At 44.3% G+C, this 66,809-nt stretch overlaps 1 protein-coding gene, 1 long non-coding RNA gene and 1 other non-coding gene across 4 annotated transcripts; 1 reads left to right on the forward strand and 2 right to left on the reverse strand.

Annotated features, from left to right (window-relative positions):
• The first annotated feature begins 5,503 nt into the window (after nucleotides 1–5,503).
• Nucleotides 5,504–21,772, forward strand: Saraf (store-operated calcium entry-associated regulatory factor). The gene is made up of 6 exons (NM_026432.4): nucleotides 5,504–5,761; nucleotides 12,120–12,298; nucleotides 16,066–16,465; nucleotides 18,644–18,782; nucleotides 19,382–19,536; nucleotides 21,021–21,772. The coding sequence occupies exons 1-6, from the start codon at nucleotides 5,656–5,658 to the stop codon at nucleotides 21,044–21,046; spliced, it is 1,005 nt and encodes a 334-aa protein (NP_080708.4). The 5' UTR covers nucleotides 5,504–5,655; the 3' UTR covers nucleotides 21,047–21,772.
• Nucleotides 17,547–17,637, reverse strand: Mir6395 (microRNA 6395). The gene has a single exon (NR_105820.1). It is a non-coding gene; the product is annotated as a microRNA 6395 (primary transcript).
• Nucleotides 21,773–22,471: 699 nt separating the features above from the next.
• Nucleotides 22,472–24,113, reverse strand: Gm33638. 2 transcript variants are annotated; one of them, XR_870316.3, is made up of 3 exons: nucleotides 24,007–24,113; nucleotides 22,859–23,099; nucleotides 22,472–22,638 (listed from the first exon to the last, which is right to left on the reverse strand). It is a non-coding gene; the product is annotated as a predicted gene, 33638 (long non-coding RNA). The 2 variants fall into 2 exon arrangements; XR_378864.3 differs by lacking the exon at nucleotides 24,007–24,113 and having other exon boundaries at nucleotides 22,859–23,133.
• Between the last annotated feature and the right edge of the window lie 42,696 nt (nucleotides 24,114–66,809).

Consider the following 66,809-nt stretch of genomic DNA (forward strand, 5'->3'; position numbering starts at 1 on the left):
TGTGGGAGGACCTCAAAGCACTCATCTGTTTCTGGCATTGTACACTCCAGACATAAAATTATGGCAACGACAATGATTCTGTCTTAGATGTCATCACGATGCCTGTCCTCCTTTCGTTCTGCGGTGTTCTGTCTTTGAGAGCAGGTTTGGTGGCCTGCATATTGCTGACTGTGGATGGAAAGTGATAGGTTCACATCTCGAGGCTTGTAGCTTGGCTCCAAGGAAGTGCATTTAAAAAAGTATGCTGTGAGGTAACTTCTAGGACTTCCTGTGCTTCAATTATATCCCCTAAGTTATTTGAATATAAATGTACTGAGCATTAGATGTCTCTGATGGCATTAAAGGCAAACTCAGAGTGCTTATCTGGCCAGAGGGTTCTATACACTTTGCTCCCATGGTAACAGGATGATAGCACATTGCCATCTTTTAACTTTCCCAGTCTTTGTAGCAAAAAAATTCAAGCAAAATAAAACACTGAAATAACCAAAGGTCCATTTTTTTTGTTCCCCAATAATGTCTAAGGAACAAAACCCAACCAAACAAAACACCAACATACCACTCACATGACTAATTTGGTTTCCTGATACTGCCTAGGGAGCGGAAACTTGAAACCTCAAAAATGGTGTTTTCAAGTGTCACATTCAAAGAACCCCTATAACAGAATTATTTGGGACGTTTTTAAACTCCCAGGTTCTGCTTTACATTATCTGAATTAGAAACTTTTGTGGGCAAAGCCCAGAAACATAAAACCTTAAGATGCCTCTTGAATGGTTGCTGTGCAAGCTATAGCTTGAAAATCATTGTCCCCACAAAGGGAAGATGGTTTGGAGCTTGCTTCCGTTTTCTAGCAGATCCGTCATGTTTGCTAATATCGTCTTAAGTGTTCTTTAAGCATTTCATGTACTAGCGACTCCTCTTCACCTTTCATGACTTCCTAGCCTCTAAAATTAAGCCACAGAGATGGGGGTAAGAGACTTGTTTAGTGAGCAGTTGCTGTATATCTAGTGCTTTAAGGTATGTTAGGGGCTGGGCAGATAGCTATGTAGTTAAGAATGCCCCTTCAAAGGATCTGGTCCAGTCCCTGGCATTCACCCCATAGCTTACAATCATTTATAACTCTGGTTACAAGAGGTCCAATGCTATCTTCTGGACTCCAAGGGCACCAGGCACACATGGGGGGCACATGCATACATGCAAACACTCTCGTGAATGTAGAAATAATTCCTTCAAAGAGTTGTATCTGGTTATCTTTTTCATCAGATGTGATGAAATATTATTACTAGCTGGGGATTCTAACCCTTACAGACAAACTCAACAAAGCACAGAGGTTTTGGTTTTTGTTTTAAAAAACCCTTTTATTATAAAAAATTAAATACTGTATATGAAAAGCACCAACAACATTATTGTGAACTCCTATATAGCATGGGGTTCTTTCATATCTCAACAACTGGTTAGTTGCTTTATTTATTCTCTCTCTCCATGTCTGCTTCACCATATTTTTTCATCATTTTATTCTGAAGCACGTTCCAGGCATACTTGCATAGTGTGTGTGTGTGTGTGACAGGAACTGTTGATTTACAGCTGGTGAGCCAGTGACTTTTTTTTAAGGTTTATTTATTTATTTATTTATTTATTTATTTATTTATTTATTACATGTAAGTACACTGTAGCTGTCTTCAGACACTCCATGGTTGTGAGCCACCATGTGGTTGCTGGGATTTGAACTTTGGACCTTCAGAAGAGCAGTCGGGTGTTCTTACCCACTGAGCCATCTCACCAGCCCAAGCAAGTGACTCTTGTATAGACTTAGCACTGAACCTATGAAATCTGACACTCACAGCAGACGTACCAGAATTAAAATGATGTCAATGAGAGCAGAGTGGTATCCAGTTGAGATCTGTTTGCTGTGTAGACAAATTCTTCCATGACACATTATATCACATAAATATGTGCCAATAGAGAGGAGGAGAGAATCCCTCCTCCCATAGGATCATGTGATTTAGATCCCAGCCCCACCCGACTTCTGCAAGGATCTTACCTAACCATTCTAGTCATCATGGCAATACCCATCATACCACCTGCTTTCTGTCAAGAGCACCTGTTATTTAGCTCAGTTCCCATTAGAATATAAATTAGGACACCCTTTCATGTTTTAAAATCACAGTCTAGAATGTTATGATGGGGGCTCAGATAATGGAAGGTTTTTTTTGTTTGTTTGTTTTTTGTTTTGTAAAGTTTTAGGCAATTCTACATTCCCAAATCTGAAAGCCACCTTTATTCTTGCTCTAATTTTCCAGCAACAGTGACCAATACGGATCACTGTCTCTCCCAATACCATATTGCTACCTCCCTTTTGTTTCCTTCTTTTACTCTTTTTTTAATTCTCTCTCTCTCTCTCTCTCTCTCTCTCTCTCTCTCTCTCTCTCTCTCTCTCTCTGTTTATGGAGAGGTATACCATGTAGCGGTCAGAAGAGAACTTTATGGAGTTCTCGCCTTTATCCTTAATATGGTGTCCTAATTTTCTTTTTACTGCTGTGATTATTATTTTCTGACCAAAAGCAACTTGGGGAGGAGTTTGTTTCATCTTATAGCTCAGTCATCGTTTCCTTCTTTGAGGAAAGTCAGGGCAGAAACTCAAAGGTAGGAACCCGAAGGCAGGAACTGAAGCAGAGGCCATTGGAGCAACCGTGCTTACCAGCTTTTTTTTTTTTTTTTTTTTTTTTTTTTTTTTTTTTTTTTTTTCCTGAGACAGGGTTTCTCTGTGTAGCCCTGGCTGTCCTGGAACTCACTTTGTAGACCAGGCTGGCCTCAAACTCAGAAATCCGCCTGCCTCTGCCTCCCGAGTGCTGGGATTAAAGGCGTGCGCCACCACCGCCCAGCTTCAGCTCGCTTTCTTACACAGCCCAGAACCATCCGCCTCTGTTCTGACAAGACCCCGAGTGAGTCGGGCCCTCCCATCAGTTATTGATTAAGAAAACGTTCCTACAGACTCGTCTACTGACCAGTCTGGTGAGATTCCCTCTTCCCATATGATTTTAGCTTTTACGTCAAGTTGACAAACAAACAAACAAACACAACACCCCTCCCATCCCCTGCAAACCACCACCACTAACCAGTACGTATGGGTGTCAAGGATCAAAATGAAGACTTTGTGGCAAAAGGGTCTTTATCTGTAGCGCCACCTCACTGCTCCCCTTGCTTGCTTACTTTACCAGGGATCACTTTTAAAAGTATTTCTAGGATCTTCAACTCAAGATAGAAACAGCAGTACAGTTTTCTGAGCTGATAGCACTCCTGCGAACATGGTGAAAATACCTAAGACCCGCCGTTTAGAGCTCACCTCGTCCAGCAAGAAAAAAAACGCAACACGGTCGGATTCTTCTCAACAGCCTTTTTTATTTCAGGAACACCTTGATGCTACAGGAACCTCCGGAAACCCAGGGAGGACAGCTTATATACACCCCAGCACTGGGGAGAGCTATGTGTCCTCCTGGGATTGGCCAGTCTGCTGGCACTTTGATTTGTATGCACCCGCTCGGGAGGGGTTGGCGGCAGATATGAGCTAGCAGCGACGGTGTACCGGAGGCCGGCGCATGGCGCCCGGCTGTCTACACCGCCGGACATTCTGCAAGAAATGTGGGAAGCACCAAGCCCAGAAGGCGACACAGTACGAGAAGAGCGAGGATTCTTTGTATGTCCAGGGAAAGACAGGAAACAGAGTGGCTATAGTGGGCAGATTAAGCCTATTTTTCCCAAAAAGGCAACGACAAAGAAGATTGTGCTGAGCCTGGAGTGCATCGAGTCCAACTGCAGATCTAAGAGGATGCTGGCTATTAAGTGAGCATTTTGAACTGGGAGGAGATAAGAAGAGAAAGGACCAAGTGATCAAGTTCTAAGACAATTTTGTTATGAAGACAATAAAATCTTGACCTTTCACCCCCTAGAAAAAAGAAAAGAAAAACAGCAGTATAATCTCATAGGTTGTCCCTTCGCTCCTCTTTGTCTTGTCTAAATTTTATGTCTATCTGCCTCTTTCTATGGCATCAAAACCAGCTGGATTTTACATTAGCTTTGAACTTTGAGTGTGGCTATCTCTTGTCTACTTGGCCTGCCTGCTTGTACACTTAGCACTCGCCTCCAACTCAGTCAGTGAAGGACAGAACCATGTATTATCTGTTTGGAATTTTAAGATTGCTGGGTTCCATCCAGAGCTCCCGTGTTCCATCTCCTGTTCTTAGTTTCCTAGAAACTTAGTTTCACTGGTCTTGTTTGCCTATCTCATGCCTCCAACTTTAAAGTTCTCCATTGTATCTACACTGTCTAGTACAGTACCTGCCAGGTAGGTTCTGACAAGTGTGTTAGAATCTCAACCTAAAAAGGCTGTGTGGATGACTGACTGCTTCTGAAAACATAGCCAGAGCAGGGTATTGGGGTACTGGGTGGGGGAGAGGGGGGGATGGAATGAGGTGAGGGGTGAGTGGAGGTGGGGTGAGATGTTAACCACTAAGCCACTGGCCATGAGGTTAGATTTCTACTTTTTTTTTTTAAGATTAATTTATTTTATTCATACGAGTACACTACAGCTGTCTTCAGACACACCAGAAGAGGGCATCAGATCCCATTACAGATGGTTGTGAGTCACCATGTGGTTGCTGGGAATTGAACTCAGGACCTCTGCAAGAGCAGTCAGTGCCCTTAACTGCTGAGCCAACTCTCCAGCCAAGACCTCTACCTTTTTTTTTTTTTTTAATGAGTTCTTTTCTTATTATTCACATCTCAAGCTTCAAAGTAATTCCCCTAGGCGGGCCCTTCCAGAATTTGCCTCTCAGTGTGTATTATCTTGTTTTATTTTTGATAACAAACTTACTAATTATTATTCTTATTTTTTTTGTCCTGTGCTATATCATCTTAAGCTTACCGAATACGAGGACCTTGTTATTTTCCATGGCTAAAACAGTGGCTGTCTTATTTTGTATTTTATGTTATATTAGGTATTCAACATGTACTTGTTGAATGACCGCATCCAAGAAACTCAGACTCGCACCAGACTTCAAAGCACAGAGAAACGTTTTTGTCTGGGTGGTTGAACTGTGCGAAGGGTCCATGCTCAGAAATCACAAAGTCATTCCCTTGGTGCCTTTCTGCCTGATTCCCTTTTAGTACATGGTAACTGAACATCAATCTTAAGCAGGTCCCCAACCTGCAAAATAACGCCCTACAGAAAGATTACTGGAATTTTGAATTTAAGTATTATTAGATTATTTCCTCGATTTCCCTTTCAGAAAGTTTCTAACTTCTAAAACTTTGGCAGCTTTGCACTGAACGAACCTTCCGGAACATTTGAGCACTCGCTAGGGTACCACGGTACTGACAAGTCAGAAGGTGTCTGCCCCGAGACTCCGCCCACGCGACAGCGCCCTGTCTGGTCCCGCCCACAAGGCGGTGCCACGCTAGGGGCGGGGCCGAACGCGACCAGTCACGGACGCCTACGTGCCGCAGCGGCAGTGACGTCAGATTGGCGCAGGACAAAGTAACGTCGCGTCTTGCTGCTGTCAGGTGGTCCCTTTTATGGTGGGTTCCTGTGGTCGCTGCGCAGCGGCTGGCCGACTTCCGCAGCGGGTCTCGGGCCACCGAGCGCCGTCTTCACCCAGCGCCATGGCTGTGGCCGCTGTCGGCCGCCCGAGAGCCCTGCGCTGCCCGCTGTTGCTCCTGCTGTCACTCCTGCTGGTAGCCGGCCCTGCGCTGGGCTGGAACGACCCTGGTGAGTGCCGCCCTGCGGGTGCCCGGCCTCTTCATCACTACCCCCTTTGGACCACTTTCCTCCTGTCTGTCTTCTCCTGGCTTCTTTGCTTTGCCTCTAGGAGTGGGCGGGGCGCACGAATCCGTTCTGAAAAGTTCTCCAGGTCCTCGGACTCCCAGATGGTCCGCTTTTCTTGTTCTGTAGGCCGCATCCTTGAGTCCTGATGACAAGTTTGACTCTCTACCTGCGCATCTTGTCTTGTTATCATGGCTGTTCGATGTCATCATCGCCCACTGTTGTCATGGCTGCCTGTTGCTATGGCTCGTCGTTACCATGCACCCAGTGGTCTGAGTCCCGAGTAGGGGCCAGGACAGCAAACCTGGATTCCTGCTGTTTATTCTAATTAGTGCCGCAAACTGCGTTGTTTATACTAGCTTTCTTCATACTTTTCACCATGCATGCATGGTGAAATCTAAAATACAATTTCTTAACTTTTATGTAAAAATACATGCAAATTGGTTTGATGGGGAGCGCTCTCGCTCGCGGACCCCCTCCCTCTGTTATTAAAATGTAGAAATAAACTCTTAAATTTAAATGACATTTAAATGACAATTAAAATGACATTTTTTTTTTTTTTTGGCTTGGAGTGGAAAGCTGTCAGGCATGGAAAATACAGCAATGGCAGTGTATGCCTGGATTTTGAATTTAATCAACAGGTTTATTTTTGAAAGATAATTTTGTTCGTGGTTTTGAATTTAAACAACAGGTTTATTTTTGAAAGATAATTTTGTTCGTGCGTGCTGAAGTGGGTCAGTGCAGTTGCTCTGCACGGCCGACTGACTGAGCTTTAACTTGATAAGTATGCCTTGCCATGCTGTTTGGAATAAATTGCCTGTACACTTTGCCCAAGTAATCCTAGAAGGTTGTGTGAAAAACCAAGAGACTTGATTACAATTCATTGAAAATCTGGGGAACTTTGGAGATGTAGGCTCAGGGGAATTATAAGGAGAAACACAACCACATTTAAATTAATGGTGAACCACTTCCTGGTGGTTCTTACTCTACTTTTGCTGTAAAATTATTGTTCTGGAACGAAAAGCACCAAAATATTTTGCATCGTTAACTCAATTGGTTTCTACCTCATTTTAAGACGTTTAGGAACTGTTGTATGAAGGTACCTGATTGGAGTATCGATTATTAAGGTGTAGTCAAGCAACTCCTTAATTTATTTTTTGTTTCCTTTCTGTAAACACTTATTAATACATCTGGGAGAGAAAAAAAGCACCATTCAAAGATTACTTAAACATTTTCATTTTTTTTCTTGAATATTCCTTTAAGCCAGGGGTTCTTAACCTGTGGGTCGAAATCCCTTGGGGAAGGGCAAATGACCCTTTCACAAGGGGTCACCTTTGGAAAACAGATACTTAGATTACTACTCATAACAGTAGCAAAATTACAGTTATGAAGTAGCAGTGAAGAGAATTTTATGTTTGGAGCCACCATAGCATGAGGAACTAACTGCATTAAAGGTTTGAAGCCTGATGAAGGCTGCCTGCCCAAGCTCTCTGTGTTTGGATGCTGAGAGTGTCATGTAGTGAAATCAGTTACGGACACTGGTTTGAAGGCAGAAGGGAACTTTAAAAATTTCCACCATTAAAGTGATGTTTTTCAGAAACCTAAAGGGTGGGAGGTGTAAATGATACGATTTAAAAATATGAGAGTTCATGTGGGCTGTCATTTGGAAAGCAGGCTGAAATGTAGGTGGGAGGGAAACAGGCCAGTGAAAGGTGATTTTTATAGTAGGTTCTCAGAGCAGTGACCTCCTTAGGTGGGGAGGAGCCAATAGAGTTGGATTATCTCACAGGTTTTGAAGTTGGGTATTGTGATTGGGTGTGAAGGGGCAGATAAGGGCTGGGGGTGGCAGTGAGGGGCATACCTTCAATCCCAGCCCTGGGATGCAGAGGTCATGGGATCTCTGAAGTGAAGGCCAGCTGGATCTAGACAGCAAGTCCCAAGACAGCCAGGGCTGCACAGGCAAACCCCATGCTTTTCCTTTTTTTTTTTTTAGGGGCAGATAAGGATGGGCAGACCTTCTGGCTTGGCTAGAGTGACTAAAGTGTTAATCAGTTTCCTGAAATGCTGCCAAGTGTAGGGAGAATTGGGTTAGGGGCCTTTCGTTATCTTAAACCTGACACCTGAGGAAAGATTTTTGAATTAGGAGTCTGGAGTTCAGAGGATTCTTTGTGTGCTTTGTCTGGTGTAACAAGTTGGGGCCGGTAATTTGTTCTTAACCTTGAAAGCTCTCTAGAGAATGGTGCTTTGGGGTTATGATAATTATACTCCTGTGTATATAGTTCTTAATATTTTCTAGCAGTCAGTTTTAATGAATTGTATTTAAGGTTAACAATAAATTCAAAGGCCACAATCTTAACTTTATAGGTGATGAAACTTATGAACAGACAAATTTATTGCCTTGGCCAAAGTCATGTTAAGTTGGTGAGGCCAATTTAGTTCAGTGGTTTTTGCATTATTAAATTGTCCTTTGATAAATTCAATTATTACTCTTAGAGTATTAAGTGTTTCTTCTAAAGTCATAGATCATTTTCATTGTTTTAGTTTTTTTATGTATGAGGTAGTAATTGGATTTAGTATAACAAACTTTAATATAGTTCTTAGAAATTTTAGATTTTAAAAAAGGGTTTATTGTAATTGTTTTACTTATATCCACAGAGGTCAGAGGTGTGAGATACTTCAGAGCTGGGTTTACAGGCATGTGGAAGCCACTTAATATGGGCGCTGGGACTTGAATTCAGGTCCTCAGGAAGAGCAGTATATGCTCTTACCTGCTCAGCCATCAGCCATCTCTCCTACCCTACCCGACAGACCTTTTTTTTTTTTTGGAGGCACTGTTTCATATGTCACTAGCCCTGACAAGGTGATTCTGCCTGGGCTCCCAATGTGTTTACATTCTCGATCTTTGTCTCACAGGGAATTGGTTCGTACAGGCGGCAGGTGGATTTCCTTCTGTTGCACTGTCAGTTACCTTATCTCCACTCATTAGAGACATACTTTCTTTCCTTCTTGCTGTCGCTAGGTTAGGTATTGTGTCTGTCTGCAGTCCTTGTTAACACTCGGTAGTGAAGATGCAGTTTTTGGTAAAGTTGAAGTCAAGCATTCATTAGTAAAGAGTCTTCAGTGTGAACTCCAGAAGTTTCCTTACGCGTCTGATCAGGGCTACTGCTGATTGCACTCAGAATTGAACTCAATGGTTTATATCTTATTTATTTATTTTCTTAATTTTAGTTGAGATAGGGTCTCTATGGGTTGTTTTATTTTGCTTTCCTTTTCATTTTTTGAGACATAGGCTTATGTAGCCTAGGCTGACCTTAAACTTCTTTGTAGCCAAGGCTAACCATTCGAGTGATAAAGTAAATTCTTTTGATTTCATAAGAGACACAAAATCAGTTTATTCTGTTTCTACCATGATGGTTAGTCAGTGTGTTAAATTGGCCTTCTCTTTCTTGTGAAGTTACCCTTTGCCCACTTGGATTGAAGAACAATTTGTGTAATGATCTTGGCACTGTCCCAGAGTTTGACCGCTAGTTACTCCGTGTCTAGAAAAGGAAAGTGAAAACAGTTCTAATTCTGTCTTATCCTTAGCTAGCATTATCGAGGATGAAGTGGAGCCTTCCCTTATCAGTGAGGCTGTTTATGAGTTTATTTCCTGCTGGGAAAGCTGGGTTCGTGTTACGTTTTTAATCTTTAATAACTATTTTTTAAAAAGATTTATTTATTTTTATTATATATAAGTACACTGTAGCTGTCTTCAGACACTTCAGAAGAGGGAGTCAGATCTCATTACGGATGGTTGTGAGCCACCATGTGGTTGCTGGGATTTGAACTTCGGACCTTTGGAAGAGCAGTCGGGTGCTCTTACCCACTGAGCCATCTCATCAGCCCTAATAACTATTTTTTAAGGTACGGAAGTAATTGGTTGCCCTGTTAGCAGTGTGTAAACTTTTGATATTCACTGAGTATTATGGTTTCTTGTTTCTATATTTTTCATGACTTGATCCACTGTTTTTAAGTGCAATATGATTTATAAGTGAAAACAAATAATATTTCAGAAGTTAACAAACGTAACATTGATACTGAATGCACTTTATTTTCTTCATGTTTTGAGAGTTTTGTTAATTATATAAAGAGGATGAGCCAAGTTTTGCAACCAAAAATTTTTATTAAAACTGTAGACCACCGAGGTGGCTCAGTGGGTGAAGGTGCTTGCAGTCAAACCTAAGTTCTGATCCCTGGCACCCACATGGTGAGAGGAGAGTACAGTGTCCACAAATCGTCCCCTGACCTCCACATGTTACTGGTACAACTCAAACACATATACAAATACAAATCTAAAACTTCCCACCCTGTTTTTGTTTTGTTATTTTGAAACAAGGTCTCCTGTTGCCTAGGTTGTCCTTAAACTCAGTGTGTAGCAGACCTAGGCCTTGAACTCCTGATCCTCCTGCTTGGCCTCCTAAGTATTGGAATAAGACTGTGCTAATACTTTAATAAGCTGGATTAAAAAAGATGAGAGGGCTGGAGAGATGGCTCAGCAGGTAAGAGCACTGACTGCTCTTCTAAAGGTCCTGAGTTCAAATCCCAGCAACCACATGGTGGCTCACAACCATCTGTAATGGGATCTGACGCCCTCTTCTGGTGTGTCTGAAGACAGCTACAGTGTACTTAGATATAATAATAAATAAATCTTTAAAAAAATGATGAGAGCCATGTAGAAATAATTCTCTAACTGCATTTTGTCAGGTCTGGTGACTGCAGAAGGGAGTCCCAGAGTGAGGCATTCATCCGAGTACACAGGACCATCACTGGGTTGATTTATACACTGTCGTTTTAATATAGTCAGCCTTCCATCTTTTTTTAAATTTTTAAATCTAATTATAAGCTGCATTTTGAAAACCAACCCTGAACCCAGCTGTTGGCCAGAAGAACTCTGTGATGAGACCTCCATGGCGGTCAGCACTCCCCGTTTCTCAGCTGCTCAGTCCTTGCTTTTGAGACAAGTTCTGGATATTTGGCCCAGCTTGAGCTCCAGCTCATGATTTCCTTGCCTCAGTCTCCCAAGTTCAGGAGTTATACCCAGCTGGGGAGGAACTGTCTGCTGTGCATGCTGTGTGGCAGGATCTGCCCTGCGGAAACATAACCCCTTACCCAGCACCGTTTGTTCAGTAATCCCCCTCCCACCCCACGCCCCTCTCCTGTTGAAGTGCCTCATAGCCAACCAACACTTCCAAGTGTTGGAGTCAGTTTATTGCTCAGCGTTTCCAATTGTGTACCAATTATGGAACAGTTTGTAGTATCTAATTTATAGTATACATTTAACTTTTCATAGACCCAAAGCAGGTCTCTGTGTGTACTTGGCTGTGCATGTGTGTGCTGGTGGATGCCAGAAGAGGCCCCAGGCCCCCTGGAGCTGGCTCTTGAGGCACTTTAGGTTGCAAGGCCGATTTTAAATGTGTTAGATGTCTGTTTGATCAGTAAAGTGTGAATGGAGATCTGTGTCTGCTAACAGAAATGACTGACCATGATTATGATTAGGAAATGAAGAGGCCTAGTGAGATAGCCCAGTGAGTAGAGGTTCTTGCCACACAAGCCTGATGAGTTTGAGCTGAACCAGAGAGCCAGCTCCCAGGAGTTGCCCTCTGACCCCACATGTGGACGATGGCATGGGTACCTGCAGCCCCTCACACACACCACTAAAGAGGTTAAAGAGCAATACTTGCTGTATGTTTAAGTTTAATGAGGTAATCTAACAAGGATCTAAACTGTATTTTTGTTGTGCTCTGACTGGGTATTTTTCAGTCTATTGTGTTATCACAGAAATGGGGAGCTGGAGAAAGTAAGACTGGCTTTTAAAAGGAAAAGGTGACATTAGGATGGAACTGTGGGCAACATGACCCTCACTCTGTAATATATTAAAGAAACTAATGAAAGATACACACACACACACACACACACACACACACACACACACGCTTTGTGTAGAACCATCAAAATGTCTATGAATACTACCATGTAGTAGTTTTACATTAGACTTTTTTTCTGTTTCAGGAAAAGTGATGAAGAAGCATCTGGCTTACAGGGATGAGGTTCTCAGTGTGGTCATGGATTTTGTGTGAAGGGCCTGGGAGCCGTTGGGGGGGCTCTGAGTCCTCTCTCTCCAAAGCCAAGAGAGACACTTGACTTTGAGCCTGCTCCTTAGGATGCCTTTCTGTTTTAGTTTGCGGTAACGAGGCGGGTTCTCCTGCCTTTGGGATGTTGACACTTGCCTCACAGGCACTCACTTTGCTGTGTGTTCTTCTTTCAGACAGAATACTCTTGCGGGATGTGAAAGCTCTTACCCTCTACTCCGACCGCTACACCACCTCCCGGAGGCTGGACCCTATCCCACAGTTGAAGTGTGTTGGAGGCACCGCCGGTTGTGAGGCCTATACCCCCAGGGTGATACAGTGCCAGAACAAAGGCTGGGATGGCTACGATGTACAGGTAATAGCTACCACCTCAGCAGCGGTTCCCATGCAGTGATGCTGTGGGGCATCCCATGCAGTGATGCTGTGGGGCCTCCCATGCAGTGATGCTGTGGGGCCTCCCATGCAGTGATGCTGTGGGGCATCCCATGCAGTGATGCTGTGGGGCCTCCCATGCAGTGATGCTGTGGGGCATCCCATGCAGTGATGCTGTGGGGCATCCCATGCAGTGATGCTGTGGGGCATCCCATGCAGTGATGCTGTGGGGCATCCCATGCAGTGATGCTGTGGGGCATCCCATGCAGTGATGCTGTGGGGCATCCCATGGAGTGATGCTGTGGGGCATCCCATGCAGTGATGCTGTGGGGCCTCTTCCTGGGGAGACATGAGCAAACACTGACTTGTGCAAGATGACAGACCAAAGTACCAACCAACCAATTGCTTCTTCATCACAGGTTCTACATAATTATTGCTAAAACAGAAGAAAAGTTTAATATAAAACTACTACATGGTAGTATTCATAGCCATTTTGACGGTTCTACACAAAGCATATATATGTGTGTGTGTGTCTGTCTGTCTGTCTGTCTATCTATATATATATCTTTGCTTTCACTAGTTTCTTTAATATATAACCACCAACACCCAAGTTGGTGAACCAGTGAGTTTCACAGTAGCTGGAAAGCTGGAGCTCGCCATATAACCTACAGCTGGACAGATGGCAGAGTGTTGTTCTAGGCAGCTCAGCTGGTTTGAGAGTATCTCTCGCCGGGTGTGGTGGCACACGCCTTTAATCCCAGCACTTGGGAGGCAGAGGCAGGCGGATTTCTGAGTTCAAGGCCAGCCTGGTCTACAGAGTGAGTTCCAGGACAGCCAAAGCTACACAGAGAAACCCTGTCTCGAAAAACCAAAAAAAAAAAAAAAAAAAGAGAGAATCTCTTAGTGGTCCTTACTGTTTGCATGCATGTCACAAGCTGAGGCCTGGGTGTTTACTTTCAGAGCTTAGCGAGCTTTTCTGCAGGATGGAATGTGTCTCCTGTAGTTGGAACTTAAGCCTGTGTATTAACGAGCTTCCCTCCAAGATGGAGGTTAAGCAGAGTCTCACTCTGTAGGCCTGGTGGCCTGGAACTGGCTGTGTGGACCAGGCTGACCTCAAACTCATAGTGATTTCCTTGCGGCTTCTTCCCAAGTCTTGGGATTAGAGGCATACAGCAACAAAAAGAAAAATAGCATATTATGTAAATAAAAAACATTTGGGCTTGAAAGAAATCATCAAGAAAGATGCCCCAAAGCTGGGTTTGGTGGCCCACGCCTTTAATCCCAGTGCTCAGGAGGCTGAGGCAGGTGGATTTCTGAGTTGGAGGCCAGCCTGGTCTACAGAGTGAGTTCCAGGACAGCCAGAGGTTCATAGTGAGATCCTGTCTTAAAAGCCTCCAAAATGAGCGAGAGAGAGAGAGAGAGAGAGAGAGAGAGAGAGAGAGGGGAGGGGAGGGGAGGGGAGGGGAGGGGAGGGGAGAGGAGAGGGAAGAGAAGAGAGGGAGAGAGAGGGGGAGAGAGAGGAGAGAGAGGGAGAGAGAGAGGGGAGAGAGAGGAGAGGGAGAGAGAGGGAGAGAGAGAGAAAAGAGGGGAGAGAGGGAGAGAGAGGGGAGAAAGGGGAGAGAGAGGGAGAGAGAGAGGGGAGAGAGAGGAGAGGGAGAGAGAGGGAGAGAGAGAGAAAAGAAAAGAGAGGGGAGAGAGAGGGGAGAGAGGGGGGAGAGAGAGGAGAGGGAGAGAGAGGGAGGGAGGGAGGAAGAGAGAGAGAGAAAACAAAAAGAAAGATGCCCTAATTATGCCTCTCCTATACATACATATACTCCTATGTATTCAAGAGAACTAAAGACACATTTCTTCCCCAAATCTATAAAGATATTTGCAGGAATATTCAAATAGCTAAAACCTAGAGACAGCTGGAATGTCCTTTGGGAATGAGTCATACAGTGTAGTCCATTCCTAAGGTAGAGTGTTGTTTAAGTCATTAGGAAGGACAAGGTGCTGCTTGATACTGTAACACGGGTGGGCTTTGAAAATGCTCTGCTGAAGGAAGACAGCAGTTACAGACTCCTTGGAGTCTCCTCACAGGAAATGGCTAAGTAGGGGGAGGTAAAGCAGACAGGGTGGGGGCCAGGAAGGGGAAGTGGCAGCTGTGCACGGGCTGAGGTTTCTTTGGGGATTGTCGAATTACACCTCAGCCTAGCTATTTATTATAAACAGTAAAACAGTGCACCTGAACTTGAAAGAGAATTTGAACAAAACACAACCAACAGAACCGGTTACACTGGCCTGGCTTGTACCTCTAAACCTTGGGAGGAAAACATCTTATCTGTCTACTTAGTTTTTGATGGTGCTGTTGTACATGGATGTTGTACATGCTCAGCCCCTGCCTGCCTTACACTCCAGTCTGAGTTTTGTTGTTTTGATGAGAGATATTTCTGTGTTCCCTGGCTGGCCTGAAACATGGTGTGCAGCCTCAGCTGGCCTTGGACTTGAGCCTTTGGGCAGTCATCTCTGGCTGAAACCCTGTTTTCTCTAGGTCTCTTCTCCCCCCACCCCCCCACCCCCTGTAAAATGTAAGCATCATGGACTCTTTTTGGAGTTTTATAAATATTGTTTTAAAAAAGTTAAAGAAGATTATGTGGGATTAGCCCCTGTAAAGTCAGTCCATGCTTTTAGAAAACGTGCATGGGAAGTTTTGCTTTGCAGAAATCATTAGCTCTTATTTATCTGACGCTTGTTTAACAACCATTTCACTGTGTTCACATCATTTCCCGTTCCTTTTTCTAAGTCCTCTCACACACTCCCCTTGAATTCACGGCCTTTTCCCCTTTAGTTGTTATTACTGTATATATACAATAATATACAATATACATAATTAATATTTAAATACAATGTGCTGAGTCCCTTCACTTTTGCAAGCATGTGTATTCTTAGAACTGACCAGGTGGTATTAGATAACCAGTTAGGGGGTTCTTCCCTGATACTGATTCTTTAATGATTAACATCTAAACCATCTAGCTGTACAGGATGTACCTATGACAACAGTGGCAATCAGGTGATAGTTTGAAGATTTGCCTTTGTTTTATAAATTGTGGAATAACTGACATGTGTTGTCTTAGTTGCTGTAAAGAGACACCATAACCATGGCAACTCTTATAAAGGAAAACATCTAATTTGGGGCTGGCTTACAGTTTCAGTGGTTTAGTCAGTATTATGGTGGGATGCACGGCAGGATATAGGCAGACTTGGTGTGGGAGGAGCTGAGAGCTCTACATCTTTATCTGTAGGCAGCAGAGTCTGTGTGCCACACTGGGCATAGCTTGAGCATAGGAGACCTCAAAGTCCACCCCCACAGTGACACACTTCCTCTAACAAGGCCAAACCTCCTACTAGTGCCACTCACTATGGGCCAGGCATTCAAATTCATGAGTCTATAGGGGCCAAATCTATTCAGATTACTACATCTGCTGGCTGTGTTGGTGCAGACCTTTAATCTCTGTGAGTTCAAGGCCAGCCTTGTCTACAAAGTAAGTCCAGGACAGCCAGGGCTACACAGAGAAACCTTGACTCTAAAAACAAAACAAAACAAAAACAATTACCTCCCCCGACCCCTACAACACGTACAGAAGGATGTGCAATGTGCCATCTGGGGAATAAGGAAAAGCGACAGAGTGAGTGCTCGTGTACCCGCCCGCCAGCAGTCTAAGAAGCACCCAGTAGACCTAGTCTCTGACGTTGACGCTCTCTCTTTCACAGTGGGAATGTAAGACCGACTTGGATATTGCATACAAATTTGGCAAAACTGTGGTGAGCTGTGAAGGCTACGAGTCCTCTGAAGACCAGTATGTCCTCAGGGGTTCCTGCGGCTTGGAGTACAACTTAGATTACACAGAGCTGGGCCTGAAGAAACTGAAGGAGTCTGGAAAGCACCAGGGCTTCTCTGATTATTATCACAAGCTGTACTCCTCAGATTCCTGTGGCTTTATTACCATTGCAGTACTGTTTGTTCTCGCCTTTGCGGTTTACAAGCTGTTCCTCAGCGATGGCCAGGGGTCGCCTCCGCCGTATTCTGAGCACCCGCCATACTCAGAGCACTCTCAGAGGTTTGCCAGTGCCGCAGGGGCGCCTCCTCCGGGCTTTAAGTCGGAGTTCACAGGTATGTTTCCCTGCTCAGCGGGTCCATGGGTGTGTGGGAGCTGGCCAGTCACGTGCCTGGTTTGAAGAGGAGGTTAACATTGCTGACCTACTGAATTTTTAAAAAATCTGTTCTTTTTTCCAAAAAAGATTAAAAAAAAATGTGTCTCCATCTGTGTGTGGGTGCCCATGGAGGGCAGAAGTCAATATCAGGCCCCTGGGACTGGAGTTCCAGGTGGTTTCCTTTAGCCGTCTCATGTGGGTCCTAGAAGCCACACATGGGTCCTCTTTGAGAGCAGGGTGCTCTCAGTCACTGAGCTGACTCTCCAGCCATTCCTTTTCTAAAGAAACATTTAAGAATAAAGATTATGTATGTGCATTATATGTGTGTGGGGTGTGTGGATGTGTGTGGTGCTGATGTGGAGATCGTCAGGGGATAACCAAGTCCTTCCATCTTTATTTGGGTTTTAGGTGGGGATTGAACTCAAAATTGTCAGGGTTGCACTCTGCCGAACACAGGTCACTGGTTCTAAGAGTGTGTTATGGTCACTGTTACTAAGGATGCCTGGTAAATTGTAGGTCATCATTTTAGCTGCAAAGATTTGTTAACAGGCATTATTTTGACTTCTACTTCATACTATACACAAAATAAATTCATTAAATGTTATATAACTTCCTATAAAAAGGAAAAGAACTTGAATAAAATAGAGGAATATAGGTAAAGTTTTCTTGTGTGTGTGTGTTTGAGACAGGGTCTCACTCTGTAGCCCTAGCTGTCTTGGAACTTGACTAGGCTGTATCTGTAGACCAGGCTGGCAATCTCACAAAAGTCTGTCTACTTCTGCCTCCCAAGTCCTGGAATTAAAGGCGTGTGCCACTATACCTAGTTAGATAAAGATTTCTTCAGTAGCAAAAAAGTACTAGCTGTTAAAGGAAAGACAGGTAAACTAGACTTTACTTAGTTTGAGAATATCTGTTTATCAGAAAAGAGTCCTAAGAAATGAAGAGGCCAGGCCACAGGTTTGGGTAAAGACATTGTAAAGTATGGACTGGAGAGATGGAGCAAGGCTCACAAACAAAAAGACAAGATTTACAAAACACACTGCTGACAGAAGACTCATGTCTGGACTATATAAAGACATCTATCTATCTGAGAAAAGACAAACTCTTTAAACAGGGCAGAGAGGGCCAGCTAAATGGCTCAGTGACTGAGGAGCTTGCCTGCAAGCCTGGTGACCTGAATTTGATCTTCAAGACCAGGCGGTAGAAGGAGAGAACTGACATTCACAAGTTGTTATCTGACCTCTGTACTCACATGCTGTGCTGCTGTGTATACCCTCAAGTAAATAAAATTGGGCAGAGGGTTCAAAGAGCCATTTTATAGTAAGAGGATACCCAGGGCCTTGGAGAGTTGGCTCGGTGGTTAAGAGCACTTCCTGCTCTCACAGAGGACCTAGGTTCAATTTCTGACACTCACGTGGCAGCTCACAATGAAAACAACCTAGTCTCAGGAGTATCCAGCCCTCTTCTGACTTCTGTGGGTACCGCGCATGCATGGCCACTGAATGGACAGGATTAAAGCATAGGAAGGCTGAGTACTATTTATCTCATAACATACAGGGCTTATCTATTAGGCATTGTCACAGCTGTCTGAGGGGCTAACATGACATTGATGTGAGGGTGGCTACATGGAGGACATAAGACAAGCTTGCTGTTTTGTAGATATTTATAAAGTTAGCACAGTTTCCTAGGTGTTCACTGTGTCCTCCAGGTGGAACATGATGTCTGTAGTCTTGACACCATAATTGATAAATGTCAGGCTGCCTTTTCCATCAGAGACTTGGGTACAGTTCTCACGTGGAGTTCTTACAGAGCTTCACAGCTTAGGAAGGAAGACTCTGAAAGGGCCGTTACATCTTATAGAAGCTGATCCTGAGTAAGGGAGATAATCCCATAGGAAGACTGTCCTTGCAGGTCCTAAAAAGCCCTCCCTCCCTCCTTCCCTCCTTCTGCCTGTGGGAATTGTGTTCTTGGGACATAAGCCAATATTTTATAAGTACCCCTTTTAGATTCAGCTTGTTCATGTGTTAAGGGCTGAACATTAGTAAATAGTACTGTAGATGAAATAGTGAAATAGATGAAATAACGAAACGTCATGTGTGTACGAAGCTTCATCTAATAATGTGCTTTCTATTTTAAGGACCACAGAATACTGGCTATGGTGCAAGCTCTGGCTTCGGGAGTGCTTTTGGAGGCCAAGGCTATGGCAGTTCAGGGCCGGGGTTCTGGTCTGGCCTGGGAGCTGGAGGACTGCTTGGGTATTTGTTTGGCAGCAACAGGTAAGTTTTGTGCTAGTCTCATTTGCCCTTAGCTTCATTGGATGCCTCTGCTTTGCTGAGTTTGAATCTAGCTTTGCAAGGGAAACAAGTGATGGTGATCTCACCCATTAAATAGGATCTTTTATTTTTGCATAGAGGGGAAGGAACAGGGCTTTGGTTTGCTTTGATTAGTATTATGGCTATTATTTTCCCTCACTGTCTTCTTTCCTATGCTGTCCTAAGTGATAGAGAGCAAGTAGGAAGGCAGAGGAGGCCGCAGCGGTTGGGGAAGGGGCAGTTGGCAGTGTGCTGGGTAGGTGATGGAGGGAGGCCTGGAGAAGAGCCTGGACTGGGTTTGCAGTGTGGTACCTTTCTGGTGCTCTAGCTCAGGCTTTGGGTGGGATGTTCAGAAGGAGTACGTCCTGCCGCTTTCTGTTCCCATGGCAGCTGCTGTAGCTGGCAAAAGTAGACACTAAATCTGTGTCACGGTAACCCTCAACTATTAGAACATGCAGGAAAAATTACTTGATAAAGATGCTGTTTTCTGATGACTTAGAAACCAGGAAGGAGCTGTAAATTGTGGTGAGAAAAACAGACCAGCTGCCTTTTGTGTCTTCCAGAGCGGCGACGCCTTTCTCAGACTCGTGGTACCATCCAGCCTACCCTCCTTCCCACTCTGGGGCCTGGAACAGTCGGGCCTACTCACCCCTGGGTGGAGGCGCAGGGAGCTATTGTGCATCCTCTAATGCAGACTCGAGAACCAGAACAGCATCAGGTAAGTCTAGATGCTCCTGCTGTGTAGCTGGAGGCACACAGTATCAGCACCAAGGACGCCTGTGTGAGAAGTCCCGATTTTATCCCGTGTGCCCATGCAAATGTCAGGAGCATGGTTATCTGAGACTGAGAGAACTCAGCCATTCTTCCTCACGCCTTAAACAGTGCCTACAAACAGCGTTGAGATCAAGTCTTCCTGCATGCTCGTGTCTACAAATGGCTAACTCTGAGTCCACTAAGCTCTAAGTGAGGGCCTTCACGGTTTGTAGAAGTCTGGCCTTTACAATTCAAGAGAATTACAAAAATAGATTGAGTTCCACTTTAAAAAATGTCAGCAGTATGATTATAATATGTACTCGAAAGAGTGAAGAGGGATAGAAATCAAAGATAAGATATAAAAACAAAAAACCATCCACTGTTAGTGATGGTGGGAAACAAGGTATTTGCATATCTTCCCAGTTTGTCTTTCTTCAGAAGGAAGACACGGAGCAATTAATAATTCATGAAATTCATAGAAACATAGAAATTGCTTAAAAGTATAAAAGTAGAGTTCTTAGTGCTAGTTTGGATAGACATGAAATAATCACTTTTTACCTACTAACCTGAACTTAAGCATCCCTAGGGCCCAGCAGTTACACTGTCAGATGCAGCCATCCCTCTAAATGGGGGTGGTATTGCTTCCAGGATTCCCATACATACCCAAGCCCCTTACAGAAAGATGGCATTGTATCTGCCTATCACTAGCACAGCGTGCTCTCCCAGGTGTTCTACATCATCTCTGAATAACCTATGGTCCTCAGACAGTGCACACAGTATGTTTGTAGTCGTTACACCAATGTTTAGGGGATGACAAGGAAAACAGGTATGTGTACGTTACAGGTGCATCTTTTAAAAATATATTCAAACGTTAGTTGGTTGAGTCTATGGATGTGGAACTTACAGATCCAGACAGGCAGCTGTATTTCAGCAACAGGTACATACCCTCTGCACTGACAGATTAGCTCAGCGATGTTCTAAACTATTGACAGCCTGTTTGTTATGGAGTATGTGGGATGGTGGGTGGGTGGTATTCAAATAACACATTAAACCATTAAAAGTCCACGGCCCCCGTTTCGTCCCTTTATCGGTGAGTTTGAGTTGTGAGTGAGCAGGACATGGTGTATGGCCCACTGTCCTTTCTGCATTTTTTGGCTTAGACTTTGCATATTCGTGGTTCTTATTTGCATAGTGGCATATGGCTTGCTTGTTAGCTAGCTCACATGGGAGCACCTCCTTGCCTTCCTGAGAGCAATTGTGGACTTGCTGACTGAGGGTCTGCCTTGTTGGGTCTCACACTGTCGTGTTCCACGTCGTGCTGCGTGGTAGCCTTCCCTCATAGCTTGCTTTCTTCTGTGCTGACAAGAAGCACATACAACTTCTGAAACATTATGAACAATTTTCATATATTTTGAAAAGCTAATGCAGACTTTGTTTTTCTCATCCTAGGATATGGTGGCACCAGAAGACGGTAAAATAGGAAATTGAAGGCAAACACTGGATGCAAAGTTTCTGATTTGTCATCACCATCTCTTTAACACCTGGCTAATGGGAATAACCAAAAGTTGTGTGGTGTTTGGTCCTTGTGTAGCTTTTCGTGTCCCGTTGTTTGTGGCCAAGAGTTGATATGTGACAAAATGCTATGGTTTGTATGATAATGTAACATGCAGTTCAAAGCGATGGCCACTGTGGAATGCTGACATTGTGCTTGTGTCTCAAGCCTTTCATACCAGAGGGGGCATTAGGAATGGAGCACCCTCCTGCTGAGACTGAGCACAGACCGCTTGAGCTAGGTGGCTTTGGACCATGAGTCATTCCCTCGTAGAAACAACGATCCTCTATTGGATATTAAAACACTTGGTGTTTGCTGTTCTTCAAACATTTAAGCCCAGTGCCGACTACTAATTATGCTGATTTGTGGGTTGCAATCGCTTGATCAGTAGAGCTTGGACCCTTCTGTGGTGGTCAGCGCCTGGGGATTCTGACCTTTCACAGGAAGGGTAGAAAGCAAACGACATGCACAGAAGGCTTGGAACCGCTAGACGTCAGTTTTCAGGTGGTAGCATTCAGACGCAAAAGCATGGAGTTCTCTGTGGAGTCTTAAACTGTCAGATGTTGTTGTGACATTTTGTTTTAGCCTTACATTAATATGACAATAAATTAAAAAGACAGGAAGTATTCTTGTTCTTTGTACTGCTGAAGCGTGTTTCGTGTGTGGTTTCCTCATCTCACACAGGCACCCACTTCTGGGGCTCAAGGGATGCATGGCGCACTGGTTAAGAGCTTGTACTGCTCCATGGGTGACCTGGGTTTGGTTCCTGGCACCCATATCAGGCAGCTCACACTGGCCTAGACGCTGGTTCTAGGGGACATGGTTGTCGCTGGTCTCCAAGGGAGCTTGCACTCATATGCACATACACACACACACACACACACACACACACACACACTTAATTGAAAAATGACAAAACAGGCTAAGAGTAGCAGTGCATACCTTTAAGAGGCAGAAGGAAACCTCTGAGTTGGAAGCCAGCCAAGGTTATACAGTGAGAGACCCCGTCTCTAACAAAACAGAAACTTAGGGGACTAGAGAATCGGTAAGAGTTTGCTTCTCAGTAACTGGGTTGGGCAGCTTCTGACTCCGGCTCTAGGAGATCCGACCTGTGAGGGTACCAACTACCCAACCTACCTACCTACCTTCCTCCCTTCTTTCCTCCCTTCTTTCCTTCCTTCCCTCCCTCCCTCCCTCCCTCCCTCCCTCCCTCCCTCCCTCCCTCCCTCCCTCCCTCCCTCCCTCCCACACACATGCACACACAAAATAACTAAAAAACAAAACAACAAAAAACTTCAGGGTGGATGAGGGCCTCTGCTTAAAAAAAAAGACAGTTTTTAAAACTAAGTCTTCAAGTGTCCCAACCCACCAAGGACTGTTTTTTATTTTTAGTTGAAGACCACAGGCTGGAGAAGTTGCAGTTCCAAGGAATAGAAATGGAGATAAAGGTCTCAGTTCTGTGTCTTCCTTGCCCTTAGCGACAGCTCCACCTCTGAGAAGACCTTGCTGCTTTGCCTGCAGGGCATGTAATCACAGAGGTGTTCCTGCAAGGGACTGCTGAGTCTCCCCAGGAGTTCTTCCCGGCCTCTCTGCCACCCATCTGGACCCACATTCCAGGAGGCACCAAAGGGTGCAGTCCACTATGTGACCCATGGGGGGAGAGGACTGCACACCAGGAGTCACCATACTCAGGAGAACAGCATTTTAGAATGGGTTTATCATATAAGCCACCCACCTTGAGAGAGTCCAGAGCACACACTTCCACTGCGTGTATGACTCCGCTCCTATCAGGTTACCATGGAGATGAAAGTTTCCTGTGGCCCAGTGATGGCTATAACTGTTGTAGTGTCACAGGACACCCAGTACTCTTCTTTTGGTGGTGATGGTGTTAGCACGTGTGTATTCACCACCAAGGCTGGCTTTACTAATCCGGGAGTTTTCATTCCCGTCAGGTTGGCAATCAACCATTACAACTCCTGTCACAATGTGGGAGAAAGGAGACTCAACGCACACTCAGAACATCATGCGAAGATTGAAATTATGTTGTCACAAACCAATGTATGACATAGGTTAGCAAGCTACCAGGAGCCTGGAGACAGGCCTGGGGCAGAGCCTTTCCTGGAACCTTCGAAAAGAGTATGGGCCTGCTTATGTTCTCATCTCAGACTGACAGCCTCCCCAAATGTAAAACCATGTATGCTTAAGACAAGGAAAGCGAAAGCAACACCCCCATCTCTGGAGGGATTGTGGAGATGTGTGATATCGTCTGTCTTAGGGTTCCCATTGCTGAGAAGAGACGCCATGACCAAGGCAACTCTTGTAAAGAACAACATTTTATTGGGGGCTGGCTTACAGATTCAGAGGTTTAGAGGTTATCATCATGGTGGGACGCATGACAGTGTCCAGGCAGACATGGCACTGGAGAAGGAGCTGAGGGTTCTACATCTCCATCCTTAAGTAGCAGGTGACTGTGTACCACACTGAGCATAACTTTAAAGCCAGACTCCATGGTGACAGACATCCTCCAACAAGGCCACACCTCCTAATTGTGCCACTCCCAATGAGCCAAGCATTCAAATGCATGATCTGGGGTGCCATACCTATTCCAACTACCACACCATTAAAGGCTTGAAGGATGGAGGGTTAGGACCCTCACTTAGTTCACTGCTTGGCCTGTGCAGAAAGCACATCTTTGAGAATACTAGTCATAAGCTATTCAGAGGTGACTCCAATTGCAGTTGTGATTTTATTGCTTCAGTCCATTAACATATCAGGTGTGCAGCTGCCATACTGACAAATGCTTCCCCTCTTTATATCTCAGTACAGCCCCACCAGAGGCATCTAGCAGCTGGCAAGGCCATCAGTACACCCTCGCTTTCTTACCTCAGGAGGATATTCATTCTCTGGCCACATGTCATCATGCAGTTAGTCACTATCTGTGATCACGACTCTCTTAAGACTTCCCACCAGTCCACGACACGGATGATAATCCGTGTCCCAGGTAAACCATGCTGGACGGTGAGAAAGAGATCAGACAAAATTTCTTGGGCCTTCTAGTGAGATTTCTAGGGATCCAGTGGTATGGAGTGTGCTGAACTATGCCTCCATGGAGTATATGAACAATCCCTGTTCTCTAAGGCCATTCTAATCTCTGTTCACCTCTAGAGATGAAAGCTGTAAACACTAAGACAGAGGAAGGTTGGCAGACCAGATGAGATAAACTTCTAAGGGGAGAGGTGACTCAGCGCTTTACACGATGTGTCACAGTGCTGACTGTTCCTTCCTGGCAAGACAGGACAGGGCTGTTTTGCATGCCACCCATTCTAAAAAGAAAAGGCACAACACTTCGGAGGACTTTGGAGGCAACTTGTTGTCTACAGAGTGCTACTCTGGTATACTTATTGACCCCCAAAGCTGCTAGCTTTTATGGGTCCATAGTAAGAGAAGGCTATCTGTGATGGTTTGGATATGCTCGTCCCAGGGAGTGGCACTGTTAGAAGGTGTGGCTCTATAGAGTAGGTGTGTCATTGTGGGTGTGGACATTAAGACCCTCATCCTAGCTACTTGGAAGCCAGTATTCTGCTAGCAGCCTTCAGATAAAGATGTAGAACTCTCAGCTCCTCCTGCACCATGCCTGCCTGGATGTTGCTATGTTCCCACCTTGATAATGGACTGAACCTCTGAACCTGTAAGCCAGCCCCAATTAAATGTTGTCCTTACAAGAGTTGCCTTGGTCATGGTGTCTGTTCACAGCAGTGAAACCCTAACTAAGACACTATCTGACACAGGATATAGTATAATAGTGTAACATTTAGTAAGGTCTAATGGTAACAATTTACCATTGTTACCTATCATTTTTCCAGATAGTTCCTGTCTCTTCCTAGTTTTCTTGATTAATTTTGGTACTTCTCATTCAATTTCCTTATAAGATTTTTTTTTCTATTTTGTTCAAGGCTATGTCTCTGGTATCTGAAGTATCAAGTAGGGTCACAGGAAGAAATAGATGGCACAGTCAAAGCCTAATATCTGCCCCCCCCCAAGGCAGAGTTTCTCTGTGTAGTCCTGGTTGTCCTGGATCTCTCTCTGTAGACCAGGCTGGCTTTGAACTCAGCGATCCACCTCTCTCTGCCACGGAGTGCTGGGATTAAATGTCTGCTATCATGACCCAGCTAAAAGCAGAATAGTTGTGAGGATTTAATTAAGGAACTATTTACTACAAAAAAAAATATGGCCAGGTTCAGGAAAACCACCAGGATCCCCGTAATAGAAGAGAGCAAATAATAGGTTGGTTGTACCATAGACCTGAAAGATTATTCAAGGAGATACAGTCTCCTTTGTTCTGAGTAGAAGCAGAACATTTTTCCAGGGTAGTTAGGATGAGTTACCCTGGCCAGTGCCACAAACTCCTTTTTGACCTGTTTGTTCAGTAGCATGAAAAGCTCACATTGGCCGGAGGCTTATGTAACAGTGTTTGTTAGTGGGGGCTTTGCTTCCTTAGGTGCTAGACCAGTTTGTGCAAGCTAGCAGCTTAAAAGAAGCCAAGATAAGCAGGTCCCTTTTTCCTCTTGGACACCAGGTCACTTGTCTAGTGCGAGAATGTGAATAAAGCACGAGAGTCTCTTGTCACGTCTGAGATTTTGGCTTAGTGAGTAGCTGCTGGGAGCCCTGATAGTGCAACTCAGAAGTCCAGGAAGTGCTGTAGCTGTGTCAGAGGGAGATCCTGTGCGGTGAATCACTTCTATGTGATTTCACAGTGACCCAGGGAGAACCAAACGCTCCTCTTGTCAGGAATGACTACACAGTACAACTTCTGGCGATTCTTTCGATCTGTCTACACGTATGTGCCTGTGACTCCTCACTAAGCACACATCTGTGTCCTTGTCTCTCTCTAGGAAGCAACAGTTGGTGCTGTAACACTTTGTATAGCATTGCCTCACATTTTCCCCTTCCCAGCTGTTGGCTTCCAAACAATTTCACTAGGCTCTGCCCAACAGCGACCTAGCAACAGCTTACATCATCACCTGGTACAGAGCATGAGCAAAGCGTTTAAGAGGAGCTACCCCAGCTCTCTCTTCCCCTTCTTCAGTCTCTCTCTCTCTGTCCCCATGTGTTCCTGGCTGGCCTCTTCCTCTCACTGGGTGAGAATAAGACCATTACCATAATTTTGAGCCTTTAATTATAGACTGGCAAGAATGATGGATTCTGGCTAGGTCCATTCAGAGGTTTCCAGACATTGGTCACGAGCTAGGTTGGCCAGGTGCTTCCTTATAAAAGCAAACTCAAAAGGATACATACTTCCAACCTTCATCAAATCATCCAATCTAGGGCAAGCATAGATCTTGATGTACTCCCTGCCAAGGTAACTCCTGCCGACGTGTGTTCACACACATATGTATAATGCAGTTGGGTCCTGTGATTGTGCCTGTTCTGTGATGTCTTCAGGAGGGTGTCTCCCTGCCCGGCCCCGCCCCCCTGATTTTTGAGTTTCCTTGCGTGATAGGCCCAGTCCAACTTGTAAGAAGATCAGGTTAAAAACCAGCAGCTGGGGGCTGGTGAGATGGCTCAGAGGGTTAAGAGCACCAATTGCTCTTCTAGAGGTCCTGAGTTCAATTCCCAGCAACCACTTGGTGGCTTACAACCATCTGTAATGGGCATCTTCTGCTGTGTCTGAAGACAGTGACTGTGTACTTACATATATGAAATAAACATGGCCAGAGTGAGCAGGATTGAAAAAACCCCACCCGTTGCTATTCATGAATATTAAAATATTGGCTCTATAAACAAACACACATTCTTCTCCCCTGCCGCCTGCCTGGGCATCAGAGAGCCTGCTGCAGCCTCTTGTTGTGAATGTTTCCAAAAATCTAACAAAAATCTTCTTTTCCTAATTTACTAGAAAGTGGAATTTACCATGTCTAGGCATTTGAGAATAAATCCATCTTTTACCAAAGTAAAAATTTAAAATGTAAAATTATTATTTTTGAAAAATGGAGGCAGCATCTTTTTACCAAACCCAGGCTGACCTGGAACTCAGAGTCCTCTTGTCGCTGTCTTCTGAGTGCTGAGACAGTAGGTATATGCTGTCACACCTGCCTTGACCACTTTACTTTTCTACTTTTTTAGACCTCAAATATCTGATCATAATTTTAGGTTTGATAATATTTACTTATTTATTATCATTAGCTCCATCTTTAATTTCTTCCTTGTACTCTATACTATTAAAAGTATGAATACTTAACAACTTAAATTATTTATATATTAAACTACATTCTTGGGGCTGGTGAGATGGCTCAGCGGGTAAGAGCACTGACTGCTCTTCTGAAGGTCCTGAGTTCAATTCCCAGCAACCACATGGTGGCTCACAGCCACCAGTAATGAGATCTGAAGCCCTCTCTGGTGCATCTGAAGTCAGCTACAGTGTACTTATGTATAGTAATAAATAAATCTTTGGGCCGGAACAAACAAGGACTGAGTGAGTAGAGTTGACCAGAGCGAGCGGGGTTGATTAGAGTGAGTAGAAGTCCTAAAAATTCAATTCCCCAACAACCACATGAAGTCTCACAATTATCTGTATAGCTACAGTGTAGTCTCATACAAAATAAATAAATAAATCTTTTTTTAAAATTACATTCTTTTCAAAGGTCCAAAGGAAACTTTGTTTCCATAAATTCTGACAGTTGGGCTAAAGGCAGCATCCCTTGGGAAGTTGTGCTGATTCCCTTCTACTAAAAGGATCCATTTCCCTGATCACTGGCAGAAGGGATACATGACTACCTGTGGTGCCTAGTAGCAAACAAAAGCACCTGCTGGCCTCCAGGCCTTTGTATCACAAGTGCCTACTGCACACTTCAGAATCCACCCTGGCATCCTGATTCTTCTTAGCTCCTTTTTCTTCTCCTACCCTAAATTTCTCTCACCATGAGCCTCTCTTCTTCAAGCTAGCTCCTCATTTTCTTTATAACCCTGTTAGTCTTCATCTCTTGTCGCCCTCTCTTCCCCCTTCTGCTCCTGCTTCTCTCGTGGCCAGGTCTAGTCTGCTGGCCATGTTCTGTTAACTACTATCTTTCTCTGCTCTGCACTGTTCCAGATGCCTCTGCATAGTCTCTCCCTCATGTCTACAAAAAACAAAAACAAAAACAAAAAACCAAACCAAACAAACCAAAACACAAAAACCCCTTCTTCCTCTTCTTCTTCTTCTTCTCTTCTCCTCTTCCTCTTCTTCTCCTCCTCTCCTCCTCTTCCTCCTCTTCTTTTCTTTTCCTCCTCCTCTTCCTCCTTCTCTTCTTTTCTTCTCCTCCTCCTCTTCTTCTCCTCCTCTTCTCCTCTTCCTCCTCCTCTTCTTTTCTCCTCCTCCTCTTCTCCTCCTCTTCCTCCTCTTCTTTTCTTTTCCTCCTCTTCCTCCTCTTCTTTTCTTCTCCTCCTCCTCTTCTTCTTCCTCCTTCTCCTCCTCACAACCTCCTCCTGTTCTTCCTCCTCCTCCTCCTCTTCTTTTCTCCTCCTCCTCTTCTCCTCCTCTTCCTCCTCTTCTTTTCTTTTCCTCCTCTTCCTCCTCTTCTTTTCTTCTCCTCCTCCTCTTCTTCTCCTCCTCTCCTCCTCTTCCTCCTCCTCTTCTTTTCTCCTCCTCCTCCTCTTCTCCTCCTCTTCCTCCTCTTCCTCCTCTTCTTTTCTTTTCCTCCTCTTCCTCCTCTTCTTTTCTTCTCCTCTTCCTCTTCTTCTTCCTCCTTCTCCTCCTCCCCACAACCTCCTCCTGTTCTTCCTCCTCCTCCTCCTCCTCCTCCTCCTCCTTCTTCTTCTTCTCCTTCATCCTGTTCTTCTTCTTCTTACCATAAGTGGTCTTCTCACTAGTTCACACACTGTTGAGCTGTATTAAAAACTGAATTTTCTGTGACCTTACATAGTTTAGTGATTTTAAGTATTATATACATATTCCATAAGAAGTAAAAGTAATACAAGTTTTTTTCCCCTGTAGAAAATTCAAATAATTCAGAAGAATATCAAAGGAGAGGAAAACTTGGTGTGTCCCACTCCCTCCATTGCATCTTCCCCTTCAGCTCTGGGGACGGCCTCTCTACTTAGAAGCAAGAGGTTTCTTTGGTTAGAACTCATGCCTTCCAAACAGTTTTCATAGCAAATTTGTCTATGTCTTTCACATCATCATAGCATAATTCTAATCTGTGTATACCTTTATTGAGAGATGCTGTCTATATTTTTTATTTCTCCAATTTTTAGCAATGTAGATAGATTTTGGACACATGTTTATGCCATGGCCACTCCAGACAACGGTGTCAGATGAGTGCAGTTTTTGTTTGTTTTTGTTTTTTTCGAGACAGGGTTGCTCTGTATAGCCCTGGCTGTCCTGGAACTCATGCTATAGATCAGGCTGGCCATGAACTCAGAAATCCACCTGCCTATGTCTCCCAAATGCTGGAATTTAAGGCACGTGCCATCACTGCCTGGCCAGATGAGTGCAGTTTATATCTTCAGTGTATGTGCTGCTTGGGTTTGTAGAATATTGAGATCCATGCCGAAATGTGGACTCAGGACGTGACTGTCGGAAGACCTGCCACCTGGACACAGTCTTCCAACTTTCTGCATGGGTGGGTAACTGAGTCACGATGAAGTCCATCTTTGTCTCAGTAAGACAGCCTCCATGCTCTTCAGGGAATAAATCTAGGGTGAATAGGCAGCCATTGCTTTGGGGGGAGCCCATAACAGGGCTTTAATAAGTGGCTTCAGGAACACCCTTGCTTACAGTCTGTAGAGATCAAAGGTTGCCCAAGAGGGAGGAAGGGGGTTCTCTAGGATATCCAACAGGCTAACAGAAGGAAATGCACCTACGTTTCTCAGAAACCGTTTGGGTTCACGAATGCTGCCTTTGGGATGTTGAGGCACCTTTTACAAGAGGAAGGGGAGGATGGTGTCATGGTTAGGGTTACATCACCAAAAGCAACTCAGCGGAGAAAGGGCTTATTTAGTGTATACTTCCGCAGCACCGTTTATCATTGGAAGAAGCTAGGACCGGAGCTCAAGCAGGGCAGGAACCGGGAGGCAGGAGCTGATGCAGAGCAGGGCAGCACACATGGTGCTGGAACGGTAGCTGAAGGCTAGATCCTGGATTGTAGACTGAGAAAGAGGGAGAGAGGGAAGGAGGGAAGAAGGGAGAGAGAGAGAGAGAGAGAGAGAGAGAGAGAGAGAGAGAGAGAGAGAGAATGTGTGTGTGCAGTTTGTGTGACTGTGAGTCTGTGTGTGTGCTTGTTATGAACACAGGAGAGATTTAGGTTGTTGATATCACTGCTAATAACTGTCTGTCTGTCTGTCTTCCTTTTTTTTTTCTTTCTTGATGTTGCTGGGACCTGAACCCAGGGTCTTGCCTGTGGCAAGCATTTGTTTCAGTACTGAGTCACACACACACATACATTCAGACTTCACTACTCGCTTTTATAGCTATAGTGATTGTCATACATTAATCAATGGGTAGGGCAGTGCCTGGTTTCCATGTTATACAGTTGTTCATAATATCACCTATCGAAAATTGGAGTGCTAGAGAGATGGCTCAGCGGTTAAGGGCACTTTCTGTTCTTGCAGAAGACCCAGGTTCAGTTCCCAACACCTATATGGTGTCTTACAACAATCTGCAACTCCAGTTTCAGGAGATCCAATAACATCTTCTGACTCCTGTGGGCATCAGACATGCATATGGTACACAGTCATGCATGCAAGTAAAACACTCATACACATAAAAGAAAAATAATATGTCTTAAGAAGAAAAAGTTGTGATAAAGCAACTCATGGTAGAAAGAAAACCCACATTTGAAAACGTGTATTTCTTTGAGGCATTGGCTATCCTGGTTTCTAAGCTCATGTTTTTCTTGTGCCACTAGAGGGCAGCAATGGTCCATTTTGCAAAGTAGTACTTCCTACTGCAGGACAGTGTAATCCCTTTAACTACATTTATTTATTTCTATCTTAAACTGTTAATGTACATCAGGTTATGCTGTTGTAGACTTTCTAGGTAGATAATTTTTTTGCAGACTGTTATGAGCGATAAGTTATTTCTTCTAAAGTTACTTTTTATACAAAAAGTTCTCTGACATGGTAATAGGGGTAACATCTGCTATAAATGATGTGTGTTTGTGGTGTGTGCCCGCTTTCTTTAGGCCACATGTTGACACTGAGAGCTATCGTCAATCGATTTCCACTTTAATTTTTGAGGCAGGTTCTCTTACTGAATCTGGGACTTAAGTATTTGGCTAGGTAAGCTGGCCAGTAAAGTCCAGGGCTCCTCCTGCCTTTGCCTCCCCAGCACTGGGACTGAAGGTGGGTACACTTGCGTTTGACTTTTATGCAGGTCTGGGGATCTAGACTTAAGTTCTTTCTTTCTCTCTCTCTCTTTCTTTCTTTCTTTCTTTCTTTCTTTCTTCCTTTCTTAAGATTTATTTATTTATTATATGTAAATACACTGTAGCTGTCTTCAGATGCACCAGAAGACAGCATTAGATCCTATTATGGATGATTGTGAGCCACCATGTGGTTCCTGGGATTTGAACTCAGGACCTTCAGAAGAGCAGTCAGTGCTCTTAACCACTGAGCCATCTTTCCAGCCCCCTAGACTCAGGTTTTCATGCTGTGAGATAAACACTTTATTGACTGAGCCATCTCCCTAATCCCTAGTTTTACACTTTCAGTCATATGGGATCTGACTCTTTCCCAAATATCAAAATATATGTGTATTTGGAGTCTTTCTCAACTCTTCTGTTACTGTCTAAGCTGTCCCCGGTCACTTCAGTCCTGTGTCCTCTGACAGACAACTTGCATGAGTTAGGTCAGGTCATGCTACGCTGCAGCACAAGCCTTCCCATGTCTCCCCAGCTTGGTCACCAGGTGGCTCACACTAAGTGCTCAGTGCTAAATGGGGCATCAATCACTTCTCCAAAGCTCATGGAACCTCAGGAAGAAGGGGCAGAAAGTCTGTCTGAGCCAGAGGATGGGGAGGAGGGATGTGAAACGCTGCTGTAGGGGTGCACACAGCTATTGTACTTTTGAACTCATGATAACTATGGTTACGGGGACATGATCAAGTCAACAAGACCAGCCAGCATCCTGGCAGGCAGCACTTATAGCACTCAATGGTTGTGAAGGGGGATAGGCACACATTGAGAGGGCGTGGGGTGTGTGGGAGAGACTCTGCCGGTTCCTGGAGGAAGTGGGGGGGGGGATAGGGGGTATTTGTGGGGAGGAGGTGTGTAGACTCCTAGGAGGAGTGGATAGGGGGGTGTTATGGGACATATGATAAAGATGCATTGTTTACATGCAGAAGGTTGTGAAAGGATGAAAAAAAATCATGTTCTATTAGAAATTACAACTCTCTATTTACGCCTTAGGTCTTTCTCACCTTATTGGAGTTTTCTCATAACACTACATCTTTATATTGTATTATTCACTGGCATGTAAGATGTGCAAGGCCAGGGTGTTTTATTTTGTTTTTGTCTGTATTGTTCTGTATTCACATCACTCAAATGATTCTTGTCTCACGGTCCGCATTCAGTAAATACATCCTAAATGAATGAGTGGCCAACTAACCACATATCATTTTCCTTTTCCACAACAGCTGACTGCATATTCTGTTTAGGTAGACAAGAGGACGATGTGGATTGCAGATAGGACTTCTGTGGTTCTTCAAAAACCATAAACAGATTGCTAATATTGCTTAGTGTATTGTCATTAGAATTGGAATTATACATACAATGGTAAACCACTGGTTTTCAATGTGTGATATTATGTTCCCTGCAGAGGCAGCAGACCTCTACATTTTGGGTGGACAGAATCAGTTTTGGATGCTGAGACTAATGTCATACATACACAAGAAATATGAAAACCTGTTTTATGACCACAGTGGGGTCTCTAGTGAGACCTGAGACTAGATAGACCGGACCTAGGGGAAAACCAAATCCTTTTGTTCTATTAATGAAACAGCAATATAGTGACTCCTAAGGCAGTCTGCTATATTTGTTGATGTATATTATAAAGCCAAGGATATGTTTTATACAGTGTGGTATGGTGTGGTGGTGGGGGCATCTCTCTCCCGAGGAACCAGCCATATGATGGGTCTAGATAAAATAGAGTTTATTTGGGGAGCATAGGAAGGAGAGTTGAGGAGGGAGTAGAGGTAGACAAAGAGAAGGGACAAGGAAGGAGAGAGAGAGAGAGAGAGAGAGAGAGAGAGAGAGAGAGAGAGAGAGAGAGAGGGAGGAGGGGGAGAGGGAGAGGGAGAGAGAGAGGAACATGTGGAGGAGGGGGGAAGGGGAGAGAGAGAGAAAGGGTCAGAGAGTCAGAGAGCAAAGAAAGGCCAAGCAGCCCTTTTTATAGCAAGCCCGGCCTACCTAGCTGTTGCTAGGTAATTGTTGGGTGGAGCCTAGAAGGAATGCTGACATTCTTCCATTTTGGTTTAGTTAAAAAATGAGAAACTAGGAAGAGGTTGATGGTGAAGCAGGAATAGGGTCATTGTGATCTTTTGCTACTTCCTGCTAACTTTGGGGTGACGTGTCTCTGGAACACCTAAGAAAATGGAGATGGGGATGTTGGTCCAGTCTTAGAAGAGTTGGCTGTTTCCTTGCTGTCCAGGGTCTGTGGGACCATCTGTGGGTAGGGAGGAGCAGGTCCAGTAGAAACATCTGTGTCTCTGAGAGTAGGTTGAGCATCTGTGGGTTGCTTCTCTGGAGCTGTCCTGGATGTAGATGTTGAGTAAGTGCCTGGACTTGGCAAGATGCTGAAACACACATATGTTAGAGGTAGAGAATAAAGTAGGGTTGGGAGAAAAACGTTTCCTTAGGTATACACTTGAAACCATTAGGTCTTGGTGGTTGGGGTGAGGGGAGTCCCAAAACCAGGGAACGGGTGAGGAATCCCACCCTCTGGAATACGTAACAGGTAGAGTACTGGCTGGTTTTGTGTGTCAACTTGACACAAGCTGGAGTTATCACAGAGAAAGGAGCCTCCCTTGAGGAAATGCTTCCATGAGATCCAGCCGTAAGGCATTTTCTCAATTAGTGATCAAGGGTGGGAGGGCTCAGCCCATTGTGGGTGGTGCCATCCCTGGGCTGGTGGTCCTGGGTTCTGTAAGAAAACAAGCTGAGCAAGCCAGGGCAAGCAAGCCAGTAAGTAACATCCCTCCATGGCCTCTGCATCAGCTCCTGCTTCCTGCCCTGTGGGAGTTCCAGTCCTGATCTCCTCTGGTGATGAACAGCAGTGTGGAAGTGTAATCTGAATAAACCCTTTCCTCCCCAACTTGCTTCTTGGTCATGATATTTTTGTGCAGGACTACAAGCCCTGACTAAGACAGGTAGGAAGGTAGATTATTGACTGGCAGGTATACTTATCTGGAGGGAGTCGATTTGGTCCATGAGAGGTGGATCTGAGTGTGTTTCCTGGAGCTTATAAGTTTCTAAAAGAGATAAACTTGTTAACAGTATGGATGGTCTTTGAGTTGAGCTCAGGGAAGACAAAAACCTTTCATGGAGCAGAAGGAGCAAGAGAGGCTGTTCCCTCTGGTCAGAAGACTCAATGTATATTAGTTTAGTAATGAAAGAAGCATTACTAAGGGGGGGGACTTATGGGATAGCATTGGAAATGTAATTGAAGAAAATACGTAATAAAAAAAGAAGCATTACTAAGTTTATAGTTGATAAATAATCAAAGGAAACTAAAACATTGTGATGACCTTGTGAATATGAGAGTTGATCAGATAGTTTAGCACGAGAGACACCTTAAGTCTACAGTTAAAAGGCAACCAAAGGGAACTTAAATTTGTAACTGTGATGGCTGATGGCGTAGGTTTAGCATGAGAAGCACTTTAAGTCTATAGTTAGAAGACAACCGAAGGAAACTTAAAATCTGAACTTGTGATTATAAAAGTGGGTCGTACACTGAACTGTTTTATTAGGGTTGGGCTGATTTATAAGAACTCTATTGATAAATGTTAGGGTTTTGAACTTTTGAAGTCTCAATATAATAGTGGCATAGTAAGGAGAAGAAATATGAAGGAAGCATTTAGTCATTGGAAACTGAGTTAGATAAGGAAGTAGTAGAAGGTTACATCATCTGAACTTGGTTATCCCTTCTTGTGAAGCCTGTGAGCAAGGCAAACCTGTCTGCCTTTTTGATAAGAGATCTGGTAGTCTTACCTAGTTAATGTATTGGCTAATGAGCTAATAAGGTGCTGGATTACCATGCGGTAAGGAGCTAGAGGTCTGTTTTCTAGCTATCAAGCTGCAATTAGCTTAGCTGCCAATGTAATCAGAAATCTGGGAAGAATAAGTTATAATCTAGATGTCATATATAAATTAAAATGACAGAGGTTGGTCTCTAGTCCACTACATACACAGTTCTCCCAGGGCCCTGTGGTCTCCATCACAACTTGGGCAGAGTCAGTAGGGCCATCAGGCCCAGAAGATGAGTGGCTTTTTGTTCCTGTGGGTGAGGAACATGGGAGAGATGACTCACCTTAGGCAATATGAGACCTTTAATTCTCTGGGTGTCCTCTATTTGTCCACAGTTTAGGCTGAGCCCTGGCAGCAGGCAAGACAATGGAGAAGTCTTTCTTAGTAGTTATCATAGCACAATCCAGGTACAGTCCTTTGTCGCTGTGCCCATGTCTTCTTGGAGACCTTTGGGGGGGGGGCAGTCACTGTTAGAATTTGGGAGTTTCTGTCTGTTATCATAAGCTTAAGCATTTAATGTTACATTTAGCAGATTTCTGACAAGATTGAGTGCTAGTATCTATTAAGCATATCTGAATTAGACAGTCTGTGTCTGTTTTTAATTATTTGCTCTAGATTGTATCTAGCAAACAAAGATTATAACATTATAACTTAGTAGCAAAAACAAGGCTGAACATTTCTTTAAGGCAGTGGTCTTTAACTTTTCTGCTGTTGTAAATCTTTACAGTAGTATTAAATTAAATTATTATTTATCAAGGTAGGATAGAAACCACATGAAAATTTTATCTTAGTTGAAAAGTGTCTTTGGAGACTTTAAGCCAGGCTGTTCTCCTAAAGATTTTGTGTAAAGTGGGGACTTCCCATAACAAAGATGGTGAGACTGCTTTCAATCAAGATGGTATTGAAGCTACAGCCAGCCATGTGACTGCCCTTAGCTAAGATGGCATCAAAGCTATCTCTCTCTGCCTGTGGTAGAAAGCCATGTGTTTGTCATACCTTAGAATGGAGAAGAAAAAATGTGTAGCCCAGGTTGGCCTCGAACTCATGATCCCCCTGCCTCTGCCTCCTTCAGCAAATCCTACTGGCGATTTGCAAAACACATGAAACTCAAGAAGAACGAAGATCAAAGTGTGGAGACTTCGACCCTTCTTAGAACCCGGAAGGAGTTACAGAGACAAAGTTTGGAGCTGAGACGAAAGGATGGACCATCCAGAGACTGCCCCACCTGGGGATCCATCCCATAATCAGCCACCAAATGCAGACACTATTGCATACACCAGCAAGATTTTGCTGAAAGGACCCTGATATAGCTGTCGCTTGTAAGGCTGTGCCAGTGCCTGGCAAACACAGAAGTGGATGCTCACAGTCAGCTATTGGATGGAACACAGGGCCTCCAATGGAGGAGCTAGAGAATGTACCCAAGGAGCTAAAGGGGTCTGCAACCCTATAGGTGGAACAACAATATGAACTAACCAGTACCCCAGGAGCTTGTGTCTCTAGCTGCGTATGTAGCAGAAGATGGCCTAGTCGGCCATCATTGGGAAGAGAGGCCCATTGGACTTGCAACTTTATATGCCCCAGTACAGGGGAACGCCAGGGTCAAGAAGTGGGAGTGGGTGAGTAGGGGAGTAGAGATGGGGGAGGGTATAGGAGAATTTCGGGATAGCATTTGAAATGTAAATGAAGAAAACAACTAATAAAAAATTGGAAAGAAAAAAAAAGAATGGGAAGACATTTATTTATCAAAGCGTGGCTATGTGTCAGCAGAGACAAAGAGACAAATAGACATGGTTTGTCTGGTACCCAGGGCCTTATGTGTATGTGAGGAGATCTCCCCCGTCACCAAAGGCAGTCTCTGGTGCCACTGTGTTGGCACAGTGCAGCAGGTCTAAGTGGAGTACAGGGATTTCTTCTCCTGCTACAGCTGGTTTAGAGCTGGTGCAGACCAGATTGGAAAGAAATCTGAGATAAAAATTCCCCAGGAAGTAGAAACGTAAGACTGCCTGCTGGAGCAAACAGCTGGCAGCGGTGGTGGTGGCAGAGTGAGTTAAGTCTGAAACAATATCTGGAGGGTACTGCTCAGAGTCAAAGGCAGGGAGCTGAGAGCAGAGGGTGAGGTAGCTGGATCCAAGGAATAAAGCAGTTGGGAGAGAAGGTGGATTAAAAGCCTGGACATAGAATACCTTCCGTTTTTCTGGATTGCTGGCAAGAAGTAAAAGTGCTTTTTTTTTTTCTTTTTTTTTAAGTGCCATTAAGCAGCCATTTAGAGTTATTATCTAGTGGGTATTGGGGCCAAATTTAGTGTGTGACTTTGGAAGCCTTTAAGACCAGGAGGCGTCTCAGTAGAGCCTGGAAGTAGCTGCTAAGACAGTCCCTTTGAGTGAGAGCAGAAGATATTAAAATTACCCCTCGCCACTTACCGAAGGTAAATTAATAACTCAGAACAAAACGGGCAGCCAGGCTAGATTATCAAGTTGTCACGAGGTGACCTAGGGGCTAAGCTGCGGGGCCAGTGTCCAAGGGGGTCTGGTTTACCTAAGCCTAGGATTTTCCAGCAGCTAGCATGACTATGGTACCTCTATCCCCAAGGACACCAGAGGGTGCCTGTGAGCTCTACAGCCCTTCCTTGGGACCAGGGGCCATTTACACTGACCGATGGGGGAAGCTGACCAATTTGCTGGTGTTTGGATGGAGAGGTCTGGTGATCTGATGGCTGGAAAGTCCATGCGGCAGCGGGAAATGTGAACCTGCGAGTTTGTAAATCTGAGTCAAGACACCAAATGATGTGTTTTATAAAACCCAGGATATGTTTTATAGAGCGCGGAATGGTGCGGTGGGAGGGGATACCTCAGTGGGTCCATGTTGAGGCACCCCTTCCCCGAAGTACCAGCCATACAACAGGTACAGTATAGAATAGAGTTTATTTGGGGGCATGGGAAGGGGAGTTGAGAAGGGAGAAGGGTGTAGAAACAGAAGGGAGGAGGGGGGGGCAAGGGGGGAAGAGGGTGGACAGGAACATTGGGGAGTGGGGAGGGGAAGGGGAGAGAGGGAGAAAAGGGTCTGAGAGGAAAAAGAGTCAGAGAGGGAAGGGAGGCCAAGCAGTCCCTTTTATAGCAAGCCCCGCCTACCTAGCTGTTGCTAGGTAACTGTTGGGTGGAGCCTAGAAGGACTGCTAACTCCTGTAGATCAGGTCTCACTCAGAAAAACTTCTTCCTGCAGATAGAAGCTAATACAGAGACCCACAGCTAGACAATGTGCAGAGAGTGAGAGATCTTGGCATATTCAGTCCTAAATAGGATGTCTTCATCAAACTCCTCCTCTTAGGGCTCAGCGAACTCTGCAGAAGAGGAGGTAAAAGCAGAATAAAAGGCAGACACTAAGGAAACAGTGCCTTCCAGATACAGTAGGACACACATATGAACTCACAAGAGACTGGGCCAGGCATGCGCAGAGCCTGCACAGATCAGACATCTGCCTAAGACAGATGGGGTCTTAGCACGGAGAGGGGAACTGGATAAGAGACTCCCATCCCTAACCCAGAAGCTATGTCCAATTGGCAACCTCTTGAGAAGAAGAACTAGTGTTTGCTGACGGCCTCTCACGGAGTGTAGAAACCACACTAAAGTGCTGGTCCCGTGCCCGGCTGTAGACGGCTAACACAGAACGAACTCAGTGGTCTCTCTGCAGATGTTTTGGAGAGATCACATAGTGCTTAGTTTGGACCTATGTTACCCTCCTGGTCTTGTGCTTATATATTATGGTTTCTGATTTTTGTGGTTTTATGAGTTTCATGTGTATAAGTTTGTGTAAGCTTCTCTGTGTGTACAGTGTATATGGTTTTTTGGGCTCTCTTTCTGTTTGTTTTCTTTTAGTCTGGATATATATATGTTTGTTTTCTAAAAAGAGAGAAAGAAGTCATGGAGTTGGATGGATGGGGAGGTGGGGTGGGAGGATCTGGGAGGAGATGAAGGGAAGGAAGCCATGAGAAAATACTGTATAAAAACCATACTTTCAATTAAATAAAAAAGAAGGGAAAAGTATATCACATATTTTGACCATATTCTCCTTCTCCAGCCTTCATCTTTCTCCTCCCTGACCCTCCCTTGTTCCCATTACTTTCCTTCTTTCCTCGAGGCTCCGGAAGGATGAAACTTTGTTAAAAGAAACTCAGTCTCTGGAGAAAGACAACTTCCAAGTGTTAAATCTGTGTTTTTTTTTTTTTTTTTTTTTAAAAGTCCACTAGCTAGGCATTTCCTCAGTGTGATACATGTTCAATTACTCGTTTTTTAGCATTGCCTAATTTAGATAAGGTTTTACCAGAAAGCCACGGAAAAGCTATGATTTCAGCATTTCAAATGGCCTGTGCCTCTGTAGCGGAAGTATCCCATTTCGCAAGTGATCATTAAGGACAGGAACAGGGTGAATTTGTTAGTCAGTCACCGAGCTCCTCATTAGTGAGCTAGCTAGTAAGGTGGCCTGCTGAGTGATTAGGAGGAAAGATGGAGAGAGGAATTGCATACTTCCAGATCCGATCTTGTTAATACTGGATAGCTGATTAATAACTGCGGAGAAAAGAAAGGTCCTTCTGGATGGCCCACAGGGAGCAATACCTAATTAGAGGAAGCTTCCCCTGCCAAACACAGCTGCTGCCTACGGGTTGATGCATAACCTTGTGACATCGCGCTTGGAACTGAGCCTAACTCTTGCCCCTTTCTCCCGGAGTGTGCCGGTATGATTCACCGATGGGAAGAGCGGTTCTCTGGAGGTGAGCCCTCCTACGCGTGAGCCTCAGATCCCGATGGACTCGTTTTGAATTCACCCTCCCTTGGAGATTGTCAATTAGGTAATCTCTCCTACTCAGGTTTATGATTAAGGTGAATTAGAAAATTAGTGGCACTTAAACTGGTTATGAGAGATGCCTGAGCTTGGGTGGGCCTGACAAGGCATAACTACGCTCTGCAGCACTTCATATGAGCCTTGAACCTTGTCTCCCCCAGCTTCTTGGCTGGGCAGAATTTCATTCCTGTTAATGCTGTCATTGATAGAGCAGCTAATTGTTAACTCAAAGGACAAGGAGGGGGAGAAGTCTCCAAACTTATCCGAACTTTGGGATGATAATCAGGCATGCCTTTCTTTCAAATTCTTTCTCAATAAGCACAACAAACACAAACAGAAACTTTGGAAATTTATAAGGGAAAGAGAATGGGGTGACCCGATCAACACACTCCCTTAGGGATAGCCACGTGACACTGGCATTCAGTAAGACCAATTGATAACCAGTCTAAGGACATAGCTACTGCTTCTTCTTCTTCTTCTTCTTCTTCTTCTTCTTCTTCTTCTTCTTCTTCTTCTTCTTCTTCTTCTTCTTCTTCATTTATTTATTTATTTATTTATTTTATGTATATGAGTACACTGTGAGCCTTCATGTGGTTGTTGGGAATTGAATTTTAGAATCTCTGCTTGCTCCGGTTGCCCCTGCTCGCTCCGCTCCAGTCAACCCTACTCTGGCCCAAAGATTTCTTTATTATTATAAATAAGTACACTGTGGCTGTTTTCAGAAACACCAGAAAAGGGCATCAGATCTCATTATGGGTGGTTGTGAACCACCATGTGGTTGCTGGGATTTGAACTCAGTGCCTTTGGAAGAGCAGTTAATGCTCTTACCCACTGAGCCATCTCACCAGCCCCCAGGAAGTAACTTCTGAACATTCAATTGTGTTTCACCGATCTGGGTCTAACTCCTTTGTGTGCGTGCTTTGCATGTGCATAGTAATATGTATGAGTAAGCACAGAAGCTAGAGGAAGGTTTTGAGTGGCTTCCTCTAACACAGTAGTTTTCAACCTGTGTGACTCATTGGGGTGGTGGTGTCAAAGGACCCTTTGACAGGGGTTGCATATCAGATATTTACATTATGATTCATAGAATTATGGTGTAACAACAAAAATAATTTTATGGTCAGGGGTTACCACAACATGAGGAACTGTATTAAAAGGGCCGCAGCATTTGTAAAGTTGAGACGACTGATGTAACACTTTATGCTTTATTTCTTTGAGGCTGGTTTTCTCTGAACCTTATGATTCTGATTTTTGGCTAGGCTGGCAGCCAGCAAGTCCTAGAGAGCCCCTATCTTTGTCACCACTCCTTTATGAGTGAGGCTATAGGCACAGTGAGCATATGCCTGTCTTGGTATGTGGGTGCTGGGATTTGAATTCAGGTCCTTGTGGATATGCAGCAAGCACTGTAACCACGGAACCATTTCTCCATTCTGCTAAGATCCATCTTTATGCAGTGGTATCCTGCATCGGTTACTGTTTTTTGATACTGTTGGAAAAAGGAATTGTTTTAATTTCCTTTCAGATTGTTCATTACTGGTTGTATAGAAATTCAACATATATATTGGTTTCTTACAGTGTAGTGCCTTAGACCCTGTTCTATCACTGTGAAGAGACACTATGACCATGGCAAACATATATATATATATGTATATATATATGTGTGTGTGTGTGTGTGTGTGTGTGTGTGTATGTGTATATGTGTGTGTGTGTGTGTGTGTGTATGTATATATAGTATTAGTTAGGGTTTTACTGCTGTGAACAGACACCATGACCAAGGCAAGTCTTATTAAAAAAAAAAAACAACAGCAATATTTAATTGGGGCTGGCTTACAGATTCAGAGGTTTAGTCCATTACCATTAAGGTGGGAGCATGGCAGGCATGGTGCAGGAGGAGCTGAGAGTTCTACATCTTCATCCAAAGGCTGCTAATAGAAGACTGACTTCTAGGCACCTAGGGTGAGAGTATTAAGCCCACACCCATAGTGACACACCTATTCCAACCAGGTCACACCTATTCCAACAAGACCACTTCCAAATGTGCCATTTCCTGGCCCAAGAATATACAAACCATCATATATATACATATATATGTACATATGTGTATATATATATATATATATATACACATACATACATATATATACACACACATATATGTATATATACATATGTAATTTTATTGGAGCTGGCTTACAGTTTTATAGTTCTAGCCCATTGTCACCATGGTAGGGAGCATGGCCACATGCAGGCAGACATGGTACTGGAGAAGAAGCTGGGAGCTATATCCTCTTGGCAGGAAGAGAGAGGGATTCTGAGCCTGGCTGGTGCTTTTGAAACCTTAAATGCACAATGACATACTTCCTCCAATAAGGCCACACCTACCCCCAAAAGGCCACACCTCTATCCCATCTTAAGTAGTGCCACTCCTTGATGACCAAGCATTCAAATATGTGAGCCTATGGGGTCCACTCGTACTTAACCAGCACAAGTGTCATAGATTGGCTTTAACACAAACATATTAGTAGAATCATTAAAAAGTTAGCATGCCCTCCCCTTTTCTAGACTTGAAAGCCTGAGGATTACTATTAATAGAGTCTTGATATTAATGTTTGATAATATTCTACAGTGAAGTCACCTGTCCTAGATTTTCTTTGTAGAAAACTGTAAAATTGCTCATTCAACCTCTCTATAGGTTACAGGTTTATTCATAGTTTTCGTTTCTTTATGAGTCATTTTTCAAAGTTTGTGTACTGTGAAGAATTTTACTTAGGTTATTGAATTTGATGACATCATTTCCAGCCTTCATTTATAGTCATTTTATTTCTGTAAATTCAGTAGTAGTATCCCACTTTCATACTTGGGTTTAGTAACCTGACTACTATCTTTTTTCTTCTTTTCTTTGTCAGACTAGTTAAATGTTTCTCCATTTATTTGCCTTTTCAAAGGTATACATTTTGATTTAGTTCTTTCTAAGGTTTTTTGATATTTTATGTATCTCCTTTGCTCTAATCCCTTTTTTAATTAGGTATTTTCTTCATTTACATTTCAAATGTTATTCCCTTTCCTAGTTTCCTCTCTGAAAGCCCCCTATACCCCCCACTCTAATCCTTTTTATTTCCTATTGCTGCTCTTCTTTTTGCATATATATATATATATATATATATATATATATAGAGAGAGAGAGAGAGAGAGAGAGAGAGAGATAAAGTCTCACTATGTACTCCTGCATGGCTTGGAACTTGCTGTGTAGACCATACTCACAGGGATCCCCCTGCCTCTCCCTTGTGAGTGCTACCACTCTTGGGCTTTTCTGGTTCCATGGATATTCATCTCATGTTGTGAGACCCCGATTTAAAGCGTTTCTCCCTGAAAGGTAAAGCCCCTAGATGTTCCCCAAGCTTGTTTTCCCTGATCTCTAAAAATACAGCCAGAAAGAAGCTCTTTGTTCTCTATAGCCAGCAAAAAGCCTTTTTGTTTCTGTGCCTTACAGCCAGAGATACGATGACTGTAACAAGACCTAGCCAGGTGCTTGCTTGGCTCCCTTTGCCAAGGACACGGAGATTTCACAGAGAAGAGCTACAGCTCACTCCCCACTCCTCATGCCTTGTAATTTTACCAAGGACACCTGCTAGAGAAGAGCTGTAGCCAAATTCCTCCCAACTCCTTCCAACTCTCCTCCCAACTCCTCTCAACTCCTCCCAATTCCTCACTTTTCCTTTAAAAGCTCCCTACTGTTACCTTAACTCCCCTGCCCTTCGTGGTGGAAGGAGTTCGTCCTCAGCTAGCTGATAATAAAGCCTCTTGCAGTTTGCATCAGGTGTGGTTTTCTCTTGAGTCATTGGGGTGCCGGCCAGCTCATCCCAGAACTTGAGGGGAGGCCCAGCTTCGAGGGTCTTACAATGTATTCATCTCAAAGTATTTTCTAATTTTCCATTTTTCTCGACATGTTGTGGTTTAGCAGTTTTTTTTTTTTTGTTTTGTTTTGTTTTTTTGAGACAGGGTTTCTCTGTGTAGCCCTGGCTGTCCTGGAATTCACTTTGTAGACCAGACTGGCCTCGAACTCAGAAATCCGCTTGCCTCTGCCTCCCAGGTGCTGGGATTAAAGACGTGCGACACCACTGCCAGTCTAGCAGTGTTTTATATAATTTCCACATAGTCATCAATTTCCTAGACTTTTTTTTTCTTTTATTGATGGGGCCAGAGAAGATACTCGGTGTGCTTTATCTGCTAAAAGCTCATTGAGAATTGTTTTGTGCTGTAAATATGTCCTATCATGCAGATATTTCATGTGTGTTTTTGAATTCTGGATATGAGAAGAATGGCTATCATGAGAAGAAAATTCTATAGAGAATTCTATGGAGTCTTCTGTTAGAACTCTCTAAAGGAACAGAACTGATAGAATAAATATACAATTTACCTTTCTTTCTCTGTATATATTAATCTATCTATCTATCTATCTATCTATCTATCTATCTATCTATCTATCTATCTATCTATCTATCTATCTACCTACCCATCCATCCATCATATCTATCTATCTATCTATCTATCTATCTATCTATCTATCTATCTATCTATCATCTATCTATCTATCTATCTATCTATCTATCTATCTATCCATCTACCTTTCCATCTATCCATCCATCTTCTATCTATCTATCTATCTATCTATCTATCTATCTATCTATCTATCTATTATCTATCTATTATCTATCTATCTATCTATCTATCTATCTATCTATCTATCTATCACAGGCTATAGTCTGGTTAGGGCAACAGTGACTGTTCCTCGACCAAGAATCTGGTCCAGAGATTGTGGCTCAGTCCACAAGGCTGGATGTCAATCAGGTGCCAGAGTCCTGGAGGATTCCCAAGAGCTGATGGTCTATGCTAGAATCCTGAAGTTCTAATACTTGCAAAAGAATGCCTCAGCAACAGGAGAGATGAACTTGCCAGTGAGAGTGAGGACAAGCAAGCAAAAAGCAAAATCTTTCCTCTTCTGTGTCCTTTTATATGTCCTGCCACAAGAAGGTGTGGCCCAGATTTAGGATGGGTCTCCCTACCTCAAATGATCCAGCAAAGAAAATCCCACATAGACATGCCTGGCTGCTTAGGTTTTAGTTGAACGCAGACATAGTCAAGTTGACCACTGAGATTAGCCACCACAAGTCTGGCTGCTTTATTGTGGGGTTCAAGGGTTCTTCATCCACATCCATGTTCTTTCTAGGGATTCTATCCACTATCAGAAGTGGAACATTGACCCTTGCAGTTATGGGTGACACTTTCCCTTAAAGTTCTGGGAGTTTTGTCTCTAGCATCTTGTCTCCTGTTTTAGACAAGTGTATGTTTTGAACTGTTGTTATTACTTCAGTTGACTGACACTGTTGTCATCAGATATTAGTGACTTTCGTCTCTTATCACCTAGTCATAGAGCTTACAGCTCAATTTTACCTCTCATTTCCTGCTCTGCAGCCTGGTGATCCGCCGGAGGGCTTTTCTGAATAGTTATTCTGTTCTGGGTATTTCTGGAGGCTGTTCAGTATCTCAGGAGCACAAGGGAGCTTCCCAGAGTCCGTATTCTTTAAACATGTATATATGTATAATAGATACGTATTATATACATGTATAATATATATACACACATTATACATATATGCACTTGTTGTAGGTATGCATATGTGTGTGCTAGTATGTGTGCACATGTGTGTACATGCACGTGGAAGCGACCATTCAGTGTCATCTGCCTTCCTCCTTTGTTCTCCTATGTGTTGAAACAGGATCTTTCTTGCTCAGCCTGAATCTCACCACCACAGCAAGGTTTGCTTGCCAAGAAGCTCTTAGGATCTAATTGTATCTGCATCTTAAGTTCCGTGGTGACAGCATTGTCACATCCAAATTTGGCACAGGTGCCGGGGGTCTACACCCAGGCCCTCACGCTTTCATGGCAGGCACTTTGCTTAGAGACCTATGTCCTGTAACCTCATTATAATCTTTAATGAGAGTGGAGCTCATTCTGCTCCCTAAACTACCGTACGGATATTGTGACCTCTTATCTTCAGTGTCCCACCAAGCTGGGAAGTGGGAGAGGGAACCAGAGGTGCTAGAACGTTACACCCATTTCTCCCTGAGATTCCATCAGTTTCTTCTGGAGTTAGTGGTCCCCTCCTGCTATAAGATTATAAATTTCATAAAGCTGAAGAAGCCAATTCCAATAAACTTTGCTGGTCTTTTTCATTACTCTGACAGACTGAAAGACTTAGATTTCTCCTTTCTGCTATTTTTAAATGTTTATGTTTATATATGTATTTTGTGTGTCTGTGAAATGTATATACATGCCCGTGGAGGCCAGAAGAGGGTGTTGGGTTCTCTGGAGCTGAATTTAGAGATGGTTGTGAACCATGTGGGGTGTGTGTGTGTGTGTGTGTGTGTGTGTTTAAACTGATGTCATTCAATATCTGAATTCTAGGGCAGGTTGTCTCTATCATGAAACTAGATATCCAATGTCTACTTAATCCCTAAAGCTAGAGTACAGTTTTGGATGATTTATTGTGGTTCAAAACCAGGGCTGTAATAGTCAGTTATTTACTTATACAATTCTCCAGCAAGGAATCTATTCCTTTTTTTAAAAAATTAATTAATTTATTTTATGCATATGAGTACACCACCATTGCTGTCTTCAGACACACCAGAAGAGGGCACCAGACCCCACAACAGATGGTTGCGAGCCACCATGTGGTTGCTGGGAATTGAACTCAGGACCTCTGGAAGAGCAGTCAGTGCTCTTAACCACTGAGCCATCTCTCCAGCCCCAAGGAATCTATTCCTTAAATAGAAGCTAGACGTATTGGGTTTATCTGCTTTCTCAATGTTTTGCAGGTTACAACTTAATTTTGAACAATGGATGCACTTTATCTGTAGGTAATAAAACTTTAGTTACCTTCAAATGGTGTCCTTCCAAAGAGCTTGGAAGAGATAGAAATCTATCTCTTCCTGTCGTTCAGTTTGGGATGATCCAGTTGATAACTTATGTCACTCATTTTGTGCTGTTGACTACTTTGGCCTTCAAAATGTGATGCTTTCTGATTCTATTTATGAGTTTACAGTTTTTTGTTGTTGTTGTTTTTTTTAATTTAAGAGTTTGGAAATGCTGGTGTTAGAGATGGCTGCGAACCATCTGGTGTGTGTGTTTAAAGTGATGTCATTTAGTATCTGAATTCTAGAAGTATCCAAGGCAGGTAGATCAGAGTAGTTTAGTAGAGAGAGGCTGTTGTTGCTAATGTGGTTCCTTTGACTGGAACTTGGGAAGCTTAAAACCTTTTGGTTCAACTCGTCTTTCTTTCCTCTTAAAACATTTTGACTTGAATTGGTGTGGTATGTAAATCTTAAAACCAGCACGAGGGAGAAAGGAGGATTGCCATAAACTACGTAGTGAGTTCCAGGCTGCACATGACCTCAATAGTGAGTTTCACTTAAAATGGCAAGACTTTGTCTCAAATTACCCAAATAGCAAACAAACAGCTAAACTACACACAAGCCAAAAATAAAGCCCCAACCAATTTACTTTAGAGAAATTGAAATGTTTTTAAAAGCAGAGAGAATACAATACTCTTCCCTCAACCATGTGGGGATATACTCCAATGCTTCATTTAGTTAATGCTTAAGATGACTTCTGCTCTACAAGCCTGCCAGAATCTTATAAATTAGGTATCAGGATCCATTAGCAAAAACAATACTACAAAACAGTGTGGAGCGATAGTGAAAGTCACTTAAAATGTATAAACTTTATTTCCAGAAAAATTCCATTTAACATTTTAAAATCGTGGTTAATCATGGTAATTGAAACACAGGAAGCAAAACTATAGACGAGGAGGTCTACCTTATAATGCCCTAATTTCTTTTCTTTAGAAAAATATTTCTAGTCTGGACGTGGTGGTGCATACTTTTAATCCCAGCACTCAGGAGGCAGCGACAGGACGATCTCTGTGAGTTCAAGGCCAGGCTGGTCTATAGAGCAATTTCCAGGATAGTCAGGCTACACAGAGAAACTCTGCCTTAAAAAAAACAAAACAAAACAAAATATTTATTTTATTTATTTATTTTGTGTGTGTGTGCACATGTGCGTGTGCGTGGGTGTGTGGGTGTGTCTGTGTGTCTGTGTTGAGTTTATGCACACCATGTGTATGCAGCCTGGAGACCAGGAGGCATCAGATCTCCTAGAATGGAACTTACAGGCTGATGTGAGTTGTGTAATGTGGGTACCGGGAACTGAACCTGGGTCCTCTGGAGGGGCGGTAGGAGCTCTAGCCTAGGTCCCTCGCTTCAATCGTTGTGTACTTTGGCCAGTGTTGTTTCATCTGTTGCTAGCCTCAAGATCATTAAGAAAAAACAATCCAGACACTACCATGCCATCTTATCAGTGGAGGCCACAAAAGACACAGACTCATTTTAGGACACCAAATCCCTAAGGCAAGCGATGGACTTTCTAACTGCACATATGCTTGTCTTCAACAATAGGCACTTCCTCCTCTCCTTAACAAGGATGAACAGGGCACCTGGGCAGAGTAAAAACAGAAATCTAGCTTAAGTCTTTTTCCCTTTTTAATTTAAATACCTAAAGCATTTTAGTTGTCACACCATTGAATGCATTTATTTAGGTTTTTTTTCTTTCTTGGCTTTGTGAACTCTCACAACGCCCTAGCTGATGGGTTAGAAAGGGCTGGTGATGCTCCATGGGTAGCAAGGCAAGCAAAGAAAGGGATGGGGTACCTGGGCAGCTCTAGCCTGGCATTTGGCAATAGGTGGTGATGTTCCCCTGTATCTGTGTTTTATTGGCTTGGCTTCCTTGAAGGAGGAAAGGTTTCTTTTGACAGATCGTTTCAGAGGCTTCAGAAGCCCTGGTGTTTGGTGTTTCCGTGGTGAGTCAGAGCATCCTGGTGGTCAGATTGGTGATGAGGTAGCCATTTACTTTATGGTGACAGAAAACAGAAAGGGAAGGGCTGGGGACAAGGGAAAGCTTCTAAGAATATACTGTCTCCTACAAGGCTTTCCAAAATTCCCATCATGTCCCAATATAGCCATTTATTGATGAACCTATCAGTAGATTACTCCATGGATGAGCTTAGAGTCTGTATGATGCCACCATTTCCCCAAAGCCCCAAATTGCTGCCTCTGGGGGACAGTTCAGATTCAAACTAGAACAGGAGCTAACTATAGCAACGACGACGACGATGATGTTTATGGTGATGATGAACTACTTTCAGTTGATTTTTTTTTTCTTTGAAGAAAAACAACACAGCTATACAGTCTAGAATCTAGAAGGAAGGGGACCTAAAAGTGCAAACTACTAGATCTGGGTGGGGGGGGGTGGGAGCAAGAAGAAGGCAGAGGAAAAGGAGCCTCAAACTTTGAGTAAGGGGGACCTGAGTTGAGCTCATTTAACCCTGGGATTTTTTCTCTGTGTGTGTGTTTTCTGTCAATACTCTGATTTGTAGACTTCATTTCCCAGGTTAGACACCATTTAACACACGATTTGCTGTGCTGTGATCCTTCTATAGTGTTGGGGGAAAACGGGTTTTCAAGGCTGGCTTCCTTTAAAGATCAAGATGTGTTTTGATGCAAACCCAGGGATGCGTCATGCGCCTCACAAAAGAAGATTTAGGATCCCCATCTTTGCATCGGTCCATTCTTCGAGCTCCAAGGCAGGCAAGGAGGTAGGCTGGATCCTAATAACTTCCTCTCTGTAGGCCAGAGGAGCTGATCAGAACTCTGGTCTTCTCCGTCTGGCTTGTTAAAGGTGTTGAAACAGGACCGTGGAGGGAATGAATGCCAGACCTCTGTTATTTATGCAGAGAGACAGAGTGAAACCTCCCAGCTTCTGAATTCACCCAGTTGGCTTGGAGATGCGTCTCTGACTCCTCACTTCCTTTGGCAGTAGGATGTACAGAGCCGGGCCAGCTGGGAAACGTCCCATCTTCCTCCTCCACCTCCTCTTGGCATCCTGACAAGGCATTCCTTGTACGTATACCACCATCCAGCTCTGGTAGTGACTTACTGGCTCCATGTTTATCCTGGAATTTCATTTGCAGGCCAGATAGCAACAGTATGTATACATCAAGCGATCCAGACCCAGTCACTGAAACATCCCTTTAGCAAACATTTAACACTTGTATGAGTGCCAGGTATTAAGCTAGATGCTCCGTGAGGATACAACCTGAAAGATGATCTTAACAGGCACTGTAGCCCCTTATTCTAAAATATTTTATGTGTATGTGCTTGCATGGGTTTCTATGTACCAATTTGTGCAGCTGCCTGCAGAGGCCAGAAGAGGACGTCAGACTCCATGACTAGGACTTTACATGATTGTGAGCAACCTGACTTGGGGGTCGGGAACTGAACCCAGGTCCTCTGGAAGAATGAGTCTTCTTAACCAGTGAGCGATCTCTCCAGCCCCAGGAGTAGGTTCTTCGCTTGACAAGGAGACAGTGTGGATCCAACAGTGCAGGCCTGTCTGAATTGGGGCATTCTGGATGATTACAGCTGTATCACCATTTGCCTTTTGGCTGCTTCCCAACACGAGGATCTCAAGATGTCTTCCTGGGGTGGATCACTGAAACTGAACGGCAAGGCACACTACTGTTGATGGAGAGTTGTGGAGAAATAGTTCTACATCAGGGGTAAGAAGTGGAAGGATGTCACCATGGATGTCCAAGTCTGGATGTCATACAAGGGATGAATCACTTTGATTTTACTTCAATTTAATTGTCACCTCCCCAAGTTTAGCTCTGCAAACTGACCTTTTCATCAGCTCTGGCTTCTGTCCTACTAAAGGTTCATTCTTGTAGCCTTTAATGACAACAAATCTTTGCATTATGAGAAGGCCTTCCAGTGAGGCTGGTAACTACAGGGCTTTTCTAATATTGCCCCAGTTCCTGAATAATGCCACGGAGGTTTTTTTTTTTTTCTTATGTGGTAACTTCGAATTTTATTTTTTTCCCAAAATTTAAAAATTCATATTACATCCTAGTAGTCACAGCTCCCTTCTTCCTCTCCTTCCAGTCCTGCCCTTACAAACCTCTCTCCCTCATTAATCCCTCCCTCTTGGGACCACCCCACACTGGGACAACTAGTCTCAGCAGGACTAAGCACCTCCTTTCTCACTGAGGCCCAATCAGGTAGTCCAGGTAGAGGAAGGGGATCCAATGGCAGAAAATAGAGTCAGAGGTAGCCTCTGCTCCAATTGTTAGGGTATCCACATGAAGGTGCACAACTGATACAAATGTGTGTGTGGGGTCTAGGTCCAGCCTCTACATGTTCTTTGGTTGCTGTGGTTCAGTGTCTGTGAGTCCCCATGGGCCCAGGTTAGTTGACTCTGTAGGTGTTCTTGTGGCGGCATCCTTGACCCCATGGAGGCTTAATTTGTATTAATTAATGCCTAGGCCTTAAGCTAGACTTGTTCACAACTAGCTCATAACTTTATTATTTCAATTATACTTGTCTAAGTTCTGCCACATGGCTGGTTACCTCTCCTCAGTTTCACAAGTCCAGCTTCCTCCACATCTCGGCAGTAAATATCCCACCTCTCACTGTTTCCCAGAGTTGTTCTCTCTGCCCGATGTCCCACCTTACTATTCTGCCTTTTGTTATAGGCCATAGGCATTTTATTTTAACCAATCAGAGGGTGGCTTAGGCAGGCAAGGATGGACAGAGACACATCTTCACACAATGTAAATAAACACGATCCCTACAGAGGCTGTCACATGGGAAAGTTTTCAATATTGAAGTTCATTGAAAAAGTGTACTAGAGACTTTTGGTTTTCAGTAAAAAACAAAAAACAAAACCAAAAACAGAAAACCTATATTGATTTTTACCCCCTCCTGAGGTAGAATGAGGGAAGAATATTGTCCTGCAGTCAGGCCTCTGGTTTGACTAGTTGTGATCAATGGGCAGTGTGTGAAATCAATTTGAGTCACTTCTGGATATTTAGCTGCCAGGGTGGAATACCCTGTTGCTAAGATGTCTAGACACAGACTTGCTGGGCTGAGTCTCAGTCTGCATCTTTAACTATTTGGTGTTCAGCTTTATTCTCCAAAATGGGTGCAGTAATTCTTTTCTTTCACCAATGTGATATAATGGTACTATTTGTCCACATCACTGACAAATTAAAACTTAAACATTTTTGTTTTTGTTTTGTTTTGATTTTTTTTTTGAGATACGGTTTCACTATGTAGCTGTCTTGGAGCTCACTCTGTAGCCCAGGCTGGCCTCAAACACACAGAGATACACCTGCCTCTGCCTCTGCCTCTCAAGCGCTGGGATCCAAGATGCGTGCTACCACCACCTTGCTAGTATTTTACAATAAAGTAGTTGTAAAATACTGCTCACCTGTTTTGGGAGTGAGCATAATTTTGCATTTCTGTGACTAGTTGTGAAATTGGCAAGTCAATTGTAGTTATTGGCTTTTTGGGCTCTAACTTCTAGAAATAGTTTGGTTTCTGTCAGGATAACACTTTGGTTGTTGATTTTCTACAGCTCAGTAATTAATTGTTCATGTTCAGAATACTGCTTTCAGAAAACAACACCAGAAAAGCTACATTTCCCGACTCCCTTGCAGCTAGGATGTACCAAATAAATCTAGCTTCTTTCAATCACACTGTGTCCTTATAACATTTAATTTGTAAGTGAGCAACATGGGCAGCATCCTTAGAGTGAGGGTCAGTGGCTGTAGCAAATAGTTCTTATCCTCTTAACACACAGGTGCAAGCAATATACATTTGTCTGTAATTCATGTCAGAATCTGATGTGAGATGTCCTGATGGGTCACTGTTCCATATGCTCACTTTGGGACTTAGACATTCTTCTTTTAAACTGAAATCTGTAGTTCTGTTTTATTGTAGATCCTCAGAGATAATGGAAAGAATCAAGAAAGGGACACTTGTAGAACATTGATAATGAGCCTTTCTCTCGCAGGAAGGAAAGTACTTTTCTTCTAGCATTTTTGTGCTGCCTGGATCAGAAATGTTTCACTAGCTGCAAGGGAGTCTGGATCAGTGCCATTCCTGCCTGTAGGCTACAAGTACCGGCTGCTGTGTCAGCTGTTTCACTTCTCCATTGCACCTAGACCAGGCTGTCATCAATTACTTCTGATAATGGGCTGTTTTCTCTTCTGTTGGTTTGTCCTTTGGTCCTGCATGTCTAACCTTTGAGATTGGGCCTGGAGAAGAATATCTTTGCTGGCATAGACACTACTGTCTGAGTAGCAGCCTGCATGTTCCGCTTATATTAAGAGCAAGCTCAGACTCACATTAGCATAAAAGTAAGCCTTCAGCAAATCCATTTTACAAGTTTCAAGCCCAACAACATCTCTTCCTAAACTAGACCAGAATGAAGCAAATATTTGTAATTCTTATGCAGTTGAGGTAGGACATTTTTGTTGATTCTTTGACTAAACAGCAGCCTATTTGAAATGTTATTGTTGCCACCAATGATAATGGCGTGGTACTGACAATGGAGCACAAACTTAAGAAAAAATGTTGTCATTGCACTTCTGTGTAAGGGGCTCAGACAGACAGCAGGAATCCCATCTTTGCTTCTGGGGCACAAACAAAGCATCAGGGATCATGGCTGTGGCTGTCACAAGTGGAATGCTTGCCTGGGATGCTTTGAGACCCAGGCTTAATCCCCAGCATTGCATAGACTAGGCATAGCAGTATGTACCTGTAGTCCTAGGGTTTTGCAGGCTGAGGCAGGAGGATTAGAAGGTCAAAGTTCTCCTTAGTTACTGTGGTGGTTTGAATAGGTATGGGCCCCCCCCCATTGACTCATGTGTGTGAATGATTGACCCACAGGGAGGGGCACTATTAGGAGGTATGGCCTTGTTGGAGTAGGTGTGACTTTGTTGGAGGAAGTGTGTCATTATGGGGGTGAGCTTGGAGTTCTCCTATGCTCTAGTTACGTTCAATGTGGCAGTCTCCTGCTGCATGCAGATTAAGATTTAGAACTTTCAGCTTCTTCTCCAGCACCATGTCTACCTGCACACTGACACGCTTCCTGCCATGATGATAATGGACTAAATCTCTGAAATGTAAGTCAGTCCTATTGAAATGCTTTCCTTTTTAAGAGTTGCCATGATCATGGTATCTCTTCATAGCAATAAAACCCAAACTAAGACAGCTACATAGACTGGGTTACATGAAACTGTATACCAAAAAGAAAAACAAAGACAAAACCATGGGACTGGCGCTGCATATTCCTGGGTTCAAGAAAAAGCAAAGGTGGAAGGTTCAGGACAGAATAATTGTAACTTGTAGTTGAAGCTCTTCAGAATCAATTCTTCACTTTTTGGTTCATATTTGATCTAAATCTTACCAAGAGGTGAACAACCTCATATTGACTGCACTTTCCTATTTCATCCCAAGGAAGTTGTTTAATTTTGTTGAATTTCAATTTATTCATAAGTATCCTCCCAGTCACTGCTTTTGCAATGTGGTTCCCTCCTTCCCTTACAGATTTTCACAGATTCTCCTTTTCCTCTTCCTCCTCCTCCTCCTTCTTCTCCTTCCTCAGCTGTATTTATTTATTTTATGTATATGAGTACACTGTAGCTGTACAGATGGTTGAGAGCCATCATGTGGTTGCTGGGAATTGAACTCAGGACCTCTGCTCACTCCGGCCCAAAGATTTATTTATTATAAATTATTAATACACTGTAGCTGTCTTGAGACACACCAGAAGAGGGCGTCAGATCTCATTACGGATGGTTGTGAGCCACCATGTGGTTGCTGGGATTTGAACTCAGGCCCTTCAGAAGAGCAGCCATGCTCTTAACCGCTGAGTCATCACCCCAGCCCCACAGATTCTTCTTATTCTTGGCTGCTTTCATTGTTCTCCACCAGATGGCTCCAGTCTGCCTGTGAAAACCCACATCCACAGCTTCCTTCCTATGGAGCGGGGACTGCGATGGCTGATTCCTTCTCTCGGTGCAAACGGATGGATTCCTTTCTGCACCACTTTAAACAAAGCCATTTCACATGTTTGGAAACATCTTCTTTCTCCTGTGTTCTTTGGTGTGCTCCTTTCATTTAACTAGACACCCACACACAAACAGTCCAGTTGTTTATTCACTTATTTTATGGTGGTACTATATTCCCTGATATGGGCTGTAGCCAGGCTTGGTGTCCCCAAAGATGGCCACTGGTGTAGTGAGAAGCAGGGTGCAGACATACAGAGCTGTTTCTTAGATAAAGACATTCTTTATCCTCATGGGGAACTGCTGTGAAAGCCAGTGACCCATGTTGTTGCACTGTCTTGGAGAATTCTGCATATCATGCTGAAACTGTAAGTGAAGGAAATATCAAGCCAAGTTTGAATCTTTAGTTTGGAAATCATTAAGTACAAACTGGCTTTATGATTTGGTTCAATTCAACCCATAGTCTTCACCATGCCATCGAAACCATCTTCATAGTATAAACATATCTGTGTATGTGGATATACCTAGTGATTAGCTATTGACTTGCATTGTCTTCAGCTGTGGACTCAACTTGAAATACTCAAGGGTGTGTTCCCATGTTCCCTCCAGGAGATGGGCTGTTCTTGAAGAATGAGATCCACTGGTGGTGGTGTTTGCTGTTAGAAGAATGTCTGGTGGGCTGGAGAGACGACTCCGTGGTTAAGAGCACTGACTGCTCTTCAGAGGTTCTGAGTTCCATTTTGCAGCAACCACATGGTGGCTCACAACCATCTGTAATGGGATCTGACGCCCTCTTCTGGTGTGTCTGAAGACAGTGACAGTGTACTCACATATGTAAAATAAATACATCTTGAAAAGAAGGACTATTTGACAATGTTATAATCTGACTATGAAATGTTCCCCGAAGGCTCCTTGTTGAACACTTGATCCCCTGGTAGGGGCACTATGTGGGGGAAGTCATGGAATCTACTAAGTGGAGCCCTTGTGGAAGAAGTAGGCTGTGGAGAGCCGTGCAGCGAGCAATCGCCATTATAAGATGGCGCTGGCCTCCGCTGTGCCTAACTAGTAAACAAGCCTTGTACGCAGGTGCGAGAGTGAACTCACTCCTAGTCACTCCCATTCTCGGGGTGTAATAGTGGGGTGATGGGCGAGCAACGAATCAGGAGCTGTCACGCCATATCAGGTGCTGAAACGTCACGCTATGGGTTATAAAAGCTGCACCATTTTCCCGGTTCAGGGTCTTCCTGAAGAAGTAAGCAATAAAGCTTTTGCCACGGAAGATTCCGGTTTGTTGCGTCTTTCTTGCCGGTCGAGTGGGACACAATAGTAGGCCAGTTGGGGTTTTGTCTCTGAAGGATGCTCCAGGTCCCCAGACCCTATCCCTATGCTTCCTGCCAACCATGACGTGACGAGATCTTCCTCCATACACTCTGCAGCCATGATGTTTGTCTCTTTTCGGGCCTTGAGTAATGCAGCCAGCTGACTACGGATTAGAACTTCTGAATCAGGAACTCAAACAAACCCTTTTCTGAGATGTTTCTCTGTGGTATTTATTCACAGTAATGAAAATCTCACTGACATGGGTCACATGAGCAAAGAGAGTGTCTGGAGACGGGACAAAAAGGTACTCATCCAGTAGATTTCCCATCATCATGGGGTGCTGTACTGGCTGGTTTTGTGTCAACTTGACACAGCTGGAGTTATCACAGAGAAAGGAGCTTCAGTTGGGGAAATGCCTCCATGAGATACAACTGTAAGGCATTTTCTCAATTAGTGATCAAGGGGGAAAGGCCCCTTGTGGGTGGGACTATCTCTGGGCTGGTAGTCTTGGTTCTATAAGAGAGCAGGCTGAGCAAGCCAGGGGGAGCAAGCCAGTAAATAACATCCCTCCATGGCCTCTGTATCAGCTCCTGCTTTCTGCCCTGCTTGAGTTCCAGTCCTGACTTCCTTGGTGATAAACAGCAGTATGGAAGTGTAAGCCGAATAAACCCTTTCCTCCCCAATTTGCTTCTTGGTCATGATGTTTGTGCAGGAATAGAAACCCTGACTAAGACAGGTGCCAAGAAGTTTCCTAGTCACTGGGTATATTTATTAATAAATTGGACCACAAAAAGGATTCTGCTCTTATAGACTTGCCACCTTTCTTTTTGAGAACATAGATCATTAACACATGGGCCATAAATCTAGATGTCTCTGTGATCAGCACCTTGAAGAAAACACAACGGGACTGAGAGGACTGTTGTGTGAGGAGATCCTGAGGGTCGAAAAGGTTGAAGAGGGAGTTGAAGGGTTCCCAGAACCATTGAGAGGGCTGTGAGCTCTCTCATCAGTAGGGAAGTCGATCCATCTGATTCCATTATCTCAGGAATGGGAAGCCATGCAACATCAGTGACTGCTTGGCAGAGTGTTGGTTATCCAGGGGCTCTGCCTCACGGATGAGCTGGTATGGGGGCAGGGCATATGTACGGGTGGAACACAGCTGTCTGCCATTGAGTATATGCAGCATGTATCTGAGGATGGAGCTCAGAAGTGCTGAGCAAGCAGGTTGTCTGTCTTCTCTTTTTGGGCTCACAAAGCACCATGGTTCTTATGAGCTTGGGAAAGAGAAAGACAGTCCCCACCCCTCCCCCAACCTTCTTTTCCCCAAGTGACTTTTTTTTTTTAAGACTTATTTATTTTATGTATACAAGTACACTGTAGCTGTCCTCAGACATGCCAGAAGAGGGCATCGGATCCCATTACAGATGGTTGTGAGCCACCATGTGGTTGCTGGGAATTGAACTCAGGACCTCTGGAAGAGCAGTCAGTGTTCTTAACCGCTGAGCCATCTCTCCAGCTCCCAAGTGAACTTTTAAATCACATTTGGATAGGAAGGTCTCACAGGATTTAATTTGACTAAAAAAATAAAGGATTAAAAAAATATCTCTTGTGTCACGGAGCTACGTAAAGCAATGTACATATATTACCTATAGTTGCCTGCTCTACTTAAAAAATTAAAATTGCACTCATTTATTAGTTACTTGCATACTGCATGCGGGTAAATGCCTGCCATGGGGAGTTAGTTTTCTCTTTCTACCGTGTGACCCCCCCCCCACCCCCCACCCCCGGGATGAAATCAGGTGGCCGGACTTGTCTCTCACGTTAGATTCTAGGTGGCTCCAGGTCCACCTCATGACTCTCTCCACACAGAAAGCTCCAGTGATTAAAGGTTGGTTATCCAGGGGCTGCATCATGGTTGAGCTGGTATCGGGGCAGGGCATGTGTATGGGTGGAACACAGTTGCTTGCCATTGAATAGTCCTTTCAGCACAAACACTCAAGCGAACCAAGCCAACAAATCCATACAACAAACATGCAGACTTGTGTGTGTGGAGAACTATGTGAAGAGATGCTACACTGGGACAAGCCACGGCTTGCGCCAGAGACTGGCTTCTCAGAGGAACCCACTGTCCAGCCAGGATGCCTTCCTTGGCAAGCTTTTCCTGCCTGGGCCTCTGTCTTCACTTTGTGGGCTTTGAGATCTTGCAGGGTATGGTGATTTGCATAAGAGTGGCCCCCACACACTATAGATTTGAATGCTTGGTCACCAGGGAGTAGCACTATTTGCAAGTATTGGGAGGTGTGGCCTTGTTGGAGGTGCCAAGAAACCTACAAGGAGAGCTTGTCTCCTCTGCTCTGAGTGTGGGGCACCTGCCACCTGTTTCCTGAGGGCTCTGTCACTGGGCTGGAGCTGGGGCTTGATGAAACCAGTGCAAACTCAGGCTTAGTAGGTGACGGTATTGCCAGAAGCCCGCTCGCGGCAGCGCCTCATTTCTGCTTTTGCAGACATCCTGGCTTCAGCAAAAGGCGGTGCAGAGAATGCTGCACGGATGTTGTCCTTTGGGTGCAGGTTTGCTGAGTGGGCAGGTGGTGCTAGTATCTACTGGAGCAAGTTGCTAAGGTTGGAACCCAAACCAGAAAAATGGTAGGTGTGCCGTGGGGTAGAGACAAGAACAGCTGCAGTATTCAGGGGAGTGAGTCAGCGGAAAGAGCCTCCTTCCTCCTCTGGCACTGAGCTCGTGAGGCCAGCCCACCTTCCTGACTGCCCAGATCCATCTAAGCATCACCGGGGCTGCTGTTTCTGTATGTCAGGGCAAATTCTGCCTTGCTCGCACTTTAGCCGCGTCGGTAGTTTTGTCTTGGGTGGTGTGGTGGTATGTGGGGGCTCCTCAGTGCCTGTGGTTTTGAGTCTCTCCCTCTCTCCTTGTAAAATGAAGAAGTTGGTAAAATGTCTGACCCTGCTCTTTCCTACCAAGAAGGACTGGCAAGAGGGTGTAGGTTGGTGTCTGTGGTCGAAGAGTAATCACTGAGTTTCACTGGTGGTTCTTCCAAAGCCAGGGCTGTAGGTTGGACTTGGGAATTCCGTTTCTGGAACAAGCCCTGGAGGCTAATGAAGGGGGTGGTGCTTATGCTAAAGTTCTGTTCTCCAATTGGTTCTTGATTTGTCAATAAAGGAGGCCAGGACCAATTGCTGGGTAGAAGGTACAGGCAGAACTTCTGGGTTCCAGGAGGAAAAGGCAGGGACACAGAGAGGGGCTTTTCTACCATGCTTTGGAGGACGAAGAACACAAGAACCATGTAAGGTCTCAGGGAGGGGGCAGCTAGGGCCTGCAGCCTCTGCTATAAGCGGGTGGACAAGGATGTTTGGCAGGGGCTAGATGGGACTAGCCACTAAGTTTAGGGCAGGTGGAAAGATGGAGATAATAAATTGCTAAGGGCATGCTTTTCTAGGTGAGAGATATCTGAGCCCAGCAATTGTGTCAAGAAGACAAACTGTGGAGGAATAAACTGTGTGTGTCTTTTATCCACAGATTGAAGGGTCTTGGGTGGGAGCTGGTAGTGTGGTCACCTCCCTGAGCAAAGGCCAGTAAACAAAAGGGAAACAGGGAGGGGCTTTGCTGACCCTGGCAAAGGTGGTAAACAGGCTAACCCAGACTTATAAAGAGGACAAGAAATTAGATGCCTTCCGGTGATCTCTTGTGTCAATCAAAACCTTCCCTGTGTGCCCCTGAAACTGCTTGTTGTTCTTCCAAGTTTAGTTGCTTTTCAGTCATGGACAAATCAACGTGGGGGTATTTAGGTCTTGTGCACGCAGGACTTGACCAGCAAGAAGACGCTGCAACAGGATCCTTCTGCACACGTTTATTGGGAGAGCTTGATTGCAGAGGCGAAGAAACCCTGAGCCCAGAACTGGTGCTGCTTTTATAGGCCTAGGAGAGGCGTGTCTCACACCTGGATTGGTTATGCACTACGCCTCATTTGCATGTTCCTCATCTGATTGGCTACTCTCTCTCAGTACCTCACAGAGCCTCATTATCATACCTCATTTGCATGTCTCACATCTGATTGGTTACTCTCTCTCAGTACCTTACAGAACCTCATTATCATACCTCATTTGCATGTCTCACATCTGATTGGTTATACTCTCAGTACCTTACAGAACCTCATTATCATACCTCATTTGCATGTCTCACATCTGATTGGTTATACTCTCAGTACCTTACAGAACCTCATTATCATGTCCGGGCCAGGCAGTGTCTTTGCAAAAAACTTTACTGCATATGTACACATTGGTTGTTTGTCCAAACTTATGTGTGGTGGCCAGCAGTAGTCAGTGCCACTCAGCAACGGCACATGTGGCTTCCCACATTTAGGGTACTGGCTCGCACTGTTCCAATAGCCTCTGTTTTAGTGATGGAGTCTGTTGGTGTGAAGAACAGTCTCCTATACTTTCGGTTGTAGTTTGTTGCAATGAAATCTTTAAACAACCCAAAAAAACCTGTCGTGCTGTTTTGTTGCACCGCTTGGCCTCTGTGGTGGTTCTGAAGTGCACAGGCAGCTTCCTTCTGCACTTTCTTGCAGAAGTTTCCCTTCTCCCAACCCAGGCTCCCTCCCACAGCAAGTGCATTGGGATGTGAAGACAGCTTGCCTCTGAGCTTTCCCCCAGAAGTTCTGCTTTCCCCAACCCCTGCTCCCCGCCTCCCCCTGCAAATGCAGGGCTTCCTCCCCCTCCCTGGCCACTCAGAGAGAACTCAAGGAGCCCTGGGTACCAGCTTGAGTGTGATGGATGACAGCCCCCCTTGCCCTTGTGACGTTGAGGCTAGCTCTCTCCCTGATAATCAGGCTGGGCACTTCTCAGGTGCAGTTGGTGCCTGTCCTTGGAAAACAGAGATTAGGGTCCCATGTTTAAATCATTGAAGGGAGGTGATCAGGGGTCACAGACAGTTATGGCTGGCCATAAAACTAGTTCCTGATAGCCCCATAAAGATAATCCTTAGGTCAGAAGCATCCCCCTCGCAGACACGCAACCCTGCTCTACCAAATGGTATCATGTCTGAATTATGACTCACCTCCCCTGCCTCCCCCATCACCCTAAGCTTTCAAAGAGTCTCTAACTATGCTGCATATAAGTGCCAAGCCTTCCAAGCTCAGGGTCCCACTCCTGCCCTGTGCTGTGGGAAGCTTTGCCAGTCGAGTCTGACTCTTATGCATCAGACCCTATAGTTCTTGAGCTCTCCTGGGTTTCCTGCAGAGTCGGGGCATAACAGTTTGAATAAAATGGCCCCCATAGGCCCATAGGGAGTGGCACTGTTAGAAGGTGTGACCTTGTTGGAGGAGGTGTGTTGCTAGGGAGTGGGCTTTGAGGTCTCAAATGCTCAAGCCAGATCTAGAGTGACATTCACTTCCTGCTGCCTGCTGATCCTGATGTAGAAATCTCAGCTCCATCTCCAGCATCATATCTGCCTGGAAGCTGTTATGTCCTCTGCCATGAAGATAACAGACTAACCTCAGAAACTGTAAGCCAGCCCTGATTATGTTTTCCTTTATAAGAGTTGTTGTGGTCATGGTGTCTCTTCACAGGGATAGAAACCCTGACTAAGACTGCCTCCTATTATCAATACCACCTAGGAATTTTCATGAAAAGATCAAAGCCTAGTCCACACCTAGTAATAAAACTACTTGGGAACGAGGCTAAGGGATCTGTGTTGTTAATGTTCTTTGGGGGCTTTGCTAAAGAACTCTGACTTGCAGCCTGTATTATTAGATTTCTCCCCATTACAGATCACTCTGCTCTCCTTCCTGGTCCATGTGCCACCTTTTTGCCTCTGTAATTTGATTGTAAGTTTCTGGAAGGTAACATACAACATATGACATTTATGTGATATTTAGTGTGTATTCATGTCACCCACCTCTGAGGTTTAAATAGCAAGTTATTGGTGAGGTGACATACACCTATAATCCTAGCACTCTGCTGCTGAGGTAGAAGGATCAGGAATTCAGAGGCAGCTTAGGACTACACTACACAGCAAGACCTTATCTAAAAAAACAACAAAACCAAAAAAAAAAAAAAACTTAGAATAAAAAACCCAAGCCAAATTCTTGCATTGGCAAGTCCAAGGTTTGACATAACTCTGGAGATTTGGGGATAGCTGGGTGACTGCTGGTCCTGGGAAAACATGGTAAGGGGAGGAGAGGCCAGGCTGGATTATTCTAGATGCATTTATAACATCCTTTTGTTTCCAGGAAGCATCAGGTATTCAGGACTCTTTTCCCTAGAAGTGTTTACCAGAGGAGTTTTGGGACCAGTCAAAAGGTCTATAAGGACCATCGTAGTCTAGAAGTAGTATGGGGGAGGGTGGACCGAGGGCCGTGGATGCAGGTCACTGGAGTCCCTAACATGGTAACAAGTGTGACTTGTCTTGTCTCTCACATTTAGGACTATTTGGTTAAGTGGTTGCCCAGAGACCCAACCAAACCCAAAGGAGAGGAAGACAGGAAAATGAGGAGGCCTCTGACAACCCCCAGGCCATGGGGAAATTAAAAGGGCTGCTAAATGCTCTGGCTCTCGCTGATAGAATATGAAATTGCAGGATGATGTCTCCTCTGATTACGATGCAGAGAATTCTAGAAGTTACATTTAGCTGGATGACTTGTGCAGGTAATGACAGGAGGTGAGGGGCAACAGGGGTGGCAGGGATGGAGGAAGCAGTAGTAGAGAGCGACAAAACAGGAACTGGTGTCTCCAAAGAACCCGACAGTGCAAGATGAGAGCTGGCTCGGGGGCAGAGGCAAGAGGGGTTTCCAGGATTGTGGGTGCAGACCCAGTGAGGAAAAACCCATATGGGACATTTCAGGACATGTGATTTGGCTGCAGCTTCAGTCTATATGTTGCAGAAAGCTGACCTTGTTAGGACAGAAAAACCAGAATCCTTTTAGCCAGAGCAATCAAGTCTCCATTTCTTATGAGCTGTGTTCAGCTGTAAAGGGTATTATAGGACAACTTAGATCAGGGTCTTATTGTTCCTTTGGGGAAGACCTCAGGTGTGGCGCCAGAGTTATCTGAAGGACAACCTACATTGTAACCAGAGCATATGAACAGCTCCTGAAGCTCAACAAAACGGTTTCATGATGTTTGGTGAAGGTTCACGGAGAGGCAAGGTACATGTCTTAGTTAGGGTTTACTGCCGTGAACAGACACCATGACCAAGGCAACTCTCATAAGGACAACATTTAATTGGGGCTGGTTCACGGGGTCAGAGGTTCAGTCCAGTATCAAGGTGGGAACATGGCAGCATCTAGGCAGGTATGGTGCAGAAGGAGCTTAGAGGTCTACATCTTCATCTGAAGGTTGTTAGGAGAATACTGACTTCTAGACAGCTAGGATGAGGGTCTTAAAGCCCATACCCACAGTGACACACCTTCTCCAAGGCCACACCGCCAAATAGTGCCACTCCCTGGGCCAAGGATATTCAAACCACTACGGTATGGGAGCCTTCCATAAATTTCTCTAAATCTTGCTCATCTAAATCTTGAGGCTTCCAGTTCCTCACTGTCATCTGTTGCACCCATCCCATTGCTCTGAGAGATGGCCAGAGGCAGGAATATTACTCCTATCTAGGAAGATCTAGGTTAAAGAAGCCAGAACATTTCAAGGGTATGTAACAGTGGTAGAAACAGAAAGAGGCCTGTGTGTGACTCGTAAGTTGCTTAAGCTTATGGGGAAACTCACTCAGTTTCTGCCAAGGAAGCCTTTGTATGTCATTGGAAGGAGGTGGTGGGAGCTATGTAAGATGGAGCCTGGTAGGAAGACATTTGCTTCTTCTTTCTGTCTTTATGTGCTTCCTAGACATCACAATGCTATACTTTTCTGCTGTGATGCTTTGCCTTAAGCTTCTCCTTGAGTTGTTCCAGGTCAGAACAATGGGAGAGCAAGTAACATTTATTTGCCTCCATTCCCTCCTGGGGTCATCTCCATCTTCTGGGACTCAACTCCTCAGGTCCAAATTTCTTCCTCCTGCCTTGTTCCACCTTACAAGTTGAATCTTCATTCCTTAGCTAGTGGTACTATTTTGAAAGACTGTAGAACTGGTAGGAGGTGAGGGTGTAGCTGATAGAACAAGCTCACGAAGGGGCTCTTGCCGATATGAACTGTACTGCTCCGTGATACGTTCTACGTCATGATGGCTTGAGCCCTCTGAAGCTGTGAGCCAAGATAGATCCTTCCTTCTGTAAGTGTCTCAGTCAGATATTGGCAGAGCAATGCAAGAGTGATCTGCCCATTAGCAAGCTGCTCTGTAGACAGCCACTTTGTTCTGGCTACTCTGCCTCTGCTTGTGAGAACACTTCTGGGAAACTGGATAAGTTGCTGAGACTGGAAGAGCATCCCCTGGTCATGAATACAAAGAATAAACAAAGCAGAGGCCTATGAAATTCCATCTCTCTGAAATCACACACACACACACACACACACACACACACACACACACACACAGAGTGTGCATATATGTATTCTGTATATATGCCAGTGGTGTGTGTGTAGGTCAAAGGACAACTTGTGGGAATTGGATTTTCCTTCTACCATGAGGCTCAAACTCAGGCCTCCAGGCTTGACTGCAAGAGCTTTTATGCACCAAGCCGTCTCACAGGCCCAATTCCAGCTTTCTTACCCCCAAGGTCCATTACCATAGAAAGTTCTGAAGTCCAGGAAGTTTACAAAAACCAAGAACAAACCATAAGCTTCAACAATATGGAACATATTAAATTGATTTTTGAACTTTTTGGTTAAGAGGATGCGCACACAGTTCTGGTGGTGGCTATTAGCTTTGTCCTCTGATTTATTCACAACTTTTTACTCATCTGATGCTCCTATGATTCATCTACCATTCATATAATCCATGGTGCTTCTGAAAATTTTCCTGTTATTGTACACTTACTGTGCTTTATTCTTAACTAATAGCATCCTTGGCATTGGAAATACAAGCTTTGAAATGATCATATGGAACTCCACTTGGCATCTCAGAGCCACTTAGTTACTTAGCTTGGCTTTGGAAGGGCCTTACAGACAGGAAAGCTTTGTTCCAGCTTAGATATGTATTAACAAGCAATTTGAGACAAAACAGAGCAGCTACAAAAACATAGATAACAAAAAAGACGTACCCCCAAACCCTAATCAAGCCCCCACTGGAACGCAGCTGTCATTACAACATCTTCCAAACTAGTTGGGTTTTGCACGTGTCCACACAGTAGACTCTGTACTGTCAGACTTGAAAGCTACTTCTTGATATTTAAATATATGATTATGTTACTTTTCAGTTACAATGATGCCAGCAGAGTACAAAGCCTCCCCGCCTCCCCTGCCCACACCTCTGCCAGTGGGGTCTCACCTATACACCAGGCTGGCCTTGAACTCTTCAACTTCCAACCACAGCCTCGATGTTTTCTACAACTTCAGTGCCATCGAAACTAGTTTAATGATGTAAGATGTAGTTCTATTCCATGGCTAAACCCAGATACTAACTGCTGTTGGGGAGTGTATAAGTGACTGAATCTTCCTTTAAAAAACCATATTCATTCCAGAGCTCCCGACCCCCGACTTCCCTGCCAAGACAGGCTTTCTTTATGTAGCCTCAGTTGTCCTGGAACTTGCTCTGTAGATCAGGCTGGCCTCGAACTGCCTCTGCCTCCCGAGTGCTGCGATTAAAAGCATGCACTATACTTTCTAGCCCCGGTACTTTCAAAGGGACTTGTGAAGCTTAGGTCAATGAAGCAAAAACTGCAGCTGCTCCGGAGAGGCAACCTTCGGTATAATCACATAGATCCTCCCATTATTTTTATTGGGCTTGTGGGCTGTAGCCAGAGTTCAGGCTTCAACTGAACACTAGAGGGTACTCCTGGCTGCAGAATAGTTTTGCCCTTTCTTTTCTTTTTTCTTTTTTTCTCCCCCTTTTTCCCTAGCATTGTCTCAGGGAAACTGAAGGCCGCACCAGTACGTGTGGCTTAATGAAAGTCGCTTTCCTGAGTCCCTGGCAGGATGCTCCCGGAGGCTCTGAAATGCAAAGAGATGCTGATGGATACCCAGCTGGAGAGAGACTCCTGCCTTTCCCTTTGCTTCTGGGAATGCACTACACTGCTCCGGTGTTTTCAAGAACGTACATAGCAAAGGTGCATCCATTGGAGGATATGCTGAAATAAAAACAAACGAAACCCCAGGCAGCCCTCCGAGCAGAATCTGGGCGGTACACCCTCTAGGGTTGCTCAGCTCCAGCCCTTGATATTTGGTGATCTTTGCATCAGTTTGGATTGTAATGGGGGCTAGCTCCTGAGGGAACCAATTGAAGCTTGGCATGGCA

The sequence above is a fragment of the Mus musculus genome, chromosome 8, assembly GCF_000001635.26.
Source record: "Mus musculus strain C57BL/6J chromosome 8, GRCm38.p6 C57BL/6J".
NCBI lineage: Eukaryota > Metazoa > Chordata > Mammalia > Rodentia > Muridae > Mus > Mus musculus.

Excerpts from the sequence above, each read along its gene's own strand:
- Saraf (NM_026432.4), top strand. The coding sequence starts at position 5,656 with ATGGCTGTGGCCGCTGTCGGCCGCCCGAGAGCCCTGCGCTGCCCGCTG. Across the intron at positions 5,762-12,119 it reads GCTGGGCTGGAACGACCCTG|ACAGAATACTCTTGCGGGAT; the intron begins GTGAGTGCCGCC and ends TTCTTCTTTCAG. Across the intron at positions 12,299-16,065 it reads GGGATGGCTACGATGTACAG|TGGGAATGTAAGACCGACTT; the intron begins GTAATAGCTACC and ends TCTCTTTCACAG.